General features: G+C 38.4%; 1 protein-coding gene across 3 annotated transcripts; it reads left to right on the forward strand.

Annotated features, from left to right (window-relative positions):
• The first annotated feature begins 25,073 nt into the window (after positions 1-25,073).
• CD200 (CD200 molecule) lies at positions 25,074-54,207 on the forward strand. 3 transcript variants are annotated; one of them, XM_005903367.3, is made up of 6 exons: positions 25,074-25,231; positions 29,168-29,249; positions 32,527-32,847; positions 35,245-35,517; positions 40,318-40,425; positions 46,438-54,207. In XM_005903367.3, the coding sequence occupies exons 1-6, from the start codon at positions 25,220-25,222 to the stop codon at positions 46,443-46,445; spliced, it is 804 nt and encodes a 267-aa protein (XP_005903429.2). In that variant the 5' UTR covers positions 25,074-25,219; the 3' UTR covers positions 46,446-54,207. The 3 variants fall into 3 exon arrangements, with proteins under 3 accessions (XP_005903429.2, XP_070225206.1, XP_070225216.1); XM_070369105.1 differs by lacking the exon at positions 40,318-40,425; XM_070369115.1 differs by lacking the exon at positions 29,168-29,249 and having other exon boundaries at positions 25,075-25,231.
• The last annotated feature ends 6,741 nt before the right edge of the window (positions 54,208-60,948 follow it).

Genomic DNA, 60,948 nt, shown 5'->3' on the forward strand with positions numbered 1-60,948 from the left:
TGGCTAAAAGACAAGGAAGGTCCGAGGACCAGAGTGAAGACTTCAGGCAGAACAAACAGCACTCCTGGCTAAGCCCAATTTGCATAGAGCAGGCCCAGGTGGAGGAAAAAAACATATAAAAGGAGGAGCCAAAGCGCTTTTTCACGGACTCTATCTCCCGTGTGCATGCGTGTACATGCTCTCTCTCTCTCTTTCTCTCTCCTGCTATCTTCTAAATAAAATAGAGCTGTAACACTGATTTGCCTAAGAGCTGTAGCACGGTTTGTCCAAGACCCAAGAGCTGTGACGTGCCAAGGGCTTTAATGTCCGTCTCTCCAAATCTTTGTTGTGACGAGACAAAGAACCAAGGAACATACACTCGCGTGACAGTTAATTTCAATTCTTTTTTTTAAAAAAATTTTATTTCTCACTGAGATACAAATGTCTTCAAAGATGTAACATCAGTTCAGAAGAGGATTTTTCCATGTTTATCTTTAAGGTGAGGCTAGTGGAAAAGAACCCACCTGCCGATGCTGGAGACGTAAGAGACTCAGATTTGATCCCTGGGTCAGGAAGATCCCCTGGAGGAGGGCATGACAACCCACTGTAGTATTTTTTCTTGGAGAATCCCATGGACAGAGGAGCCTGGTGAGCTACAGTCCATGGGGTCACAAAGAGTTGGACACTGAAGCGATGTAGCACTAGCTTTATAGAACGTATTTGGGATATAAATCCCTGATTTTGCTGAAATCTTAGAGTTTCCTCCCCCCGCCCCATTTTTGTTGCCATTGACTTCAGGTCTGTGTTCAAATTTTTGTGCCAGATTCTTTCCATTCAGCTTCCTCCACCCATTTGAATGAGCTATGCAGTATCTCACTGAAAAACAAAAAACAAAAAAAAAACAGAGTTAAAAATAGAAACTGAGGCAGAGTGATATTTGACCAGTCAAAAACAAATGGCACAAAGCTTTTCAACTAAAATCTATGATTTTCTAATAGTATCTCAGGGAAGAAGTAATTGCTAACAAGAATTTATCTTTTTTTTTCAATGATAATAAAAAACTAAAGCAGCAAATTAAAAAGGAATGAGAGGTCACAATAAGCAGACAAATGACATCAATCTGACAAACAGAAAGAGGACAAAAACAAAGATGCAAAATACACAGTAGTTCATGCCACTTAACATAAGTGAAAATTTCCTTAAGATCCATCCACCGTGAGGCACAGGTTCATTTTTACGCTACACCTAAGAACTATTATTGATAATCATAATGATGGTCTTTTGTTAAACTGAAGTTGTTATATAAAATATAAATTATATTCAGAAGGCTATATAGAAAGAAGGAAAGTTTATTAATACCACTTAAGTACATTGTAGTCAAAACAGCTATTGTAGAAAGCGTTGATACTCATTGTGTTTTTCTTAAGTATGCAGGCCCTGGAGTCAGATAGAGAACTGCACTTGCTTCTCAGTCTTGCCACCTAATCACTATGTAGTTTTGGGCAATTTTATTACATCTTAGGGCCCTCTGTTTTCCATTTTGTACCAAATAATTATGCTCATCTAGTTGACGTAAATAATTATAGGAATGAAAAAGTTTTCCCTTCTTCCCTTTTAGGTTCTTTGGCTAGTCTAATTAAAAAAAAATGATATTACAAATTAACAGGAGAAAAACAAACAAATTTCAGTGTATGTATACATGGGAGAGAACCAAGAAAACAGAGCCTTTGAAAGGACTGACACCATCATCTTAAGCACTATCTTCAGCTTTTTTAAGAAAAGAGATGTTAGGGGTGGGGAGTCAGTTACAGGAGGTTACCAGAAAAGGCACTGTAAACATGGGTAAGGTTGTTATGCAGATTTAAGCTGTTGTTTTCTCAATTGATAAGAATCTACACATTTAGCATCATTCTCTTCTTCCTGGTACAAATGAAGATTTCTCTTACAGATTGTCTTATAGATTTATTTTTCTTATGAACATCTTTCTTACCAAAGAGTAACTTCTACTTGGTTTTCAGTTGTATATCCTGTGTTTTCAGCTTCTTAAAAATCAGCCTGAAATAATCCTTATGTAAACGAGATGTATTTCAGGGTGGCAAATACTACTACCTTACATAATCCTTATAAAGTGTCTATTGCATCTCTAAGAACATTAATTTAAATACTAATTATCCTTGTAAATTTATTTTCTAAGGTTATTACAGAATCTTTGGAAATTCAATTTTAGTAACAGGATAATATTTCATTAAGTGACTATATTATATTTTGCTTAATAATTTTTAAAGTGGTTATATCTAAGTGGATATTTAGGTGGCTATATATTTTTTTAATTCTTGAGAGTGATAGAATGATAGTAAATATTGTCTGTCTTCAATTTGAATACTATTAGTATATTATTTTACAAAATGAAATGTGACAATCTTATAGTATCAATTTGAATGTCAACAAACCAATGGTAAACCAATAGAGCGTTACAGATTAAAGGTACCAAAATGTCAGTATAGTATATAAAAAGAAGTATAGTCCCAAAGAGCATGTTTTTGGTTTATGTTTTCTAGGTACTGCTGGTTTTCCTTATAATTGGCTACATACATTTGGTACATTCTTTGCTGTTTCATGTATTTTATTTTTCATCTTCTGTATTGTTTGGAGAAAGAAAAAGTAAGTTGTATTATTACTACCTGTTTTCATAGAAAAGGTGGATTAAATAGGGCTAGTTTTAAATAGGAAAAAAAATTCCAATGGCTCTGGGAAAATTAATCATGGAAAGAATCATCATGGAAAACTTTTGTATATTCTTGGTAATTTTTTGCAGTCAAAGGATTTATCCTTATTAAAATGACATACTACTTGGGATTGTTACAGAGGCAGGCTGTTAGTAATCTTTCATGCTTACAGTAACTAGAAGGTTTCCCAGGTGGCACTAGTGGTAAAGAACCCATCTGCCAATGCAGGAGACACAAGAGATGGGAGTTCAGTCCCTGGGTTGGGAAGATCCCCTGGAGGAAGGCATGGCAACCCACTCCAGTATTCTTGTCTGGAGCATCCCATGGACAGAGGAGCCTGGCGGGCTATAGTCCATGGAGTTGCAAAGAGTCAGACCCAACTGAAGTGACTTGGCACACACGGTAAATGGAGTTTAAGATTCTTGAGGACAGATTTTGATGGGAGAGAATCATATGGACTTCAGACATCTGGTGGAAGGATGACCGCTGGGTGGTAAAACGGTGAGGACGGGAAACTTGAGATAAGTCTACCTGACAAAGCCACAGGAAGGTGAGAGTGGTGTTACTTTACAAGATTAATATAATAAAATATTGATTCAGTTATTCAACAAATACTTCCTCAGTGCCTATATATTGCTATGCATTGTTCTCAGTGTGGGAGACAGCGTCACAGCTAAAACCTACAAGTTCTTTGTCTTTCAGAAGCTTGTGTCCCAGTGGGGAGAGGCAGTCAAGGAAAGATACAAGGAAAAAAGAAAATATTGGGTAGTGATAAGTACTATTTAGAAAATAAACAGGATGATAAAATTGAGAGAAATCATGGGGCCAGTTTATGTTGAGTGGTCTCTTTGAGGAGGTGACTTTTAACCTGAGAACTGGGTAAGAAAAAAGTTGAGTAAAGTTCTAGCAAAGAATATTCCAGACAAAAAAGGAAAAATTAGTATAGGTCCTCAGGTAGGAATGAGTTTGAAGTGTTCAAAGAATAATGAGAATCTCAGTGTGACTAGAACAATGACTTAGAAATAAGTGAGGGCCAGAAGAGATAAGACCCACGGCCCGGAAAGGCATTTGAGCTTTTAAGTGTCTGCAATAACAATCCATTGAAGCAGTTAAAAGAGTAGAAGGATCTAGATTTAAGAATCTGGAATTTACAGAGCATGTAAGACCAGAGGTATAAATTTGGTAGTATACAGGGCATGTTCTCCAAGGAGACAAATCATATCAATATATTATTAAAAATCAATGAATCAATCAAAAACATTATTGAAAAGATATTTTGATCTGTCAAGAGTTTGAATCTCCCTTTTCTATTCGTAGCATGCTTTACAATACACCGCCAGTAGGGGGAGGGTTTGGGTTGTATTCATCTTATGTATCATCACAGTCTGTATCTGTAGGTCTGAGAATGTCCTTGAAACCACACTCCAGCTGCTGCTGCTGCTGCTGCTAAGTCGCCTCAGTCGTGTCCGACTCTGTGCGACCTCATAGATGGCAGTCCACCAGGCTCCTCCATCCCTGGCATTCTCCAGGCACACTCCAGATGAGACACCCCTAATGAACCACACTCCTTAAGGAACACAGGTAATTGGCGAATGTGAGACTTTTGCTGTCATTGTGTATACTTCAAATTTAAGACTTAACCTTCCATATTAAATTATGCCTTTATTCGTCCCTTCGCTCAGGCGTGTCCGACTCTGTGACCGCATGGACAGTAGCCTACCAGGCTTCGCCGTCCATGGGATTTTCCAGGCAAGAATACTGGAGTGGGCTGCCATTTCCTTCTCCAGGGGATCTTCCCAACCCAGGGATTGAACCCGGGTCTCCTGCATTGCAGACAGACACTTTACCGTCTGAGCCACCAGGGAAGCCCAATCGTGCCTTTGGTTGCAGCAATTGTTATTTTAAAAATAAATGGAAAAATATTGTTTATATATAGTTTCATGAATTAGTCATTTCAAATGAGGTTATAGTAATAATCATGTCTTTGAATGTTTCAATTCATTCCCTGACTCACAGTCTGTTCCCACCTCCCACTGTCACCAATTGAATGGCTTATCTGATTTGGGGTTTTCTTTTTTCCTGAGTATTAATAAGTATGAACATGCTTTAAATAGGTTTCTCCTTCTGAGAAGTTATTGTCTACATCTTCATATGACATCGGGTTGGTTGTCTACATCTATAGATATTCCTTATATCCTAGATTCTGTACATACAAGATATTGATTACTTCTCCCTATTTGGCATCACTCAAATTAAAAGAAATCTTTAATGCTTTAATGCTGTTAAATTCATAACTTTTTTAACCTAATAGCTTGAGTTTGGAATCTTATTTAAGAAGTCCTCATCTACCTAAACTTACAAAAATATAATCGTATTTTCTAGCTTTCTATTGTTCTATTTTCTATTTAGGTCTTTAAACCTTTATACCTAATGTAGACTTGATAATACAGTATTAATTTTCATCATATAATGATCCATATTTCCTGACATCATCTACTACATGATCTATCCTTTCCTTACAGATAAGCTTTATTTTCAGCTCTCTCAGGTGGAAGTTTTGTTCCACTGTTTTTTTTCATGAATGCTTACTTTTTATTGCTATGGTCTTTTGTTATGTGTTAAATTGTGGTAGGTAGAGGTTTCTCTTTTTTCTTTTCAAACTTGATATTTCAATTGAAGGATACACAAACATATAAATGTATCATGAAATAAGTTTAAATTCTTTAAAAAATACAGCTTGAATTTTAGTCCTACATGGAATTTATAGACTAATTACTTTTGGAAGTATTGGTATCTTTATGGTGTAATTTGCTCAACCTACAAATATGTTATCCCTTTATTTAAGTCTTTCTGAATGTTATTTAAGAAAGTTTAAAAATTTTCCCTTAGTAGGTTTTGTGGATCTTTTCTAAGTTAATCCTTTGGTACTTTTCATTTGTTTGCTATAATAAATAGTAACATATTTTAAATGAAATTTTCTAGCTTGTTATTAGTGGCTTAGGAAGAGTTATTGATTTTGTGAGTTAACCTGTAGCTGGAAACCTTGCTAAACTGTTTATTTATTCAAAGTTTTCTGTTGATCTAATGATTTTTCACATAGATCATCATCTTGCTTGCCTGTAATGACATTTTTGCTTTAAAAGACTTCTGAATTTAAAAACATCTAAAATTTCTCTACACTATCTGATGCAGTGTTTGGCCTTTAAGCATATTATCAACTTAAGGAGAAGTTTCATTATTTCCATTTTCTGTGATTTTATCATATATAAGTTGTTGAACTTGCGTAATTCTTTTTGTACTTGCTGAGATAGTGACATGAACTTTCCAAAGTAGTTCATGAATACAATAAATTCTATTGACAGATTTTCAAATGCTAAACCATTTGGGGAATTTTGTCTGCTTTTTAGATGTAACGACTATACTTTTATTTTTCTGAATCATCTTTGGCAGGGGAATTATTTGATTTCAGTTGAGTTCCTTTCAAAGTTACTGGATTATTCAATTTTTAAATTTCTTATAATGTATATAAATTCATTTCTATTTTTAAAACATTTTAATTCATTGTGGTAAGAACATTTAACATGACATCTATCTACCCTTTTAACAAAAATTATAAGCATACAATATAATACTAGTGATTATTAGTACAATGTCATAGAGCACATCTCTAGAACTAATTCATGTTGCTTAACTTAGACCAATTAACTAGTGCTTCCCACTTCTCTCTCCCCAGCCCCTGGCAACAACCATTTCACTCTGATTCTATGAATTTGACTATTTTAGATCACTCACATAAGTGGATTTATCTTTTGTGACTGGCTTATGTCCCTTAGAATAATGCCCATGATGTTCATCCACATTGTCATATATTGCAGAATTTTTCTTTTTAAGGCTGAATAGTATTCCACTATATATAACACATTTTCATTATCTATTGATCTGAAGATGAATATCTAGGTTGTTTCTGCACCTTGGCTAATGTGCATCATGCTACAATTAATATCAGTTCAGTTCAGTTCAGTCGCTCAGTTGTGTCCAACTCTTTGCGACCCCATGAATTGCAGCACGCCAGGCCTCCCTATCCATCACCATCTCCCGGAGTTCACTCAAACTCATGTCCATCGAGTCGGTGATGCCATCCAGCCATCTCATCCTCTGTTGTCCCCTTCTCCTCCTGCCCCCAATTCCTCCCAGCATCAGAGTCTTTTCCAATGAGTCAACTCTGCACATGAGGTGGCCAAAGTACTAGAGTTTCAGCTTCAGTATCAGTCCCTCCAAAGAACACCCAGGACTGATCTCCTTTAGAATGGACTAGTTGAATCTCCTTGCAGTCCAAGGGACTCTCAAGAGTCTTCTCCAATTCCACAGTTCAAAAGCATCAATTCTTCGGCCCTCAGCTTTCTTCACAACTCTCTTTCTTCCAACTCTCACATCCATACATGACCACTGGAAAAATCATAGCCTTGACTAGACGGACCTTTGTTGGCAAAGTAATGTCTCTGCTTTTCAGTATGCTATCTAGGTTGGTCATAACTTTTCTTCCAAGGAGTAAGCGTCTTTTAATTTCATGGCTGTAATCACCATCTGCAGTGATTTTGGAGCCCTCAAAATAAAGTCTGACACTGTTTCCCCATCTATTTCCCATGAAGTGATGGGACTGGGTGCCATGCTCTTCGTTTTCTGAATGTTGAGCTTTAAGCCAACTTCTCACTCTCCTCTTTCACCTTCATCAAGAGGCTTTTGAGTTCCTCTTCACTTTCTGCCATAAGGGTGGTGTCATCTGCATATCTGAGGTTATTGATATTTCAGTGCTAATATCACTTTGAGATCCTGGTTTCCATTGTTTTAGATAAAAACCCAGAAGTGAGATTGGATCATATATGGTTCTATTTTACATTTTTGGAGAAACCTCTTTACTGATTTCCAGAACAGTTGCATCATTTTGCATTCCTATTAATAGCAAGTAAGGGCTGCAGCTTCATCATATTTTTTACCAACATGTGTTGTCTTTTGTTTTTTGAAAATAGCCATCCTGACAGATGTCAGGTGATATTTCATTGTGGCACTTATTTGCATTTCCCTGATAATTTGTGACACTATTTTTTCATATACCTGTTGGGCATTTGTATCTTCTTTGGAGAAATATCTATTCAAATTCTCAGCCTATTTGTCCATTGGGTTACTAGGGGTTTTTGTTACTGTTGTTGTGTGGGTGTTTGTGAGTTTCTATGTGTTGTAGGAGCTCTTTAAACACTTTGGAGATTAACTTTGTTGATATATTGTCTGCACAAAATTTTTTCCAGGGTTATCTTTTATTACTAGCACTGATTAATTTAAAAACACATTTGGAAACACATCCCAAATAAAGTGAAAACTAATTTTAGAAGCTCAATAGGTTAGATGATATGACAATAAATGGAAAAAATAAGGTGCAGAAGCTCAGGATAGTTTCCTATACAAGCACTTTGGCTCTGAGGCAAGAACTTTAAGATTGAGATGGATGACAAACCCTGACACTGACCAAATGTCAATGCTTATCCTGTTGATAAGCAATGCTTATTCCAGTTGAGCTATTTCAAATCCTGAAAGATGATGCTGTTAAAGTGCTGCACTCAATATGCCAGCAAATTTGGAAAACTCAGCAGTGGCCACAGGATTGGAAAAGGTCAGTTTTCATTCCAATCCCAAAGAAAGGCAATGCCAAAGGATGCTCAAACTACTGCACAGTTGCACTCATCTCACACACTAGTAAAGTAATGCTCAAAATTCTCCAAGCCAGGCTTCAGCAATATGTGAACCATGAACTTCTAGATGTTCAAGCTGATTTTAGAAAAGTCAGAGGAACCAGAGATCAAATTGCCAACATCTGCTGGATCATCAAAAAAGCAAGAGAGTTCCAGAAAAACATCTATTTCTGCTTTATTGACTATGCCAAAGTCTTTGACTGTGTGGATCACAATAAACTGTGGGAAATTCTGAAAGAGATGGGAATACCAGACCACTTGACCTTCCTCTTGAGAAACCTGTATGCAGGTCAGGAAGCAACAGTTAGAACTGGACATGGAACAACAGACTGGTTACAAATAGGAAAAGGAGTACATCAAGGCTGTATATTGTCACCCTGGTTATTTAACTTCTATGCAGAGTACATCATGAGAAATGCTGGGCTGGAAGAAGCAGAAGCTGGAATCAAGATTGCCGGGAGAAATATCAATAACCTCAGATATGCAGATGACACCACCCTTATGGCAGAAAGTGAAGAGGAACTCAAAAGCCTCTTGATGAAGGTGAAAGAGGAGAGTGAGAAGTTGGCTTAAAGCTCAACATTCAGAAAACGAAGAGCATGGCATCCAGTCCCATCACTTCGTGGGAAATAGATGGGGAAACAGTGGAAACAGTGTCAGTCTTTTTTGGGGGCTCCAAAATCACTGCAGATGGTGACTGCAGCCATGAAATTAAAAGACGCTTACTCCTTGGAAGAAAAGTTATGACCAACCTAGGTAGCATACTGAAAAGCAGAGACATTACTTTGCCAACAAAGGTCCGTCTAGTCAAGGCTATGGTTTTTCCAGTGGTCATGTATGGATGTGAGAGTTGGACTGTGAAGAAAGCTGAGTGCCAAAGAATTGATGCTTTTGAACTGTGGTATTGGAGAAGACTCTTGAGAGTCCCTTGGACTGCAAGGAGATTCAACTAGTCCATTCTAAAGGAGATCAGTGACTGATGCTGAAGCTGAAACTCCAGTACTTTGGCCACCTCATTCGAAGAGTTGACTCATTGGAAAAGACTCTGATGCTGGGAGGGATTCGGGGCAAGAGGAGAAGGGGACGACAGAGGATGAGATGTCTGGATGGCATCACTGACTCGATGGACGTGAGTTTGAGTGAACTCCGGGAGATGGTGATGGACAGGGAGGCCTGGCGTGCTGCGATTCATGGGGTCACAAAGAGTCGGACACGACTGAGCGACTGAACTGAACTGAACTGATCCTGGAGCTACTTGCTTGTGTATATGAGTAACTGTTTCCTCTTCCACACCTGGAACATACATGGTTTTGGTTTTAAATGTTATGGTTTTAAATGTCGTTAATGACATAGAAAACATTTGCATGCTTGTAACAGTTTTATGACTGTTAAAGACTACTGGAAGTATTTGTCACACTCTTTAGGTTGCACTTTCACACTGTCATTGTTTCCATTGTTTTGCAGAAGCGAAGGAAATGGCAACCCACTCTAGTGTTCTTGCCTGGAGAATCCCAGGGACGGGGGAGCCTGGTGGGCTGCCGTCTATGGGGTCGCACAGAGTTGGACACGACTGAAGCGACTTAGCAGCAGCAGTTTCATGTGTCTGCTGTTGCTTTGTGGCCTGTACATTTGGTGTACATCCTTGAAATCACTGCTAAGGCCAATGTCATGAAGCCTTTCACCTATATTTTTTCTGGGATTTTAACAGTTTCAAGTCTTACATTTAAGTCTTTTGTTGATTTTGAGTTGACTTTTCTATATGGTATAAAGTAAAGATTCAATTTCAGTCTTTTGCATGTGAAGATCCAGTTTTAACATTATCATTTGTTCAAGAGACAATTCTTTCCCTAGTGTGCATTCTTGGCACCCTTGTCAAAAATCAATCAACTGTGTATATATGGATTTATATCTGAGTTCTCTATTTTATTTATTCATATGTCTGTCATTACCACAGTCCCACAGTTTTAATTACTGTAACTTTGGTATTATACTCTAAAATCAGGAAATATTATACCTCCAGGTTCATTCTTCTTTCTCAAGATTGATTTGGCTATTATGGCTTTTTGTGTTCCATATGAACTATAGATTTGTTTTTTTCTGTTTATGTAAGAAATGCTATGGGAATTCTCATAGTCATTACATAAAAAACCTAGTTCTACTCCTTAAGGAGCTAGAAAAGAAGAAAAAACTGAGCCTAAAGTTAGCACAAGGAAGGAAGTTACAAAGACTGAAGAAATAGAAATGTTTTATTAAATAATGAAAAAAAAACAAAACTATATAAGTTGGTTTTTGAAGAGATAAAAATATTGACAAGCCATTAACTAGACTAAGAAAAACAGAAAGAAGACAAATAAATAAAATCAGAAATGAAGCAAGAAACATTATGATTGATGAACAGAAATAAAAAGGATCATAAGAGACTACTGTGAGATATTATATGCCACAAACTAGATAATCTAGACTAAATAAATTCCTAAAAACATACAACCTTATCAAAACTAAGAAGGAACAGAAAGTCTGAACAGATCTATAACTATTATGTAAATTGAATCAGTAACCAAAAACTTTCTAATAAAGAAAAGTTCAGGATAAGATGGCTTCACTACTTCCCTGGTGGCTCAGATGGTAAAGAATCTGTCTGCAATGCGAAAGACCCAGGTTTAGTCCCTGGGTCAGGAAGATCCCCTGGAGAAGGGACCAGCTACCCACCCGAGTACATTCCCTGGGGCTTCCCAGGTGCTAGTGGTAAAGAACTCACCTGCCAATGCAGGAGATGAAAGAGATGTCAGTTTGATCCCTGGGTTGGGAAGATTCCCAGGAGGAGGGCATAGCAACCCATTCCAGCATTCATGCCTGGAGAATCTCATGGACCTAGGAGCCTGGCGGGCCATGGTCTATAGGGTTGCAAAGAGTTGAACATGACTGAAATGACTTCAGTCTATCAAACATTTAAATTCTACCAAACAGGCACCAAGTTCTACCAGACATTTAAACAAGAATCAATGCCAATGTTTCTTATACTCTTTTAAGAAATTAAAAAGGAGGGAACAGTTCCAGTCTCATTTTATTAGACCAGATTTACCTGATACCAAAGGTAAAGACAACACAAGAACAGAAATGTATTATATAACAAATATATTAGGTTGGTGCAATCTAATTATGGTTTTGGACTGTGAATTTTAAATCATTATAACTAGGCTCAAACACATCTTTATTAATCAAAGTAGGAGCCATTGAAATCAACACATTTTAGCCAATATTCCCATAATGTAAAAATCCATGCTTCAGGATTCAATGAACTCTTGGAAACTATTTTCTGCCTCCTGCTGGTAGGTGGAAGTGTTTTCCCTGCAAAAAGTTGTCAAGATGCTTGAAGAAATGATAGTCAGTTGGCGAGAGATGAAGTGAACATGGCAGATAAGGCAAAACTTCATAGCCCAATCCGTTCAACTTTTGAAGCATTGGTTGTGAGACATGTGGTTGAGTGTTGTCATACAGAAGAATTGCACTCTTTCTGTTGACCAATGCCAGCTGCAGACATTGCAGTTTTGGTGCATCTCATTGATTTGCTGATCATACTTCTCAGATGTAAAGTTTCCACTGGAATTCAGAAAGCTGTAGTGGATCAGACGGACAGCAGACTGCCAGTGACCATAACCATTTTTTGGTGCAAGTTTGGTGTTGGAAAGTGCTCTGGAGCTTCTTCTCAGTCCAACCACCGAGCTGGCCATCACCAGTTGTCATATAAAATCCACTGTACATTGCACATCACAATCCAATTGAGAAATGTTTTGTTGTTGTTGCATATAATCACACTTCAAAAACGACAATTTTTTAAAAATTTTCAGTGGGTTCATGAGGCACCCACTTATTGAACTTTCCAATTTGCTTCAAATGCCAAATGACCATAGAATGGTTGATGTTGAATTGTGCAGCAACTTCTCATGTAGTTGTAAGAGGATCAGCTTCGATGACCACTCTCAATTTGTTGTTGTCAACTTCCAATGGCCAGCCACTGCATTCATCATCTTCGAGGTTCTTATCTCCAGCAGTTTCTGGAACAAATGCATTGTTGATGCTGTGAGTTGTCTCTGCTGCTTTACAACCCATTTTGAACTTGAGTATGAAAATCACTTAAATTTGCTGTTTTTCTAAAAAAACATCATTTCCCTAGTCTAAAATAAATATACAATACACAGCAAGTAATGTCATTAGCAAAAAAAAAAAAAAAGCATAAAGTGAGAAATGTGCATTAAAATGATATATAACATAACCACATTTATTTAAGAATGTATTCCAATATCAAACAGCAAAGTTCAATAATGCAAAACCACAATTACTTTTATACCAACATAAATATATGGAAGGACTTCCCTGGTGGCTCAGATGGTAAAGAATCTGCCTGCAATGTGGTAGACCAGGGTTCGATTCCTGGGTCGGGAAGATCCCCTGGAGAAGGGAATGGCAACTCAATCCAGTATTTTGCCTGGAGAATCGTATGGACATAGGAGCCTGGTGGGCTACAGTCCCTGAGGTCATAAAGAGTCAGACATGACTGAACAGCTGAGCAGTAACAGCAGAAATATATGGAAAAGGCCTTAACAAAATACCGGAAAATTGAATTCAATGGCACATTAAAAGGCTCACACAGGCTTGAACTTGGCCAAGATAGTAGAGGAGAAAGGCCCTGAGCTCACCTCCTCAGATAAGCACACCAAAATTATAATTTTCAGAGCAACTATCAATGACGAAAACCCAAAGACTAGCAGAGAAGATCTTCTACAGCTAAAGATATAAAAATGGAACCACATTCCATTGGATGGATGGGGAAGTGGAGACTCAGTATAGTCAAGAACCATACCCCAGGTAGATGACCCACAAACAGGAGGAGAGTCACAATTGCAGAGGTTCCCCCCAAGAGTGAGTGGTACAAGTTCCATATCGAACAGTCCACCCTGGGGGTCCTGCACCAGGAAGATGAGCCCTAGAAAATCTGTATTTGAAGGCCAGTGTGATGTGCTTTCAGGAGAGCCTAAAAGCTTTAGGAAGTAGAGATGTCATTGCTAAAGGTACACACAAAATTTCACTCAACAGAGAGCTGGGGAAGAAGCAGTAATTTAAAGGAGTGTGGAAATCACTCAAGCTAAACAGAAAAAAAGCATTTTAATAAATAAGGATAGATTAAGAGACTTCTGGGACAACATCAAGTACACTGATGTCAATATAAGGGTCTAGAAGGAGAAGACAGAAAAAGACAGAGAACAAATCTGAAGACATATTGGCTGAAAACTTCCCTAAGTTGAGAAAGAAAACAAACATCTAGGTCCAAGAGGAACAGAGTGCCAAATAAAAACACAAATATTGTAATTAAAATGACAAAAATAAAGAGAATATTAAAAGCATCAAGGAGAAAGTAACAAGTTATACACAAATGAACTCCCAAAAGACTGTCAGCTCACTATTCAGCAAAAACTCTTCAGGCCAGAGGGAGTGGTACTATATATTTAAAGTGATGAAAGGGAACTCCTACAAACAAGAATACTTTATCTGGCAAGGCTTTCATTCAGATTTGATGGAGAAAGCAAAAGTTTTATACATACGCAAAAGCTAAAAGAGTTCACCACCAAAGCAGCTTCACAAGAAATGTAAAAGGAATTTTTCTAAGCAGAAAAAAAAGGAACAAAAACTAGAGGCTCAAAAATTACAAAAGGAGAAATCTCATTCGTAAAGGCAAATATACAGTAAAGGTATTAGATCAACTACTTATAAACTTAGTAGAAAGGCTAAAAGGCAAAGGTACTAAAATCAACTATATTCACAACAAATTGTAAAGGGATACACAAAAGACAAAGATAAATGATATAATGTCAAAACAGTAAACTTGGAGGAGTAAAAATACAAGGCCATTAAAATGCATTTGAACTTAAGAGATCAGCAACCTAAAATAATCGTGTATATATAAATAATCTATATATAGATTCATATATATATATAAACTTCATGGTAACCAAAAACCAAAATTTATGCTAGATATACTCACAGAATGGAGAAAGGAATCCAAATTTAAAACTAAAGATAGTTAAAAAGAAAGGAATAAAAAAGGACCATGCTGCTGCTGCTGCTGCTAAGTCACTTCAGTCGTGTCCGACTCTGTGTGACCAAGAACCTGAAAACAACTAACAAAATGATAATAAATACATGTGCATGTGTGCATGCTCAGTAACTTCAGTCATGTCTAGCTCTTTGTGACCCTATGGGGTATAGCCTGCCAGGCTCCTCTGTCCATGGGAATTCTCCAGACAAACATACTGGAGTGGGTTGCCATGCCCTCCTCCAGGGGATCTTCCTGACCCATGGATCAAACCTGTGTCTCTCACATTTCCTGCATTAGCAGGTGGGTTCTTTATCACAAGTACAACCTGGGAATCCCAGTAAGCACATGTCTATGTCTGTGCTAAGTCACTTCAGTCATGTCCAACTCTTTGTGACCCTATGGACTGTAGCCTGCCAGGCTTCTCTGTCCATGAGGTTCTCCAGGCAAGAGTAGTGGAGTGGGTTTCCATGCCCTCCTATCAATAATTACTTTAAATGTAAATGGAGTAAATGCTCCAATCAAAAGGTGAAGAGTGACTGAATAAACAAGAAAACAAGACCCATATATATGCTCCCCATAAGAGACTCACTTCAAATCCAAATCTACACTAGCCTGAGAGTAAGGGGATAGAAATAGTATCCCATGCAAATGGTATTCAAAAGAAAAAAAGCTGGGGAAGCAATACTTATATCAGACAAAATGGATTTTAAAACCAAGATATAATAAGAGACAAAGAAGGACATTACAAAATAATAAAGAGATCAAACAGCAAGAACGTATAACAATTATAAACATACACATTCAACATAGGAATACCTAAATATATAAAACAAATATTAACAAACATAAAGGGAGGAATTGACAATTATACAATAATAATGACATAATAATAGTAAGGGACTTAAACACCTCATTTATATCAATGGACAGATTATCCAGACAAAAACATCAAGGAAACAATTGCCTTAAACAACACATTGGACTTAATAGATCTATATAGAATATTCCATTTAAAGCAGCAGAATACATAGTCTTTTCACATACACATAGAGCATTCTCCAGGATAGATCACATGCTAGGCTACGAAATAAATCTCAGGAAATTTTAGAAGATTGAAAGTTTATCAAGCAACTTTTCCATCCACAAGGCTATGAGACTAGAAATCAACTATAAGAAAAAGCTGCAAAAGCCACAAACATATGGAGGCTGAACAATATGCCACTAGACAACAAATGAATCACAGAAAAAAATTAAAGAAGAAATAAAAAATACCTGGAGACAAAAAACACAATCCAAAAATATATGTGACATAGCAAAATCTGTTCTAAAAGGGAAGTTTACATGATAAAAGTCTACCTCAGGAAGCAAAAAGATCTCAGGTAACAATCTAACTTTACACTTAATGGAACTAGAAAAAGAAGAACAAATAAATGCCAAAGTTAATAGGAGGAAAGAAATCATAAAGATTAGAGCAGAAATAAATGAAATAGAGATTTAAAAAATAACAGAAAAGACCAATGAAACTAAGAGCTGGTTCTTTGAAAAGATAAATCGCTAAACCATTAGACTGATCAAGAAAAACAGGATAGGTTCAAATGAATAAAATCAGAAATGAAAGAGAATTTACAACTGACACTGCATCAGTACAATCTCCTAAGACTGAAACAAGAAGAAATCGAAAATATAAGCAGACCATTTACCAGTCATGAAATTAAATCAGTAATTAAGGAAAATTCCAGCCAAAAAAAGACCAGAACTAGATAGCATCACAGGTGAATTCTAACATTCAGAGAACAGTTAACATATATCTTTTGCAAATTATTTCAAAAAAAATTCAGAGGAATAAATGCTTCTAAATTCACTTATGAAGCTATCATCATTTGGATATCTAAAGCATACAAAAGCATCATAAAAAGGAAATTATAGGTCAATATCACTGATGAACATAGATGCAAATTTCCCCAACAAAATATTAGCAAACTAATTCAACAATACATTAAAATGATCATATAACATGATCAAGTGGGTTTATCCCAGGGAGATAAGGATGGTACAATATCTGAAAATCAATCAAATGTGATACATCATATTAACAGATTGAAGAATAAAGATCAGGTGATCATTTCATAGATGCAGAAAAGCTTTTACAAAATTCAACATTCCTTTATGATAAAAACTCTCAACAAAGTGAGTAAAGAGAGAATATACCTCAAATAATAAAGGTCATATATGAAAAACCCACAGCTAACATCATACTTAATCATAAAAAGCTAAAAACATTTTCTATAAGATGAGGAACAAGACAAGAAAGACCACTCTTGCCACTGGTATTCGACACATTATTGGAAGTCCTAGGCACAGCAACCAAATAAGAAAAGACATAAAAAGAGTTCTGGATTGGAAAGGAAGTAGGAAACTTATCACTGTTTGCAGATGACATGGTACTACATAGAAAATGCTAAAGATGCCATCAACAAACTATTAGAACTCATTAATGAATTCAGTAAAGTTTCAGTATACAAATTTAATATATAGAAATTTGTTCCTTTTCTATACATTAAAATGAATTATTGAAGAGAAAATTAAGGACATAATCCTGTTTACAATTGCATCAGAAAGGATACAATACATAGAAATAAATCTAATTAAGGAGGCCAGATCTAGAGCTAGACATCCTGGAATGTGAAGTCAAGTGGACCTTAGGAAGCATCACTACAAACAAAGCTAGTGGAGGTGATAGAATTTCAGTTTGCTATTTCAAATCCTAAAAGATGATGCTATGAAAGTGCTGCACTCAATGTGCTAGCAAATTTGGAAAACTCAGCAGTGGCCACAGGACTGGAAAAGGTCAGTTTTCATTCCAATCCCAAAGAAAGACAATGCCAAAGAAAGCTCAAACTACCACACAATTGCAGTCATCTCACACGCTAGTAAAGTAATGCTCAAGATTCTCCAAGCCAGGCTTCAACAGTACATGAACTGTGAACTTCCGATGTTCAAGCTGGTTTTAGAAAAGGCAGAGGAACCAGAGCCCAAATTGCCAACATCCTCTGGATCATCGAAAAAGCAAGAGAGTTCCAGAAAAGCATCTATTTCTGCTTTATTGACTATGCCAAAGTCTTTGACTGTGTGGATCACAATAAACTGTGGGAAATTCTGAAAGAGCTGGGAATACCAGACCACCTGACCTGCTTCTTGAGAAATCTGTATGCAGGTCAGGAAGTAACAGAACTGGACATGGAACAACAGACTGGTTCCAAATAGGAAAAGGAGTACGTCAAGGCTATATACTGTCACCCTGTTTATTTAACTTCTATGCAGAGTACATTATAAGAAATGCTGGGCTGGAGGAAGCACAAGCTGGAATCAAGACTGCCGGGAGAAATATCAATCATCTCAGATATGCAGATGACATCACCCTTATGGCAGAAAGTGAAGAGGAACTGAAGAGTCTCTTGATGAAAGTGAAGAGGAGAGTGCAAAAGTTGGCTTAAAGCTCAACATTCAAAAAACTAAGATCATGGCATCTGGTCCCATCACTTCATGGCAAATAGGGAAACAGTGGAAACAGTGGCTGATTTTATATTTTTGAGCTCCAAAATCACTACAGATGGTGACTGTAGCCATGAAATTAAAAGACGCTTACTCCTTGGAAGGAAAATTATGACCAAACTAGACAGCATATTAAAAAGTAGAGGTATTACTTTGCTAACAAAGGTCTGTCTAGTCAAAGCTATGGTTTTTCCAATAATCCTATGTGGATGTGAGAGTTGGAGTATAAAGAATGCTGAGCGTCGACGAATTGATGCTTTTGAACTGTGGTGTTGGAGAAGACTCTTGAGAGTCCCTTGGACTGCAAGGAGATCCAACCAGTCCATCCTAAAGGAGATCAGTCCTGAGTGTTCATTGGAAGGACTGATGTTGAAGCTGAAACTCCAGTACTTTGGCCACCTGATTCGGAGAGTTGACTCATTTGAAAAGACCCTGAAGCTGGGAAAGATTGAGGGCAGGAGGAGAAGGGGACGGCAGAGGATGAGATGGCTGGATGGCATCACCAACTCAATGGACATGAGTTTGGGTGAACTCCAGGAGTTGGTGATGGACAGGGAGGCCTGGTGTGCTGCAGTCCATGGGGTCGCAAAGAGTTGGACACAACTGAGCCACTGAACTGAACTGAAGGAGGCAAAATACCTGTACTTGGAAAATGACAAGATAATGATAAAGAAATTGGTAACCACACAAACAAATGGAAAGATATACCATGTTCGTGGATTGGAAGAATTTAAATTGTTAAAATGATCACACTACCCAAGGTGTGCTATAGCTTCAGTACAATCCCTAACAAAATACCAATGGCATTTTCACAGAATTAGAACAAATGTTCCTAAAATTTGTATGAAAACACACAAAAAAACAAATAGCCACATATATCTTAAAAAAGTACAACTTTTTTTAAAGCTGGAAGTATCATACTCCCTTATTTCAAACAGTACTATGAAGCTACAGTCATGAATGCAATATGGTACTAGCACACAAACAGATACATAGATTAATGGAACAGAATCAGAACCCAGAAATGAGCTCACACTTATATGGTCAGTGAATCTACAACATAGGAGGCAAGAATATACAATAGCAAAAAGACAGCATCTTCAATAAATTATGTTGGTAAAAGCTGGACAGCTATATTCAAAAGAATCGTACTGGACTACTTTCTCACACCACGTACAAAAATAAGCTCAAAATGGATTAAAGATGTAAATGTACAACTGGAGAGCATAAAACTCCTAGAAGAAAATATAGGCAGTAAGCTCTATGACATCAGTCTTAGCAATATTTTTTTGACTCTGTCTCTTCAGGCAAGAGAAACAAAAACAAAAATGAACAAATGGAACTACATCAAACTAAACAGCTTTTGTACAGTGAAGGAAACTAACTAAATGAAAAGGCTATCTACTGTTTGGGAGAAGATTTTTCAAACAATATATCGGATAAGAGGTAAATATCCAAAATACACAAAGAACTCATGTAACTCACCATCAAAAACAACCCAATTAAAACTGAGAATAGGACCAGAATAGACATTTTTTTCCAAAGAAGACATAGAGATGGCCAGCAGGCACATGACATCAGGATCAGCATCGCTAATCATCAGGGAAATGCAACTCACGACCACAGTAAAATATCACCTCACACTTGAGAATGGCTCAATAGAATGGCTATTATGAAAAAAACAACAAAAAAATGTTGGTGAGGATGTAGACAATAGAGAACACTTTTGGAGATGTACAGCCACTATGGAAAATAGTATGTAGGCTCCTCTCAAAATATTAAAAATAGAACTACCATATGATCCATAAATTCTGCTCATGGGTATATATCAAAAAAAATGAAAACAGAAATTTGAAAAGATATGTGCCCCTATGTTCATTGCATCATTAATTGCGTCATATTTACAATAGCCAAGATATGAAAGCAACCTAAGGTCTCATTAATAGATGAATGGATAAAACAGATTTTGTACTATGTACAAATCTGTACTATTTGTACAGATGCACTCTTGTTAAGTCACTTCAGTCATGTCTGACTCTTTGCAACCCAATGGACCTAGCCTGCCAGGTTCCTCTGGAACCTGGATGAATTCTCCAGGCAAGAATACTGGAGTGGGTTGCCACTTATTACTCAACCATAAAAAGAATTAGATATTTCCATCTGTGACAACATGAGTGAACTTAGATGGTATTATGCTAAATGAAATGTCAGACAGAGAACTATTAATACCACGATTTCATTTATATGTGGAATCTGAAAAGCAAAACAAAAAAACAAACATAAAATAAAAATAGTCATAGATACAGAAGGTTGCCAGAGGGGATAGAGTAGGAGGATGAAAGAAATAGATTAGGGAGATAAGGATGTAGACACTTCCAGTTACACAATAAATGAATCAATCACAGGTATGAAAGGTATAGTGTAGAGAATATAGTCAATAATTATGTAAAATCTTTTTATGGTTTAGATGATAACTAAACTTATTGTGGTGAACATTTTGTAATGTATAGAAATATTGAATCAGTATGTTGCACACTAGGAACTAGCATAGTGTTGTAGTCTATTATACTTCAAAAACAAACAAGCTCATAGTGAAAGAGATCAGATTTGTGGTTGCCACCAGCAAGAAGGTGGGGGAAGAGGGAATTAGATGAAGCTGGTCAAAAGGTACAAATTTTCAGTTATAAGATAAATACTAGGGATGTAACACATACCATGATAAATATGACTCTTTGCAACCCCATGGAATGTAGTCCACCAGACTCCTCTGTCCATGGAATTTCCCAGGCAAGAATATTGGAGTGGGTTGCCATTTTCTTCCTGACCCAGGGATTGAACCTGAGTCTCCTGCATTGAGAAGCCCAATTAATGTGATATTTCACATTAACAGAATAAAGGATAAAAATCACATGATCATCTCAACACACTATAGAAAAAACATTTGACAAAATTCATCATCCTTTCATGATAAAAACTCTTAACTAGGAATAGAAGGAAAGTATCTCAACATAATTAAGGGCATATATGAAAAGCCCATAGCTAACATCACACTCGACAATGAAAAAATGAAATATTTACCTCCAAGATAAGGAACAAAGCAAGGATACCCATGCATGTCTCTTCTATAGTACTGGAAGTCCTAGCCAGAGCAGTTAGGCAAGAAATAAAAAGCATAACAATCAATAAGGAAGAAGTAAAACTGTTCCTTTTGCAGAAATGGCATGATCTTACATATAGAAACCACCACAAGTTATAGGATATGAAATTAATAGACAAAAATTTGGTGTTTCTACATATAAACAACAAATTATTTTATTTTCCAAAAAGAAAATTAGGAAAAACAATCTCATTTACAACGTGTCCGACTCTGTGCAACCCCATAGAGGGCAGCCCACCAGGCTCCCCCTTCCCCAGGATTCTCCAGGCAAGAACACTGGAGTGGGTTGCCATTTCCTTCTCCAAATAGCATCAAAAGGAATAAAATTCTTAGAAATATATCTAATTAAAGAGGTTAAAGAATTGTAGGTTATCATATTAAGTGAATTAAGTCAGAGAAAAACAGATATTATATAAGATCACTTATATGTGGAATCTAAAAAGTAATATAATACAATATTGTAAAGTTTAAAATAAAATTAAAAAAAAAAAAAAAAAAGAATCTGCCTGCCAATGCAGAGGACATTAAAAAAAAAAGTAATATAAGTTAATTTATTTACAAACAGAGTTAGACTCACAGACATGGAAAACAAACTTATGGCTACCAAAGGGGATGGCGGGGATAGAGGGAGAGAGATAAACTAGAAGTTTGGGACTAACATATATTCACTACTATATTTAAAATAGATCAACAATAAGGACCTACTGTGTAACTCAGGGAACTGTATTCAGCATCTTGTAATAAGCTATAATGGAGAAGAATCTGAAAAAGTATATATGTATATATATATATACACACACATATATGTATGAAAGTTGAAAATGTTACTCAGTTGTGTCCAATTTTTTGTGACCCCCATGGACTATAGCCCTCCAGGATTCTCTGTCCTTGTAATTCTCCAGGCAAGATACTGGAGTGGGTTGCCATTCCCTTCTCTAGGAGATCTTCCCAACCCAGGGATCCAACCCTGGTCTGCAATGCAGGCAGATTCTTTACCGTCTGAGCCACTATGAAAGCTCACACATATGTATGAATGTATGTATGTATGTATACTTTCATGCATTGGAGAAGGAAATGGCAATCCACTCCAGTGTTCTTGCCTGGAGAATCCCAGGGACGGGGGAGCCTGGTGGGCTGCCGTCTATGGGGTCGCACAGAGTCGGACACGACTGAAGTGACTTAGCATAGAATAGCGTAGCATAGCATATATAAATGAATCACTTTGCTGTACACCTGAACTAACACAACATTGTAAATTAACTACACTTCAATTTTTTTTTAAATGTATTGGAGTGTAGTTAATTTATACTGTTGTATTAGTTTCGGCTGTACAGCAAAGTGGATAAGTTATACATATACACATACCCACTCATTTTTAGATTCTCATATAGGTCAGTACTGGAGGAGGGCATGACAACCCACTCCAGTATTCTTGCCTGAAGAATCTTGTGGACAGACGAGCCTGGTGGGCTATAGTCTATGAGGTCACAGAGAGTCAGATACAACTGAAGTGACTTAGCACACACGCATAGTTCATTACAGAACATTGAGTGTAGCTCCGTGTGCTATATGGTAGGTCTTTATTAGTTGAAAGTTAAAGTGAAAACTATAAAACAATTTAATGAAAGAAATTAGAGAAAACACAACAAATGGAACAACATTCCATGTATATGAATTGAAAGGCTTTACATTGTTAAAATGCCAATTTTAAAATTCTTATGACCAATCTGTCATTTTTCAGAATTTTTTCCATCTTGTATTACATTTTTATGTCTATTTCCTAAACATATACATCTTGGCATAATTCTCACCTATCTCTCAAAATCTCATTATCTATCCTCTTAATCCCTTCCATAAAGATGTTAATTATTAAATTAATTATAAACATACAATTTTGAAGAATTTGCTTTTTTTAGGCAGTTATAAGTTTTGATGAGTTATCCTTTCTGTTTATCTTTCCATGTAGCATCTGCCTGGACTAATTTTTTCTTTTTTATAGAATACTTCTTTTGAAAATATTTTAAAGGAGAATCTCAATATAATTTCTGAAATTTCTGTGCTTAACAAAATGTTGTTTTCATCCTGTTATTTTATAATATTTTGCTAATTTAGGTCACAGTTCTTCAGTAGATTATAAGAATTGAGCTCCAGCAAAATATCACCCACAAAATATCATCTATGTATTTGGGAGGAAAAAAGAATAAAGAAAGTTTAAAAATAAAGTGATAGAAAAAGATAAAACTGGCAACGTCAAAGAATAATCTAATAAGGGTGTACGTATGTTTAGGAAAAGTCATGTATAAGAATGTTTATAGCACACTATTAAAAATAACCCTCCCTAAAATGGAAAACAAATGTCTAGTAACAATAGTATAGATAAATAAATGTGGCATTTAAAGAATGGGGTCATATACAGCAGTGAGAATGAGTGAGCCACAATTACATGCAATAACATGGATAAAATTTTCAAATCTACTGTTGAGTAAAAGAACGAAGATACAAATGAGGACATCATCTATGATGCTATTTATATGAAGTTCACAAACAGGTAAGTCTAGCCTGTGATGTTGAAAGTAAGAGAGTGGTGGAAAGGTGGCAGTGACAAAAAGGGTAGTCAAAGAGAGGACAGGCTCTGATGAACAGGGCACGGTAAGCTTTTATGTGCTTCTGGCTATGCACGTATATTCACTCTATGATGAATACTGGGTGCTTATGATGCATGCATTTCACCCTGTGAACAACACATTTGATAAAAATTTTAAAGTATTTTAAAAAATAATACCTTCGTAGTAGTTGTTATAAAAGACAAAGTAGAGTTCAGAGTTATTTTTTCTTCCATATTTTGAAAGTTAACTCATTGCCTTCTTGTATCCGGTGCTGCTTTATGACATTTAAAGTCACTTTGATTCTTTTTCTTGGTGTCTCTACTTGTCATGTTCGAAGCTTTAAGAGTTTGTTTTTTTTTTTTTTAGTTTCCTTAATTTGACCTTTAATTTTGCTATATAAATTACCTTTCTCTTATGTATCTTGTTTGCCACTCCATGAATATTTTAGTCCTTTCAGTGTTTGTTTTTTCTGGAAAAAATCGGTTATTATTTTATTTACTGCCCTGGAATTTGCAGCCTTAAGTATAATAGAAGCTCTGTCCCAATACCTTGTCGTAGGTGTGGTGGTCAGGGGTGGTGGTCGGGAAAACAGAAAAGGCTATAGGAATTGAACACTTCATTGATCTGTCTTTTGTTTGTTTTAATGGCCAATAACTCTGAAGCTTGTTAAAATAAGAAATATCCTCATCATCAATGCAAGTGGAAGAAAATTTCTCACAGCAGAGAAAAAAATAAACACAAACCCAGTCCCATCAATAAGGGAGAGATCATTAACAGCATTGATGGTTTAAATACATAATTTGATTCTGGATAAAAATAAATACACATTTGCTTTGCAAATTTTCTATTGCTTAAATTTAGCTTCAAAATATTTGGGTTTTCCGGGATGGTAACTGGGGAAACTGTAACATTTCTCAAAAATCATTTCATACTTGCGTGGACCACAATGCAGCCGGCCATTCCCCCAAGCACCACGCAGTGAGGCAATTCATGTCTTCCCACCCCCTCCTTTCCCTTTCTTTGTCTGTATAATGAAAATGAAAACAATGTATCTTTTTTTCAAACACTTGCTCAGTCTTCCCAGTTGAAACCTCTGAAAACGGCGAAACGCGTTGAAGACGGGAAAAGATGAGCACTATTTAATCTCCCTTATACCTCTGCGTTGGTGGGTAGGGGTAGGCTGGTAGAGGAGTAGGGGGGCGGGGCCGGAGCCGGGGCGGAGCCCGAGGAATTACGCTATGAATCTGTGGGGAAGAAGTCGTCTTTGGTCCGCGGAACTGGAGGGGCTCTGCCTGGTCGGGTGTGAGATCCCTCCAGGCTTCTCAGCAGCAACCAAATAACCTGCGCGGCCAGGAGCGAGGATGCAGTGTCTGGTGAGCTGGGCCAGGCGTGGAAAACAGGGCGCAGGGTGGGCGACTCCTCTCCGGTGGCCTTGGGGCGATATCAGGCTGCGAATGCTAGGTGCGGCTTTCCCCTCTCTGATTCAGAGCTGGGATTCCCGCTTGCGCTTTCCTCTCAGTTCTAAACCTTGCAGAGAAGCGGATCTTGCCTTCCAAAGCGGGGTTTATAGGCCATACCTCCATTCCTAGGGTTGCGATTATCTGTCGAGGTAAACTGGAAACAGGAGGCTGCCAGGTGCAGGCTCCGGAGACGCTTTCTCCGATCGATCACTGACATCCTTGTAGAGGAAATGAGCCTGGAGGCAGACGCTGGCTGCGTGGATAGAGGGTGCTGTATTGGCTCCATTTTTGGTCCTGAAATCTGGGGTGGGGTTGCAGAATTTCAGGATCAGGCTGGCTCCTCTGTGATGCTCCAGCCTCTTTCTGTATCCTCTGGGCCTTTGCCGTGGGAAGCCAAAAGGATCGGATAAATCAGAGTTAAAACCCAGGGTATCCGTGAGAAACAGGCATTTTGTTATCCAGGATCTAGGTATATGACAAAATGAAGGAAGGAGAGGATTTTCATTTACATTGGTAACTGATATAAAATAATTTAAAAATCCAAATACAAGTAATGCCTCAAGGTAATTTTTTTGCATATGGTTTGTTGGCTAGACTACACAGACAGTTATTGCCTTCCTTAACAAAGAATGGTGGCCTCCCAGCTAGCGCTTACTGAATGCCAGGTGCTCTTAATCTTCACCACTGTCCTTCAAAGAAGGAGTTATTACCCAGTTTTACAAATAAAGAAACAGGCAGACAGGTGAATTTTTCCAAGTACATATGACTGTGGCAGCTTCAGGATTTGAACTTACAAATTTTCAGGGGAGGGGCAGTGTAGCTGCCAGATGGACAGTTGTCTCTGGACTCTGGCCCTCTTGGCAAGGGTTATAAGTGGACTTCTCCACTTCCATTATTGTGTGATCTGATTAATGAATTTTTTAAGTTATGTAACACATACTGGCATTTACCATGTCTTGGCACCTCACTCCAGTACTCTTGCTTGGAAAATCCCATGGACAGAGGAGCCTGGTAGGCTGCAGTCCATGGGGTGGCTAAGAGTTGGACACAACTGAGCAACTTCACTTTCACTTTTTACTTTCATGCATTGGAGAAGGAAATGGCAACCCACTCCAGTGTTCTTGCCTGGAGAATCCCAGGGACAGGGGAGCCTGGTGGGCTGCCGTCTCTGGGGTCGCACAGAGTCGGACACGACTGAAGCGACTTAGCAGCAGCAGCAGCAGCAAGAGATATGGGTGGTTACATGAGATGATGATATGGCTTATGACCCTGAGATACAGAGAACAGTGTACTGTAAAAGCTGTGTCCTATGATAATGCTAACAGTGTACTGTAAAGGCTATGTCCTCAGATTTAGAAAAGTGCAATCATGTTGGTGGGCTGTGAACACCCCAAAGATCCCCTCTTTGAAGGGGTGGGCCCGGCACCTGTGGGGGGTTCTGTGGGTCCTAAATGAGAGAATCCTCAGGGGTACAGTTGCCCCTGTGGAGGTTACTTGCCAAGGGAATATCGTGGAAGATGGGCACGTAGATTGTGTGGCGAGAGACCCTGAAGGGGTGGAATGTAGGGAGTAAACAATTGGCCAGGTGGCAGTGATCAGGCTCTCGCCTCACTCCACTCAAATCCTACAGCTGGGATTATTTGTGGCACTGCGCTCAGACATCATGGTGTGGCCCTATATAGGTACCACCTAAAAAGCTCGAGGAGAATCAAGTTGAAGCGAGTTGCATGGTCACTGTTGCTGCTGTTTCAGCCATTAGAGAGTAAAGCCTGTCTGCCTTGCCACGCTGAATAAAGAATGTCTGCAGTTCCTATGGTCTTTGTATCTTCTTCTAGCTTCCCCACTCATGTCTTGCCTACCCTGGGTTTAGCAAATAGTGAGATACAGACAGTAACCTAATGAGATAACAGCTACATTGATTTAGTGTTTATTTGTATCAATCACTTTATAGGAGCTTTACATATACCATCTCATTTAACCTAACAGAGAAGATTGGTACTATTTTTTTTTTCTGTATCTCCAAGAGGTAAAATGATCTGTCTAAGCTTACACACCTAGCATTTGTGCTAGCCTGAATTCAAATTAGCCAGAAGAAATGTGTGCCTAATTAATAGCAAGGCTTTCTTTCTAATTCTTTTCACCTCAATCACTGTGCTTCTGTTTCTTAAATGTTACTGTCTCCCAGTCCCCACATCTTGTGTTTTGGTGTGTGTCTGCTTTTTCTCTTATCCTAAAATACAGATTTTTACTCTGAGCACTAGACTATTTGCATTCCTCATCACAGCCTTTACTAGAACCTGGATTTCCATATGGCGTGATGGTGTGTAATCAGAATGCCAAAGAAAACTTCTGGTTTCAGAAGCCTAAGTTTTGAAATAACAAAAGCCTAAGCATTTGAGTTTTAAAAGCCTAAATGATGAAAGACCAAGGACAGGCATTCATCCCAGAAAAAGCTGATGGGAAGAATACAAGGTGATAGAGGAAGCAGCTTTTCTGACCCTAGGCTGGGAGAGCAAAGAGAGACTGATTAGCATTGGTTTGTGTCCTGAGAAGGATGCTCTGTTCCTGGCCCCAGGAGTCGGGAGTTTAGGAGGACGGTGAATAGAACTTACAGGGAGGTGTTGAAATCAAAGAACAGAAAACAGCTGTGCCTTGCTTTCCTAGGGGCAACTGTGGGAAGAGGCAAGCCTACCCACCATGGCAAGGGAACAGTAAAACAGAGATTGATAGATACATGGAAGTCTAGGCAGAGACCCTTGTATAATTCTGCTTTGTTCAGCATAGGAAGGATCCAGGAGCACAGAATCCAGAGAATTGGGAAGCATGAGAGAACACCCTGTAAGCACAGGATTTAATTACACAAACTGATGATCAGGAGGATGACTTGAGGGGAGCACAATGCCAAGATGGATGGATGGTTGTAACCAAGGGTTAATAGTCCTGTCCAATGGCTTGGCATTCCCACGACTGGATGCAGTGCCAGAGACTGGGACAATTGTGAAGTGACAGTCAATTGAACTCTCAGACAGAGATTATGTAACATTGACTGAAATTTAGTCTCTACCTCTAGTAGAATAGCAACATGAAATAAAATTGAAGTTCATTTAAAGAAAGATACGAGAAATCTACATTTCTTAAACACCTCAATTATAGAAAAATATAGAAATATAGGCAAAATTTACCTTACAATGAACATACTAATGTAGATCAAGACTATGGGACTGATGCAGAGTAATCTGTCTCCATTCCACTCTTCATTTTATAGCAAAATGATTCCCAGAGTAATACTCTCTTAAATACTACAATGATTTGTTAAAAAAAAAAATGCCAAGGATTTGTGCCCAGACACATGAAAATAAAGCAAGGGGGAAGAAAAAAAGCCAAATACTGGTTTTAAAAGGTACAATTTACATGAATTGTGCAGAATTTGCAGGAAAATATCAAAACATGTTCTGCAAAGTGGTTACACCTGAGTTTCATTTTTAATATTAACAGATCTGGATCATTTGGGGAGTAAATGTTCTGCCACATTTGCAGTCTGTGTTTTCTGGGTATATTTTTGGCAGTTTGTTTTCTCAGCAGTCTTGACAGTGGTGGCTTTGGGAGCACAGCCTCAAATTGCTAGGAATGGCATAACGAAAGAACCACATGGCTGCTTTTCCCGTCCAAACCTAAGCACCCTCTGTTATTTCTTCCATTTATAGTCCCTGGTGCTGCTTCCACAAAACCAAAGGCTTCCAGTGGTTAAAACTTTAGCTGCTATTTTTCCTGATACAGCAATTAGATTGAAGCTCCCTTAGCTTTGTCCACATTCAAATGCCCATTTCTGTACTTGCTCTCTGTCTTCAGGTGTTCAGAAGGCTCGTCTGTCATCTATCTACCTTCCAACTGATTTGGTTCTTGGCACCACTGATCTTATGCAGGGCACAAGGTAAAGATACTCAATTCCCTGCGTGGAATCCAGGAAACACAGTTTCTGGAGTGGACATCTGACCACTCTTGTCTGTGCTGTGTTCATTTGTCTGCATGAATTATTTAACCGTGTAATTTGTTTGGAAGACTGGGAGTGGTTCTTTCTGCTTTCCACAGATATTTGGCAAAACTAATACAATTATGTAAAGTTTAAAAATAAAATAAAATTAAAAAAGAAAAAAAAACTTTAATATTAAGAAACTTTTCATAGATAAAACTAGACATGAAGAAAAAATTGTTTCTGAATTAAGACATCATTTTTTCACCTATCAAAGTGCATAATGTTTAAAATAATAATTCCATATGTGTGTGAAGACATGGGAATGCGTGTTGGAGCAAGGATGAATTTGACCTCTAGAGCAAGTAATCTGGCAATAAGCCTTAAAACTGGTTGTATCCCTCTTACAGAAAAATAGTGAAATATGAAAGCTATATATAGTTCACATATGTTCACATAGTCTATTATATAAAACACATCTGAGCTGTCCACTTGTCTGCTGAATTGCCTACTTCTGCCAGACCTTTCTCTTTGATTCCATGGGAGACCACACCTCACTTACTGCTGGCCTTTTATTACCTTTTGTGTGGTATGTACTATGGGCTTCTGTGATAGCTCAGTTGGTAAAGAATCTGCTTGCAACGCAGGAGACCCCAGTTCAACTCCTGGGTTGGGAAGATCTGCTGCAGAAGGGATAGGCTACCCACTCCAGTATTCTTGGACTTCCCTCATGACTCAGCTGGTAAAGAATCCGCCCACAATGCGGGAGACCTGGGTTCAATCCCTGGGTTGGGAAGATCCTCTGGAGAAGGGAAAGGCTACCCACTCCAGTATTCAGGCCTGGAGAATTCCATGAACTGTATAGTCCGTGGGGTTGCAAAGAGTTGGATACGACTGAGCGACTTTCACAACAATGTGGTGTGTACTATAGTCAGCAGCCTTCACAGGGGTACAAAAGGGATGCTTCACACCATGTATAGCTCAGGATTTACCAACTGGGGGACCTTAAATGGAATTTCATATAAAAGCAGCAAATAATTGTAAACTTTCCATTAAATTATTTCTCGCATAGTCAAAGAGAAATAATCTCGCATAGTCATAGATTTTTTCACCCTAGAAGTTGAAACTCTAGTTTTGATCCCTTTTTTACTCTCTATTCTAAAAGCAGCAATTTATTCAAATCTATGCTCTGTACTCAGCAAACCTTTAAGAAACCCCATCCTAATAACAGCTATTCCCCTAGAATTTTTTGCAACTATCAAGAGTGTACCTCACTAAAATTGAAATTTTGCAGCACTTGGCGGTTCCAGTTTGTATTTGTTGCTATGCCCGCCTTTTCATTCTTGATGTTGTAGAGCATATATTCTTTTTTTCTAATTACTCTAGTCATTTTATCTGTTATTAGTCTTAAAAAAAACCAGATTTTGGTGTTTTGATTAAGCCAGTATTTTGTGTACTATTTTATTAATTTGTGCTTTTAACTTTATTAATTCACTTCTTTTATCAACTTTTGGTGTGTGGGAAGTTTGAATGCATGTAGGTATTCATTTTTCAATCTTTCCTGTTTCCCAATAAATTAAGTTAGGATTAAATATTCCCACCTGAGAACTGCTTTATAAGCCTCTACAGATTTTAATATATGATATTCTTATTGTCATTCATAGTGATTTATAATTTTTGTTATGATTTCTGGTGTAATTAAGGAGACAAAAGTATGTAAATTTCTAATTTTATTGCATTATGGATTGAGTTCAAAGTCATTTTTTTTGTATACTACTTCAAATTTAATTTGGGGTTATGTTTCACATGTGGTTTGAAAAGCATGTATGTTTTCTTTTGGGTAAAGGTTTATAAATACATGCTCATATGCACATATTACTTGTACACGTATGAATATTTGTTTTTAAAGTCTTCTATGTCCTTGTATTTGATTTTCTTATTTTTTAATAGATGGAAATGAAAATTCTGAGAGAACAATGAAAAATTCTCCCATTATGATTATGGATTTATGCATTTTCCTTTGTAGTTCTATTAGCTTTGTATATATTTCAGAGTTATGTTGTTAGGCACATCAAGGTTCATGAGGGATATACCTTATTTCAGATTTCTCCTTTTATCATTTTGAAAAATACATTTTTGTTTCTTAGTGTTTTTGTCTTCCATTTCCCCTTCTCTTTCCTTTTAAAAATCTTACTTGGACTAATACTGAAATATCAGTCTTTCAATATTTAATCTTTTCTGTATTTTTAACCCTTCCAATTCTGGAAGAATTTTATGATCTGGTCTTCCCACTTACTCATTTAGTCTTCAGTGATACTCATTCTGCTAAGGCAGCCAGATTGTGAAAAGAGTTTATATTTCTCATTTTGTACATCTCTAGTTTCTACTATTTACAGTGCTGGTTCCTTTTCACACTTAAGATATCACATTTGTTCATGTAAAAATGTTTATTTATTCATTTGTAGAGTTTATTATTCCTCTATCATTGTGTTAGTTGACTCAAGTGTTTGTCTATTTGTTACTGTATTGACATTTCCCATTGAGCCATCTATCATATCAATATGAGTAGCCAGCATTGGAGGGGGAAGAAATTATTGGCATACCTTATATTCATGCCATATTCAGTAAAAATGGGGGACTGTGTAGATTGTAATTTGGTTGTCAAAGCTCTCTGGTACTATCAGCCTCCTGGAGCATTGTCCTGTACATCTCTCTGTCTATGTTCCTATATTTACCACTGCTTCCTGATGGCAGACGTCACTACTGCTGCCCCTTCCTTTTCAGATGTGTGTGTGGAATGTATAGGGCTGCTGTAACTTCTTCACTTAAACTAATCACTGCATATTGTCCATTGGCCCTTTCTTATTCCTAGCTATTACTGTTCCAGACATAAACCCACTTGGTGATACTTCTATCCTATCTATCCTATCTGGCAGTTTCCATCTTCAACCTCATTTCACCTAATTTCCAGCCTACAGGGATTCTTCATGTAAGTTCTGGTCACTGGGAGTTTGCTTTCTTATTTTTCTACTCTGCTACTCTTAAAGACTGAACAAACATATTTGAACTTATAGTTCTCTGGCAACATCAGGAAGGTAGGTAAATGTTGTTTTCTTTTTTGTATTTTTCTTTCTTTATAAATTTGACTTTGAACATGCATTTTTTAATCAAAAATGTATATTTGTGTATGTACTAAAATATAAAATATAAATGTTCTTTTATGATTCCATGATGAAAGTGGTGACCCAGGATGTAAGAGGGCTGCTGAACACACCTGCTTCTTTAAGATGCTCTCTGAAAAATCCCCAGGAAGTTTTGATTGTGACATGGCAAAAAATCAAGGCTGTAAGCCCAGAAAACATGATCACCTACAGCGAGAACCACGGGGTTGTAGTCCAGCCTGCCTACAAGGACAAGATAAACATCACCCAGCTGGGACTCATGAACTCAACCATTACCTTCTGGAATACCACCTTGGAAGATGAGGCGTGTTACAAGTGCCTCTTTAATACCTTTGGTTCTGGAAAGATCTCAGGAATAGCCTGCCTCACTCTCTTTGGTGAGAGTCTCTGAGAATACATTGTCTCTAGCTTGAAATGTTATCTTGAAGAATGTTTGAAATGTAGTGGTAGTAGTAATTAGTCTTTCAGGATCCTAGCCCCAGAAAGGTTCATTGGAGGACACTTGGCCTTTCATGTCTACTGTGTAACTGTGCTAATGATTATTTGGAGAGTTCATAGAACTATGTTGAATCTTTGCCTGAAGTTATCTTTGCCTTGAAGAATACTGTTGTCAACAAGAGTAAACTAAGGACCATAGTGAGGATAAATTCTCCATAAGCAGTGCTATGGTTCAGACCTGGCATTGCCATTAGGAGTCATGTGACCCTAGAAGAGTCCTGTCCATGGTGTACCAGAGTTTATTTATCTGCACCAAAAGTGTGAAATAGATCATCTCTGGTTCCTAAGAGCTTTCGTATTTTTTAACCTAAGAACAAAGCCAGATTGGGCTAAGCTGGAGCCAGTTATGGGGAGTCCCTCTCATTTTGCTTCAGCGGAGCTTTTGCAAAATTGATAAACAGCCATGCAGCAGAGGTTCTTCATACCCAGTGCCTGGTAGCGATTTAACTGGTAAATAAGCATTCTTCTAAAATCTAAGAGGCTTAGTTTGACAAGATTCCTTTCCTGTTAACTGATGCTTAGCCGGGATCAAGAACTGAGAATTACGAATAAGGGGTAGCTTTGGAGGATGCACACTTGGTGGTGGTTTTAGAAGGGAAAGCCAAACTTAGGGTTATTGGGAATGTTAAAATGAGAGTTTGAACACACCAAGAATATTGGACAAGGGATAAGGAGAGGCTCAGTAAATAAGAATGCAAGGGAGGTAGGATGACGCCAGATAACATGTTTCTTTCACTTATTTTGTCCATGAATCATCTCTGCAGAATCTGGCATCAGGCTTTTCTTCTTGATTTCTATTTCTTTCATTCCTTTGTCTCCTTCTGTCTCCCTGGTTTTTTTTTTTTTTGGGGGGGGGTCTCTTCCCTCCTCCAATCCTTCCTCCCTCTTCTTTTTTATTCCTCCTTTGCTCTTTTTCCTTCCCTCCCTCCCTGCCTCATTTCCTTTCAGTTCAGCTCAGTCGCTCAGTCATGTCCGACTCCTTGCGACCGCATGAATCACCGCACGCCAGACCTCCCTCCCTCATTTCCTTTCACCCTCCCTTATTTCCTTCTTTCCACCATTTTCTTCCTTTTCCTTCTTGTGTCATATTTTTCTCATTTCTGTTGTTTCCTTTCTCTTTTTTGTTCATCTTTCTCTCTTGCTCCCTTTCTTTACTCATTAATCTTTGAATAATTTGTATGCCTGAAACACAGACTCCTCTGTGTCTTCTAGCTGGTAATTCTGTAGTTCTTTTCCACAATGACACTTTCCTGCCATAAGGTATAGCTTTCATCCAAGTAATTCTTTGATACACCAGAGAACCCTGCTAGCCAGGCTGGCCATTTCAGCCATACTGGCCCTCTTTTACTTTTATAACATCAGGGCTCACTGATGTTAGCAATCTGGGCACTCTGGTCAGAGCCACAGTCCTCCTATAGGCTCATTTCCTCCAGCCTACTCCCATCCACCCACCTCTTGAACTTCTAAACACAGACAAGCTTTTATTTACCACTGCCCTTTAATTATCTTGTGGGCTCCAAAGCCAACCATAGAAAGACGTTTGCGTTTGCTCAGCAGAGATAAACTGTATATTCCAAGGAAAATGAACTAATTAGTCAAGGGACTTTTGAAAGGGAACAGGGTACAGCTGACCTAAAAATGTCCTTTTTTCATAAGCTCTTTATTTTCTGTTAACTCCATAAGGTGATCTCCAAGGTCCTTACAACTGTCATTCTGTGATTTTTCTGACTACTGACTGTGAATACATAATTTGCATTTTGTATACAGGGACTTTCTAAGTCTGCTCCATGCCTCTTATTCACTGGCCCAGTTCTAAACAGAAAAAGGCTTTTTCTAAGTGGCAGCCCTTCTACAGGCTCTCTGTTCTGAAACTGCTCTGCTTTTCTGAGGAGTGCAGACCACCTGTGTGGAGGTGCTGATTGATAGAGTTGTTGTTCAACTACTTGAGAGGGATACGCAGAAGAAGGCAGAGGTGCTGCATTGTCCACGAAAGAGAAAAGCATAATTATTCTCTGCACTGTTTGGGAGGAAAGGTACCCTCTGTCCATCTAGCTAATTCTCTTAGAGACAAACTCCATAGAGGATCATTCTTGTCACAGGGTTGTATAGGCCAGTCTCCACCCTGCTGTTCAGAGAATTAGACAGGAAGAGAAGGCCCCAGTTTGGATTGGATGTGCCACATTAGCTCTCTAGCTCCCACTGTCTTTCTGTAAAGATCTTTCTCTCATCTCTCTGAGGAGAGTGTGGGACTCACACTGGATTTTTTTTTGTCCCAGTACAGCCCACAGTATTCCTTCACTATAAACTATCTGAAGATCACCTAAATATCACTTGCTCTGCCAATGCTCGCCCAGCCCCTATGATCTCCTGGAAGGTCTTTGGGTCAGGGATTGAGAACAGTACCGAGATCGTGTCACACCCCAATGGAACAACATCTGTCACCAGCATCCTCCAGATCAAAGACCCCAAGACACAGGTGGGGAAGGATGTGATCTGCCAGGTGCTACACCTGGGGACTGTGACCGACTACAGGGAAACTGTGAACAAAGGTAAGAGAGGTTTTCTGTGGTCACATTTGTGGACACACACCTGCAAGGTGGTGAATGCTCTGCAGAGCCTCTTGGCCTCTTAGCAAAGAAGCTGATAAGGCAGAGAATGGGATAAGTAGGGAAAGAAAAACAGTTGAGGAAGCCAGTATAGCCTATTTTATTGCTTTGGCGATTGTGGTATGTTGCTCACACACTGAATGCTTTTACTGAGAACCATTCTATTGATTTATTCTTCTGTGCTCCTGAGTATTTGTTATGCCAGAAATGTGACAGCAAGGACTCAGTCCCCAAACACAGGGAGCTTCTAGTCCAGGAAGGAATGCAGAAAGAGCTGGGCAGTTGTAAAAATGCAGGTTAAATGCTTCAATAAGAAAGCTATGGTAGGAGTTTGAACCCGTTCTCCTTGCTTGACCCTGCAACAAACCATTCTCTGATAAAAGGAAAAAAAAAAAAAAAAAGAACGCTGTGGTATAACACGGGAAGATTGAGAATGCAGAGAAGGAGCATCAGCTCAGTCTGGAGGGATTACAATGTTTTCTTGGAAGCAGTCACATCTGGGATGAAACCTTTGCGTAATCTACACTATGGGAAAAGGGCAATAGATCTTTCAGGAAAGAGGCCAATCTGAGTTTTCCCAACCTCATTTTAAAATAAATTGCCTCCTGCTCAGGACCTCTTTTGCTGTCTTGTATTTCCATCTAAACTGCTATCTCTGAGTCTCATTGATACAAGAGGTAAAGATGATGGGAGAGAGAATAAGAAAAGCAGTGGTCTTAGGGACAAGATGCTTCAGTGACAACAGCCATAGTTGCCTTTCTCTGCATAGTTTTGAAGCACTGACTCTGGATGAGGCACTCAGTTAACAAGCCTCCTATAAAAAGATATTGCTGCTTTTTTCAGGGTACATTGTGAACCCCAAAAGTTCATGCCTCATTGTCATGTGCTCAGTTACTCAGTCATGTCCAACTCTCTGTGACCCTATGGACTGTAGCCCACCAGGGTTCTCTGTCCATGGAATTTTCCAGGCAAGAATATTGTCATATACTTGTCATTTCCTACTACAGGGGATCTTTCCAACTCAGGGATCAAACCCATGTCTCTTGCATTGGCAGGAGGATTCTTTACCACTGCTCCACCTGGGAAGCCCAGATAGTCTCTAATGAACATGTCCTGTAGTCATTTCTGGGGTCCTTGAAAAACCAAAGTAATCAAAAAGTAAACTTTAGAATGGACTGGTTGGATCTCCTTGCAGTCCAAGGGACTCTCAAGAGTCTTCTCCAGCACCACAGTTCAAAAGAATCAATTCTTCAGCGCTCAGCTTTCTTCACAGTCCAACTTTCATATCCATACATGACCACAGGAAAAACCACAGCCTTGACTAGAAGCACCTTTGTTGGCAAAGTATGTCTCTGCTTTTGAATATGCTATCCAGGTTGGTCATAACTTTCCTTCAAAGGAGTAAACATCTTTTAATTTCATGGCTGCATCACCATCTGCAGTGATTTTGGAGCCCAGAAAAATAAAGTCTGATACTGTTTCCACTGTTTTCCCATCTATTTGCCATGAAGTGATGGGACTAGATGCCATGATCTTCGTTTTCTGAATGTTGAGCTTTAAGCCAACTTTTTCACTCTCCTCTTTCACCTTCATCAAGAGGCTTTTGAGTTCCTCTTCACTTTCTGCCATGAGGGTGGTGTCATCTGCATATCTGAGGTTATTGATATTTCTCCCAGCAATCTTGATTCCAGCTTGTGCTTCTTCCAGCCCAGCATTTCTCATGATGTACTCTGCATAGAAGTTAAATAAGCAGGGTGACAATATACAGCTTTGATGTATTCCTTTTCTTACTTGTAACCAGTCTGTTGTTCCATGTCCAGTTCTAACTGTTGCTTCCTGACCTGTATATAGGTTTCTCAAGAGGCTGGTCAGGTGGTCTGGTATTCCCATCTTTTTCAGAATTTTCCACAGTTTATTGTGATCCACACAGTCAAAGGCTTTGACATAGTCAATAAAGCAGAAATAGATATTTTTCTGGGACTCTCTTGCTTTTTTGATGATCCAGCAGATGTTGGCAATTTGATCTCTGGTTCCTCTGACTTTTCTAAAACCAGCTTGAACATCTGGAATTTCATGGTTCACATATTGCTGAAGCCTGGCTTGGAGAATTTTGAGCATTACTTTACTAGCGTGTGAGATGAGTGCAATTGTGCAATAGTTTGATCATCCTTTGGCATTGCCTTTCTTTGGGATTGGAATGAAAACTGACCTTTTCCAGTCCTGTGGCCACTGCTGAGTTTTCCAAATTTGCTGGCATATTGAGTGCAGCACTTTTACATCATCTTTCAGGATTTAGAATAGCTCAACTGGAATTCCATCACCTCCACTAGCTTTGTTCGTAGTGATGCTTTCTAAGGCTCACTTGACTTCCCATTCCAGGATATCTGGCTCTAGGTGAGTGATCACACCATCGTGATTATCTTGGTCATGAAGATCTTTTTTGTACAGTTCTGTGTATTATCTTGCCACCTCTTCCTAATATCTTCTGATTCTGACAGAATGTGGTCCACTGGAGAAGGGAATGGCAAACCACTTCAGTATTCTTGCCTTGAGAACCCCATGAACAGTATGAAAAGGCAAAATGATAGGATACTGAAAGAGGAACTCCACAGGTAGGTAGGTGCCCAATATGCTGCTGGAGATCAGTGGAGAAATAACTCCAAAAAGAATGAAGGGATGGAGCCAAAGCAAAAACAATACCCAGTTGTGGATGTGACTGGTGATAGAAGCAAGGTCCAATGCTATAAAGAGCAATATTGCATAGGAACCTGGAATGTCAGGTCCATGAATCAAGGCAAATTGGAAATGGTCAAACAGGAGATGGCAAGAGTGAACGTTGACATTCTAGGAATCAGTGAACTAAAATGGACTAGGACGGGTGAATTTAACTCAGATGGCCATTATATCTACTACTGTGGGCAGGAATCCTTTAGAAGAAATGGAGTAGCCATCATGGTCAACAAAAGAGTCCGAAATGCAGTACTTGGATGCAATCTCAAAAACAACAGAATGATCTCTGTTCATTTCCAAGGCAAACCATTCAATATCACAGTAATCCAAGTCTATGCCCCAACCAGTAATGCTGAAGAAGCTGAAGTTGAATGGTTCTATGAAGACTTACATGACCTTTTAGAACTAACACCCAAAAAAGATGTCCTTTTCATTATAGGGGACTGGAATGCAAAAGTAGGAAGTCAAGAAATACCTGGAGTAACAGGCAGATTTGGCCTTGGAATACAGAATGAAGCAGGACAAGGCTAATAGAGTTTTGCCAAGAGAACGCACTGGTCATAGCAAACACCCTCTTCTAACAACACAAGAGAAGACTCTACACATGGACATCACCAGATGGTCAACATCAAAATCAGATTGATTATATTCTAAGCCAAAGATGGAGAAGCTCTATACAGTCAGCAAAAACAAGACCAGGAGCTGACTGTGGCTCAGATCATGAGCTCCTTATTACCAAATTCAGACTTAAATTGAAGAAAGTGGGGAAAACCACTAGACCATTCAGGTATGACCTAAATCAAATCCCTTATGATTATACAGTGGAAGTGAGAAATAGATTTAAGGGACTAGATCTGATGAACTATGGACAGAAGCTCATGACATTATAGAGGAGACAGGAATCAAGACCATCCTCATGGAAAAGAAATGCAAAAAAGTAAAATGGCTGTCTGGGGAGGCCTTACAAATAGCTGTGAAAAGAGAAGCGAAAAGCAAAGGAGAAAAGGAAAGATATAAGCATCTGAATGCAGAGTTCCAAAGAATAGCAAGAAGAGATAAGAAAGCCTTTCTCAGCGATCAATGCAAAGAAATAGAGGAAAACAACAGAATGGGAAAGACTAGAGATCACTTCAAGAAAATTAGAGATACCAAGGGAACATTTCATGCAAAGATGGGCTTGATAAAGGACAGAAATGGTATGGACCTAACAGAAGCAGAAGATATTAAGAAGAGGTGACAAGAATACACAGAAGAACTGTACAAAAAAGATCTTCACAACCAAGACAATCAGTTAAATTATGACGTGAAAAATCCCATTATAAAGGTCTGGAGAAAATGCCAGAGACTCCCAAATCAGACAGTGCTTTTTCTGACTTTGTATTACACAGTGACACTGAGGAACTGATATTTAGGCTAAGTTGCATTTACTGACTACTAGATAGAAGTTTAATAACAAAGACATTGATTAGAATGAACACAAAACATGGAATTGAGTTATTCCTGGAGGTTGGAATCATGAGATTTATTATTTTTCCTTTATATTTTTCTATATTTTCCAAAAATTCCTCTATAAACATATTACTTTAATGGACAGTATGGCAAAGATTATGTGCTTTGAAGGCAAACAGATCTCTGACCAAGCCTTGTTCTACCAATTACTGCACTGATTTGGGGCTTACCCAACTTCTCTGAGCCTCAATTGTTTGTTTTATTAATCTGTTAGATGGTAGTAATAATAATACCTAACTCGAGCTATTTTGAAGATTAAAGGAGGCAACACATTCAAAGCTCTTACTACATAGTAACCACATAAAACATGTTAATTATTATTATTATTTAAATGCTATTAAAATAATATGAGGTCATGAATGTGGACCTTTATATATGTAAGAATAATTTTCATCAAAAGCACAACTCTAGTAGAATCTCATTACAACTATCTCTTTATTACTTTTTGCCTCTACAGCTTCCACTTATCACTAGTTTTTCCTTTTCTCCTATCAATATCCACAGGCTTTTGGTTTTCAGTTCCACTGTTGTTAAGCATCGTCTCCTTGGTAATTCTTCTGGTCTTAATCTCAATTCTACTCTACTGGAAACGTCATCGGAACCAAGATCGAGGTGAGTCCCATGGGAAGTAAAAAGAAGGAAAAATTATTGTTTAATGACAATATGGGGTTCAAATGAAAATATAAATAAGGGATGAGTGCTTAGTCATGTCTGACTTTTTGTGACCCCGTGAATTGTAGCCTGCCAGTACTCTTGCCTGGAGAATCCCATGGATGGAGGAGCCTGGTGGGCTGCAGTCCCTGGGGTCGCAAAGAGTCAGATATGACTGAGCGACTTCTTTCACTTTTCACTTTCATGCATTGGAGAAGGAAATGGCAACCCACTCCAGTGTTCTTGCCTGGAGAATCCCAAGGATGGTGGAGCCTGGTGGGCTGCCATCTATGGGAGTTGCACAGAGTCAGACACGACTGAAGCGACTTAGCAGCAGCAGCAGCAGGCTCCTTTGTCCGTGGGATTCTCCAGGCAAGAATGCTAGAGTGGGTTGCCATTTCCTTCTCCAGGGCATCTTCCCAACCCAGGGATTGAACCTGGGTCTCCTGCATTGCAAGCAGATTCTTAACCATCTGAGCCACCAGGGAAGTCCTAAATAAGGCATGATAACCATGAAATTAAAAGACACTTGTTCCTTGGAAGAAAAAATATGATGAACCTTGACATCATATTAAAAAGCAGAGACATCACTTTGCTGACAAAGGTCTGTGTAGTCAAAGTTATGGTTTTTCTAGCAGTCATGTATGGATGTGAGATTTGGACCATAAAAAAGGCTGAGCACCAAAGAATTGATGCTTTCAAACTGTGGTGCTGGAGAAAACACTTGAGAGTCCCTTGAATTGCAAGGAGATCAATCCAGGCAATCCTAAAGGAAATCAACCCTGAATATTCATTGGAAGGACTGATGCTGAAGCTGAAGACCCAATATTTTGGCCATCTGATGTGAAGAGTCAGCTCATTGGAAAAGAACCTGATGCTGGGAAAGATCGAGGGCAAGGGACGGGGACAACAGAGAATGAGATGGTTGGTTGGCATCACTGACTTAATGGATATGAGTTTGGGCAAACTCCAGGAGACAATGAAGGATAGGGAATCCTGGTGTGCTGCAGTCCAAGGGGTCACAAAGAGTCAGACATGACTGAGCAACTGAACAACAGGTCAGCTATCCCACTGAAGGGACTGTGAACTTGTCCAATGTGATCACCAACTGAGTAGTGCTTTCTATGTTATATACTCACTATGGCTCAGACACTCTAGGACTTACACAGGGGATAATAACTTTATCATCTCATCCTGCCCTTATACATTGTTAATTTCTTTCCATCTGCTATAACATCTATCACAGTGTCTTATGTATACTCACTAAATGTTTACTAAAAGAATGAATGACTGAATGGAAGGGTAGATTTTCAAAGGGATTTTTTCTATTCCACTTTTTAAACTGCAAATTCAGTACCTCATAGATGCTGAATCTAAACATTATGGAAGAATAGAAAACAAGAGACACTGTCAAACAAGAGGAGTCAGCCATAGGGGAAGAATTAAATTTCTTTGGTTTCTGAAGACACTGCATAATTTATTAAAGCTAATGAAAAGGTGCAGTTTATGTTGTATGTACTGGGAATTTTCTAGGATGAAGTGGTGCTGTGGGAGTTTTCTCCTGCTCACATGACTGACAGAAAGGGGAGGAAAAATGTTCACTTTGAGTGTTATTTATATTTCTATTAAAAATATCACTTATGTGCTACCTTTTTTCCTCTCTTTCTGTCTCATAGAGTAATATCTTTCATGTTCTAAGCTTTTTGAACATTTAATTTTGCATAAGCCTTATATAAACACTAGATGAATTCATGTGATTTTGTAAGAAAAACAACAAATCACCAGCATCAATGACCTTTTGCAGGTGTAGATAAAAGAATTTGTTCTGTAGGGGACAGGAGATTGCAAATCAGATAATCTTGCACATAAATTTAAGCCCTTAGACCTCCTTGTGCTCAGTCACTCAGCTCTGTCCGACTCTTTGTGACCCCATGGACTGTAGCCTGCCAGGCTCCTCTGTCCAGGGGATTATCCTGGCAAGAATAGTGGAGTAGATTACCATTTCTTTCCCCTGGGGATCTTCCCAACCCAGAAATCAGGAATCGAATCCAGTCTCCTGAGGCTTCTGCATTGGCAGATGAATTCTTTAGCACTGAGCCACCTGGGAAGCCCTTAGCTCTGTGCAAAATGTCAAAGGTGAAAAGCCAGTTGACTCTACTTTTTCCAAACATTTTGCTTTTCTGGTTAAAAACAGAAGTTGACTTCCTTCCCCTAATACAGTTAACAGCAGGCCTAAAATTAGAATCCTGGTCTTCTGACCTCTGCTGGAATATTCTTCCAGTTATAGTTTCCTGACTTGAAAGGCACAGTTGTTAATTGTGTTTATTTCAACCTGTGTTTGCTGATATTGCTCTATACTTCTGTAAATATATAAGCAGAAAAGTATGACATGTTCAAATTCACTTTAAAATGTCCCCTTGAAGAAGAATCTCATAATATAGTCCATTCAAGCCCAAGGTAAATTTCACTAGAAAGGGACATTTGCAAAATAATTGTCCTTAGTGTATTAGGTCTCTTATTTTCTAGGAAATATAATTGTTCAATGCCTTATTCAGTTGCTGAAGTGAAGAGAGCTAGCTTAAGGTTATTTGGTCCCATATACTTAAATAGCTAGTAAAATCAAGTGTCAGCTATGCTAGAGACAAACTCTCAAGGCTGAGAAAATACTGGTTTGCAGATGATGACTGCAGCCATGAAATTAAAAGATGCTTACTCCTTGGAAGGAAAGTTATGACCAACCTAGATAGCATATTGAAAAGCAGACACATTACTTTGCCAACAAAAGTCCATCTAGTCAAGGCTATGGTTTTTCCTGTGGTCATGTATGGATGAGAGTTGGACTGTGAAGAAGGCTGAGCGCCAAAGAATTGATGCTTTTGAACTGTGGTGTTGGAAAAGATTCTTGAGAGTCCCTTGGACTACAAGGAGATCCAACCAGTCCGTTCTGAAGGAGATCAGCCCTGGGATTTCTTTGGAGGGACTGATGCTGAAGCTGAAACTCCAGTACTTTGGCCACCTCATGCGAAGAGTTGACTCATTGGAAAAGAATCTGATGCTGGGAGGGATTGGGGGCAGGAGGAGAAGGGGACAACAGAGGATGAGATGGCTGGATGGCATCACCGACTCAATGGACGTGAGTCTGAGTGAACTCCGGGAGTTGGTGATGGACAGGGAAGCCTGGAGTGCTGTGATTCATGGGGTCGCAAATAGTCGGACACAACTGAGCGACTGAACTGAAGACCAAAACTTAAGTAATCCAAAAATTTGGAAGAAAAGGAAGAAAATCATCAAATATAGTGACTTTTTAAAATTTCTTTAAGTAAAAAATTTTGATTGTCAAATTGTGATGAAAGTGAATAGTCCTACTATATTTGCTTGTCATCTTTAATTTTTATTTTATATTGGATTATAGTTGATTTACAATGTGTTAGTTTCAGGTGTACATATAAAGTGATTCAGTTATACATATATCTATTCTTTTTCAAATTATTTTCCCATTTAGATTATTATAAAATATCTTTCTTTACCCTTACTTTGTGTTTTTTTCTCCTCTCTTTTTCTTTCTGTTATCTTCTGAAACATAAAACTTTTGGATGGACAGGGAAACATGATCAGTCACAATGACCCCAAGATTCTGGGCCTCAGTGACCTGAAAAAATGATCATGTGAATAGAAATGGAAGTGGAGAGGGGGAACTGAGAGTGAGTGAGTGAGTGAGTGAGTGAGTGTGTGTGTGTGTGTGTGTGTGTGATCAGTTTGTGGGGAAAGAAAAAGAGGTGAATTAGTTTTTGAGCTTATTAAATATGAGCAGACAAAGAATCATCTGCATGGAGCTGCTAGTAGTAATACAAATCTGGTAAGAAAAGTCTATTAAGTTCAAATCTTTGTTAGATAAATGACCAAAAGTATTTATTGTAGATTAAAATCCCTGATTTATTGCTCACAAAAACATAAGCAAATTTACAGGTTGTAGACAGAGGGGTAATCTCTAATGACAGATGTTATTTTCATAGTCAGGCCCCTTTTCCTGTGATTTGGTGTAATGCCAGAGAGTGTTACGTTAGGTTTTTTCCAACAGTAAAACTGTTCTCTGAGGAAGGTTTGATGAGTTAGAGGCAGTTTCTGTTTGTACCATTCCTAGTGAGATCATCACAGTTATTTCTCATGAGACTACAACAATATGATAATAGATTAATAGGTTTTCAAAGAATGTTTTTTTTTTCTTTTATGAATCAGTACTGTATTACTAAATAGAAAGTGAAAAGAAATTAAAATTTCCTAGGGAAATTTCTTGATAATTTTTTTCTATTAAAACCCAGTTGATGTCATAAATTTGCCCCTTACATATACTACAAAAACATTAAGTTTGAGGTTAAGAATAATCTTTTATTTCTCATTAGCCAAACCACCAATGATTACAAGCTTCTCAGAAACAACTTCACTTTGGGGCATATTATCATGGATAATCACCTAATTTTTAGAAATTTTTATTGTCAGTAGCAGTCTTCTATTATTTGGGTCATGGTTGAATTGGAAACCAATAGAAGACTTAGACAATCATGTGAAATGCATATTCCAAACTTCATTTTTCTTCAAAATATCTAACTATGTCAGGTAAAAGTGATTTATTTAAACTCATATCTATATACTTACTTTGATTTTTCCCACTTTGCTTCACAATAACCTAATCTTATAAATGGGTTCTCTGCAATGATGATAATGGCAATGTTAGCGAAACATTATATCCTGGGTAAAATCAAGTCATTTTCTCATGTTTTAAGCTTAGAACTCTATCAAATAACAGCAGTACTCAGTAAATAATTGGTGATGCTGAAATTGGAGATTAATTGGAAGAATAATATAAAAGATACATGTTTCCAAAAAAAATAAAAATCTTTGCTTTACTAATAATTGTACTTAAGCTTCCCAGATGAAGGCTGGCTGAGTGGTAACTCTCAGCCCATCCCAGTGTAATTATAGTTTCAAGCAGAAGAAGGGATGCTTTAAATGAGAAAAGTGTGAAGCAGTTATTATTGAACAATCTAGGTTAGAACTGCTGGGAGAAATCTTGCATCACAAGGCTATCTGTCTATAAAATTTTACGCGTGAATATACCAATGCCACCCATCATATCAAAATGTCATAACAAAATCCAGTCATAAAGTAGGTGGTTAACAGACCTGAAAGTCTGGGCATTCTTGCCTGAGCTGCTCTGTGTCTTTCACCATGGAACAGATCACTGGTATTAGAAATGATGACAGAATTAAAACATGCAAAACTTCGGGTTCTGGTAAAGAATTACTTAAGATTACAGAGAAAGTAAGATTAAAGGAGCCAAGATAAAATCCCAGACCTTTCACTTCACTGTTTGCCTGCCTTGTAGGGAGGCCCACATTCTCCCAGTTTAAGGGCTAGAAAGCTAAAAGTCTTGTAAGGGCCTCCATCTGTCTAGTTTGTGACCATTCCCACCTTGATGTCCAATAAGTGAGTATCCACAGGAAACAAAGCTCAAGGTCTTATAAATAAAATACATGTGGATCATTTGGAATTCTTGAGCCTGCTCTTTTACTTGTAGTCTTACATGTATTATTAAGCAAGTACAATCTTGCTTAAGAATGCATGCTAAGTCGCTTCAGTTGTGTCCGACTCTGTGCGACCCCATAGATGGCAGGCCACCAGGGTCCTCTGTCCAAGCATTCTCCAGGCAAGAATACTGGGTGGGTTGCCATTTCCTTCTCCATTGCTTAAGAATGGTAAGCTATTATTTCCTAGAACTACTCATATCCTTTTAAAGAGAGTCACAGTGCCTCATAGCACACTGAATCAGCGGTATCTACTTCCTCCTCTTTGCTGATGAAATATTCACTGGAGAATTCTGTGTTTATTGATCCTTCTATTATCTACTTCTGAAAATCTATTAGAATAGAAATTATAGATTTTCAAAGTTCATATCTTGATCTTTCTTTTACCCAGAGCCCTAGAGGAGTCACACAGAACCCTGACAGTTATTTCCTGGTCTACTTGAATCTGACTCAGGAGGCAAGCAGAAGAAAGAGGATCATTCTCCAAGGAACCTAAAAGAGCAAAAAAAAAAATGGGAGTCAAAGGCCTAAGAATTTCAAGACTTTCCACTGCCATGTAGGCCACCCAGTGCTTCTGTGAGTTCCCAGAGGAAGTCATTTTACCTCTCAGGTCTGTTGTAGGACTTGGTTTTGTAAAACGATGCAGTGTTGTGCTGTTGAAAGGATACTGGACTTGGAGCCAGGAGCCACCGCTCGGAGGTTGACTTTGACTCCAACTGGTGGTAACTCTGTGTTAATCATATCTCAATGAACTTTCACATTCGCATCCAGAAAGTTAAGAAGTTGGACCAAATAATTTTCCATTCTGCTCTAAAAACAGATGCAATTCCAGGGGAAAAAAAAAAAAAGGATAAAGAGAAAAGAAATGAAAGAAGAATACAGGAAGGTAGGGACCAAAGAACTTTTCTGAGACTGCCTTTTGCCTTTCTGTGGACATGCCATCTCTTCTTCCCTTCTTTGGTCCATAAGTCTATTTCCTCATCACTGGGTATCTTGTCTACTGCCTGCTTATTGTTTTTGCTATTAACTGGTCTTTCTAGAAGTCTCAGTTTCACTGCTCTTCTTCACGTACTTCTGTGATATTTACCACAATGGAAGTGGAACTCAATTTATTGTGAAGTAACATTGGCAACCTTAACTTGGCTTATCTGTTTTTATAGCAGACTAAAATATTGTTAGTCTTAGACAGCAGCTTGCATTTTTTAAAAAGCATGCATTTCTCATCCATTTGTCTCATAATATGACCCAGCCCTATTTTAATCATTCTAAATTCAACCTAGTGTAATGAAATATATTATGAAAAGAGGTGTTTAGAAAGTTTTATGAATAGCAGTCAGTTAATTCAAATGCTTTGCCTCCCCCAACTTTTTTTCTTATAAAGTAACTTATCACAATAGCAGAGGAAGCATGTATGGCTGTACAAATTCCTTTGTCATAAACATATTGTTCTAACTAGTGGAACAGTTTTGAACTCTAAATCATCATTGGACCAAGCTGGTGACTTTTTCAGTATCTTTTGCTTTCTTGTCTGTATCCAGTGACTTAGGAACTAAAACTTAAGTTGTCTTTATTGTTGTATTGAATATTTATATATTTAGTAAACTTTTAGATATGTTATTTAATTATGTATTATTTCATATATTTGTATTAATATACTAAATAATTAAAAGTGTCTAACTATTTGGTTCATGATATTCTCTTGGGGAATGTGGAAAATGTGGACATTAATGATAATACTTATATTTTCCCTCTGTGTGTGAAGCCCTCCCCCCTCTCTCTTAGTCTTCTAAAAGATGCTGTTGACATTTCTGATTTCTCACAACATCACAAGTCAGATGTCCTTTTCTGACCAGTGAGAGCTCCTTCATGTTGGTGATATGACCCGGTCAGTTTTGGAGCACTTCCTTATATATGCTGTTTTGATTTTACTTTTAGATACTAACCTTTTCAAATGAATTAGCTCACACAGCTTTGAATTTGGTAGGACTTAATATCCTGCTTCTGATTTTGCTATATTCTGGCATCTCAGTTGCCAGATCAGATCTTGTAACTTAAAGCAGTAGCTCCAAACATTTAAAGGTCTCAGGGCCCCTTTACACATGTAAAAACATCATTGAGGACCCCAAAGAGCTTTCTTATATAGCAAATTATGTCTGTTGATATTTACCATATTTGATATTAAAACCAATACATTTTAAAAACAAAAACCTACAAGCATACATTTCATTGGGTCATCAGACTGATAGTAACATTATACATCAGGTAATTTCTGGAAGGCTCTACAACACATTTGTAAGAGAATTGAAAATAAGGAATTGGTGTGATTATGACCGTAGTTTTGACTTTGTGGAGCCCCTGAAATGGTCTCAAGGGCAATTTTAAGGACTAGTCACTTAAAGGATAGGCAAAGAAGGAGACCATCTTATGAGATTTCATGAGTGCCCAAAGGCACTCCTTTATGAAATAGCTATCTTCACAGTGCCTAAGCATTCCACCAAAATTTTATTTAGGCCACTACCTTTCTGGGAATTCCCCTGCAAAGAAGCCTTGGCCTAACCCTTCTTCCTAATAATTAAATTGATGTATTAAATGGCTAATCAGTTACTTTGGAGGATATTGAGAGACTTGGACTTAGAATTGATAGACTTTGATGGTAAAGACTTGGGAGGGTCATAGAGAGTGAAGAGAGGTGGTGGAAGGCATAGCTCAGAGTGCCTGATTCCGAGAAGGCAGATTGAGTGGAGAACCTGTGAATGCTGTCCTCTTGCTCTTGGGAGGGGCTCATCAGGTCCCCCTTAACTCATCCTGACCCTTTCAATTAGGAGAGCTTTTTCTGAATTTGTGAATTAGAAAAAGACAGTTTGGGCTTTGTATATTTAATCAAGGTTGGGAAAGTTGTAAACATTTGAGTCACTTAGAATAACTCAATCAAAAATTTTTCTTGGCAGTAAAAATTTATGAACTTTCCAGGGTGATGGTAAATAAGCTCAGAGATAAGGGAAAGTAAAAGAAGTTTTCTGTGCTTAAATAGAACTAAACTTCAAGATGAGAATGTGGGGGGAGGGGTTGGAACTTTTTAACTACCAACTAGGTAACATTTCACACATACATGTTCAAAGAATACAAAAAAATACAAAAACCACATGATGGCCAGGGACTATGAGGCTTTGGTTAAAAGAGTTTTCTTGGACCAACTTTCTTCTATGGTTATTTAGCTCATCGAGAAAGAGATTTAACTTTCTAAAAATAAAGCTTCCTAAAGTAATTCCTGACACCTGTAATTTTTTTTTTTTTTTTCATTTGCTCTCAAAATGCTCCAGATTTGACTTCAGTCTCCTCACCACAGTCACTTAGGCTAATGAATTTGGATAAGGTCACACAGCACTGTGATTCAGTTGTAAGCAAGCCAGCTCTTGCATAGACATCATATACATTTGAACCTTGTGAGGTGGAGAAGGTTTTCAAGCCCATTTTTATAAGTGTGAAAAATGAGGCCCTAAGTTTTTCAGTGACTTTCTTTGGGTAACACTGAAGACATGTTATTGCTGTCCAGTCACTAAATCATGTCCAATTCTTTGTGACCGTATGGACATAAGATGGGACTAAAGCTCCAACTCAGAATCCCAGACTTCCTGCCCAGTGCCCTCTCTCTTCCCTCCACTTATACTTTCGTTCATCCGATATCCTATTTGTCAGTATATTCCTATTTGCTCTTTCAGTATACTTAGAATCTAACGCTTGCATCTAATCTTACCACCTGGCCCAAAGTGTCATTCTCGTTTTCATAGACTGTTGACATATTAATAGCTTTTTTTTTCCTTTTTTTAAAATTTATTTTTTTAATTAAAATTTTATTTTAATTGGAGGATAACTGCTTTGTTGTATTGGTTTCTGTTGTACCACAATGTGACTCAGCCATAAGTATACATATATCCCCTCTCTCTCAAGCCTCCTTCCCAACCCCTCTCAGTCATCCTAGAGCACTGAGCTGGTTCCCTGTGCTATACAACAGCTTCCCACTAGCTAGCTATTTTACACATGGTAGTATATATATTGACATAGCTTTACTAATCTCCCTGCTTCTGCTTTCTTCCCCTTTCAGACTATTCTCATATCTGTCTTAAAATATAGGTCAAGACAGATCTTGTCATTCTTCTGCACAAAATCTCCAAGTGCTTCCCATCTTATTTAGAGAAGAAGCCGAAGTCTTTACATGGGCTTTATGGTCCTTCATGACTGGGCTCCCTGATACTCTAAAATCACCTTCTACAGCTCTTTCTCCTGTTTATCCTCTGCCAGCCACACTACCCTTTTCTTGCTATTTCACCAATATTTAGACAGATTTCCACTAGAAAACCTTGGCACTTAACTCTTCTCTCTGCCTAGAATGTTCTTCCTGAAGGTGACCACATAAGCCTCTTCCCCAACAAACCCTTTCTCTCTCCCTCTTCTGCTTCATTTTTCTCCCTTGCATCCATCACTATCTAGCATGCTATCTGCTTTACTCATTTATTTTGTTTATTATCTGTCACCTTCCAATAGATCATAAGCTTAATGAGGGCAGAGGTTTTAATCTGTTGGCTTGCTTTTCCCTAGCACTTAGTATAAGCAGCCAAGGAATATTTCTTGAGCAAATCAATTTTGTGACAATACATTAGGGGAGGGAGGGAGGAGTAGTTTAAACAACTTTGCACTGGAGCATCCCTCCTGCCCTATGAGAGAATATGATTGAACTAGAGAATAGAAGAGGACTTTTAGAAATTGATGGTCATGAAGCATAGAGACAAGTATAATGGATTTAGAACCAAAAGAATGGTGTTTAGATTTCATCCCTGATATTCAGCAATGTGTGATCTTTGACCAGTCACTTAATATCTCCGAATTTACATGTCCTCAACTATAAATTGGGAGTGCACCAAGCTTGTCTTACTGAGTATCTGTAAAGGCTCAAGTGAGAAGGAGTATAGCTCTCAACATGTGCAAGCTTACTGCTGAAGCATGTCTGCTCTGTGACCTCAAAATCCACACTGAAACACCACAGGTCTCATATCTTCAGTTGCTCCTAGTTCTTTCTCACAGTCGGCTCCACCCTTCTCTGGAAGTGGATGCGGAGGTGAGGTGGAAATAGGAGTGCTGGCAGTAGAAGCAGGCTGAACAGAGAGAAAACCTATTGGGCTTTGTTTCAAAATAAGCAGGGATCCTAATCCAGGATGACATGGCCTTTCTTTGTGCTGAGGATATGACCAAAAGAACAGAACACACAAAAGTCAGTGTCTTAGCATTTTGACTTGTTGCGGTTCAGGCAAAGTGAATCTGGTCAGTAAGAAGGTGGTTTTCTGTAAGCCAGGGAGAAAGCCCTCCCAGCCCTTGATCATGTTGGCACTCTATTAAAACAAAACAAAACCCAAAAGAATAAAACCCCACAAAAGTTAAAATCTTTTCTACTGGGCATCAGCTTTCTGAATACAGTTTTGCCACTTTGTTCCAGAGTATTAACAGCCACCATCTGCCATCAGAGATGGCAGAGAGCCCTCCGACACTTAAAAAGGATGCAAAAATTGATACGCCTGAAAGCTCTCCATAGAATTATGCTGCTTTACCAGATTTGATATTATGCCATAATGGAAAGACCTTTCTAGGATTTGAAAGGTTCCAGAGAATTCAACAGATATTTAGATGCTTTTCACCTAAATCATGTGAGCCTAGAGAGGGGAGTGCTCAAATCAAAGACCTGGAACTCAAAGAGCGAGTTGTGTTTTCCTGAAAGTAGCTTTCACTTTGTAATTCAAGGGCAAAAGTCAGTGAAGCCTAGCTGCCCTGATGATGCACTTCAGATACCATGTGATTCTGGATCTGCTGTTGCTATTTAGCTTTGTATGTAATAATCCCCTAAACTTGTATTCACCTTGGTTTCCCTTCTTATTGTAATATTGTAAATATCAATGGCTTTAATTAAGTGCTTTTAAGTAGTATATTGATTAATAAACCATGTGGTTTCTAGTTAAGAAACGTCAGGAAGCACTAAAATTTCAGAAACAGTGACCAGTTGGGTGGAAACCCATTGATATCATTAGGGGTGGGTAGCATTGGCCCAGGCCAGTGTTCATGAAATACAGCATACAGCTCAAAGATGGCTTAGAATTTTATCTCCCTTTTCCCTTGTCCCAGTGAGTTGCCAAGAGACACAGCTAGTTTTGCAGCTGCCCAAGCTTGGCTGGAACCACTTGGGAGAAGGAGGTGCTTTTCTCTACTTTGTCTTAGAGCTAACTTTAATCTACAAATCCCTTGGAAAGAGAGAATGTATTCCTCAAGGGAACTCCAGGCCTACCAAGTTGTATTTGATTGGACAGGCTCCTATCCCCAGAGCGTCATGAGTAGCCACCATCTTGCTGACAAAGGTCAGCAACCATTCCTGAGACCTCAAGAACTGACTGACATGCCCTGGGTAAGCTGACATTTCCTGATGCATGCCAAAAGGCATTGAAAGAAACTGTGTGACAATCATGGAAAGTCAGAATTAAAAGAGCTTTTAGAGATAAGGAAACAGGCCTCAGAATTCCACCTGATTCACTAAAATCATTAAGTTTCACTCCTTTACTGGGACACCTGAAAGAACCCGGAGCTGGAACTCCTTCTGTAATTACAGACAAAAGGTTCTTACACAGCCTGAGGCGATCTGCTTAGCCAAGAACAACCATTTCCTAAGTTTAAAGATATTTGCTGGCTCACAGAGCTTACTGGAAACCCAAACTTTCCTGCATCGCCTCCCTCTGCATGAGATTCAAAGCTATTCCCATTACTGGTGTTTGATGTTCCTCCAGCTTCTTTGGCGGTGAATAGGTAAACATCTGGTTTGATAGATAATATGTAGTTTTGACCTGATGCTTAAATTCTGGAAAAATTTTTCCCCTGACTAGAGGAATTTTGATTATTTTCAGCTAAGGTAATTTTGGAGGTGAATGTTGATAAGAGAGAGAGACAGACAAAGAGGGAGGGCAAGCAAGCAAATTCTTGGTTAAGGAGGGGCAATTTTTGAGATATATCAGGTTTAAAATAAAAATTAAAAAGGCCCCAAGAATCACATGTAAAACTAACACTCATAAAGTCAGACTTGAATGAATTTCCAGGCATCAATTTTCAAAAGCAAAACATATTGAGAGAGAACATTACAAAAATGGTAAAAAGATGAAGAGAAAGAAAACAAGTGATTTCACAAGTTTGGGATTTGTGTTTGACTTGGTTTCTTGAACAAAGAGATGGAATAAAGGGGATGATGTCATTAGATGCAGTTGTGATAATTGGGTTTTGTACCCACAAACTATGTATAGTTTTCTAACCATAGAGCTATTAGAAATGCTGCGTTTATCTTTGCTATTTGATCCATATTGTGCTAGTTATATTTATGGTGATCAGAACAGCACCATGTATCTTTCAGTGGGTAGCATTTACTAAGAGCTGTTTCAACCATCCAGCTGTCCTGGGTCCTGAGAAATAGTTGCCAAGGAAAGCATGGGAATAATTCTTTTCCTGGAGAAATTTAAAACTGGAAACCAGAAGGGAAAGAGACACGTGTACCCCAGTGTTCATCGCAGCACTGTTTATAATAGCCAGGACATGGAAGCAACCTAGATGCCCATCAGCAGATGAATGGATAAGAAAGCTGTGGTACATATACACAATGGAGTATTACTCAGCCATTAAAAAGAATACATTTGAATCAGTTCTAATGAGGTGGATGAAACTGGAACCTATTATACAGAGTGAAGTAAGCCAGAAAGAAAAACACCAATACAGTATACTAACGCATATATATGGAATTTAGAAAGATGGTAACAATAACCCTGTGTACGAGACAGCAAAAGAGACACTGATGTATAGATCAGTCTTGTGGACTCTGTCGGAGAGGGAGAGGGTGGGGAGATTTGGGAGAATGGCATTGAAACATGTATACTATCATGTATGAAACGAGTCACCAGTCCGGGTTCGATGCACAATACTGGATGCTTGGGGCTGGTGCACTGGGACGACCCAGAGGGATGGTATGTGGAGGGAGGAGGGAGGAGGGTTCAGGATGGGGAACACATGTATACCTGTGGCGGATTCATTTCGATATTTGGCAAAACTAATACAATATTGTAAAGTTTAAAAATAAAATTAAAAAGATAGACAAAATAAACCTTCCTGCATGTATTTAAAATAACTTATGAAAATTCATGATGTCATGAATTGGAAATAAAATTTATAAATGTACTTATTATAATTCAATTTTATATTTTGATTCCACATCATTACATATGTAATCATATCTTGGATATGGATGATAGGGAATAAGATTGGCCATATGTAGATAAACTGTTGAAATTGAGATTATTCATACTCTTCTCTCTACTTTTGTATATGTTTGCAAAACTCATAAATCAAATTTTAAAAAGAATTGGATTCCAACTTTGCTAGTAATGGGCTACTTAAGGGAAGACTTTCCTCTGAACAAGAATAATATCATCACCTGTATTTTCACAGTTTATTCATCTCTGCTGAATTCTCATCTATTTTCCAAATAAAATCTTCCTCAATCAACAACACTGAATTACTCTAGATCTTTATCAATGGAAATATAATCTCAAGTGGTATGCTTTTAATCTTCCAATGACTAGAGCTTCCCTCAATGACTATAATGTTCCAGCTTTTAAAGTGGCTACAGGCTAAAGGCCATCCATCTAGACCAGGTACTTCATCATCTCTGGAATTATACTACACACAATATTATTGCAAAATTTTAAACACATACTTATCATCCCCAGATACTCCAAACTGTTATAGCCACCCCTGGGCACATTTTCAGACTCAGTACCAATGAACCAGACCCACTTTTCTCACTTACTCTTGGGCTCTCTTCACAGTAATCTTTAGGAGTGATTGTCTAGGGACTGCATAATCTTAGTCCATTACAGAATCATGTACGCCTTCTGTTTTTTTTGATCAATGCGGCAAGAAGCATCTGTGGGCATTGTCAATGTATTTGCTGAGAAATGATGCTGAGTTAAAAGTACAATACTAGAAAAACTGATTTTCCCAAAGGAAATTACACACTCCCTCCCTTCTGATTTTACTATATATGTGCCCTCTTTCCTTGACTATCAAGAAGTTCAATTAAGAACTTCTTTCTGTTTATAAAAATAATAAAGACATATTAATTATAGAAAATTATAAAGTACAGAAGAGTAAAAACAGGGGAAGGAGAGACATAAAAAATAATTAACCCATTATTTTGCCATCCATCAGAGCCAGAGCCACTGCTAATATTCCTGTAAGAGCCAACTATGACACTCAAATGATGGAATTTGAATTTATCATCATGGTTGATATGAATACTTACCTTTCAGTTGGTTGATTTTCCCAATTTACTTTTTAAGTATATATATTTTGAAACTTCTTCAAGTCACTTTGGGAAAGAGAAGGGACAAGTAAAAATCAATATTTAAACTAATGTGGTAGTATCTTGCTAAGACTAGGTCTCCTGACATAATACTTACCCAACTGTGGGATTATAGTATTAAATCAGAGAATCACTGGTTGCACATTAAAAACTTCAAAGTACTATAAAAGAATAATAATAATACTTAACATTGAGTTGTGTGATATTTTGCCAGGCATAGTGCTGATTAATGTTCATATATTATGTCATTTAATACTCACAATGACCTTATGAAAGGGTATCACTATTCTATTTGACAACAACCACCACAAAAACAACAATAACAACTACAACAAAAATCCTGGAGGTTTGGGAAGACTAAGTAATTTTTCCAATTAGAAACTGGCAAAACTAGACATAACTACATGGAAAAAAAAGCATGATGTGATATAAATTTTTGATGTAATGGAGAAGGCAATGGCACCCCACTCCAGTACTCTTGCCTGGAAAATCCCATGGATGGAGAAGCCTGATAGGCTACAGTCCATGGGGTCACAAAGAGTTGGACATGACTGAGCGACTTCACTTCACTTCACTTTGATCAAAACTCGGAGAAATTCTCCAGGAATTACTACATAAATCCAGCCTTTGGTGTTCTGAAAGAGTCCACTTCACTCTTCTGTAAGATAATGAGGTTCACATCATGTCCCTAGAACCTAAGAATGTGATATTATTTGGAAAATAAGTCTGTGCCAGTGTTATTTCAGATAAGGACCTTGAGATGAGATCATCCTGGATTATCTCAGCATGCCCTAAATCTAATGAAAAGTACCTTCATAAGACATATGTATAGAAGGGAAGAGAAGGCCATGTGACCATGGAAGCAGAGACCAGAGTAATGTGATGATAAGCCCAGGAATGCCTGGGACCACCAAAAGCTAGAAGAGATAAATAACATATAGCCCACAAATGCTTTGGAGGGAGTGTAGCCCTGTGGGCAAACTTGCTTTTGGACTTTTAGCATCCAGAACTGCAAGAGAATCAATTTATGTTGTTTTAAGCTACAGAATTTATGGTAATTTGTGATAGCAGCTCCAGGAAAAGCATATAAAAATCCCAAGAAGAGAGGTAGAACCAACTTGGAGAAAGTAAAAGAATGAACTTCATAAGTGTTGGAATTGCTCAAAAGTATCAAGGCCAGGGTTATAAAATTCTTAGCCTCTGGCAATTCGACTAATGGTTCAGCAAGTGAAGGGTCGGGAGGAAGAGAGTCCACTGAATGGAAGTGGGAGTCAGATTTACATGTTTCTCACTACAGTTTTCTGGAATCACTTCTCAGGAATATCCAGCTTTTATTCAGATCATTGTCCTTTATCTCTGTTTCCAAACAGGAAGATTCGTTTCTATGGCCAGAGGAAGTCAATGTTGCTCATGCTTGGAAAATAGATTGGGAATATCTGGCAGACGTCGTAACTGCAATCATCTCCCTAAAGCTGATTCATCTGATGCTTTCTACACTTGTAGAGGAACAGACTTTCTTACAAGCTTTCTTCTTTATTTTCTGATGACCTCTTATTTTGGGCCATGAGCCTACCTGAGGACACAAAACTCATATAATTGCAATTAGCCTTGTTGTTTAGCCACTAAGTCAGGTCCAACCCTTTTGCAACCTCATGGATGGTATAGCCCTGCCAGTCTCCTCTGTCCATGGAATTCTCTGGGCAAGAATACTAGAGTGGGTTGCCATTTCCTTCTCCAGGGGAACTTCCTGACCCAGGGATCAAACCCATACCTCTTGCAAGTGGTTTCTTTACCACTGAGCCCCCTGGGAAGCCCCGCAGTTAGCCTTAAAGTCACTAAAAATTTTTCCTTATTTTTGAGATAGTAAAGAATTAACATTAATAATTTGAGCTCACGTAGATTACTGATTAGATGACTTTTTGGAAGCCACATAGTGAAGAGGAAAAGTTAAAATTTTACATAACCTCCTGCTCTTTCTGCCTCTGTAACTCAGCTTGCTCCTTGCAAAGTCTGGATCACATAAGTCTCGGAAAGTGGGGACTCACAATGCTGGGAACTGGAGCTTATCTCACTCACCCTTGTCCTGCCTCTTTGCAATCGCCCAGCCCCTGCAAACCTGCAAACCCACTTAATCATGCCTGTCTGTGTATAAAAATTCTGTAACTCCTTTGTTCGGGGCTCAGAGTTTAGACTGTTAACTCCTCTGGGCCCGCTGGTGTAATAATCCTGAGTTCTCCAACACTCTGAGCTCAATTACTGGTTTCTGCAACACTAGAAGTTTTAACCTGGGCTTCATGGGTAGATGGTGAGATAACTCCACCATCCTCTAAAATTGTCAGCAAATTTTTCCTTTCTGGAAGGACTCTGGTGACCCTCATACATCAAGTTCAATGAATATCTTTCACCTCTTCTTACAGGATCTCACATTAGATTCTCTTTTCTTTAAAATTTCTCTTCTATTATCATCTATAATGCTATGTGCTCTTGATATTTTCTTTTAACTTTCCAGCACATTCTCCTGTACCTAACCTTTAAATTCTGGTTCTGTGAATTCCCATTCCTGGCCATGCCTCCTACCAATCACCAACTCCTGAAAGCCTTCAACTCTGTTCCCTGGAACATATGGCTAATAACCAGCAAACTCCCCTATATCCTCAACCTTTTTTTCTAAAAGTTTCTTTTTATCTTCTGCACTTATTGAACCTGGTGCCCTTTTGAGAACAGCATTTCCTTGAAGCCCTGTGCCTTGGTTTTGCTTTCCTTATATCCCTGGACTGTGCTGTGATGAGGGGAGGTATCGTTTTTGCTCCTTGTTGCCACTTCCAAGTCGCTTTCCTTTTTGGCTCCATTAAAAACCCCTTCATTAAGTCTCAAATCATCAGATAATTTACGAACCTCTCCTCTTTTGTATATAATCATTACCTTTATCAAGTAACTAGCCTTCATTCCTTAAAGATTTTAGTTTCAGTCATTGGTCTCCAAAACTACTTCTGTCATAATGATTGATGACATCAATATGTATATAGATGACTCTTTCATTCCCTGGCCTCTTCCCCTCTACTAACCTAGTTCTCATTCCTACTTAGGGCACACACTCCTATGATCACATCCTAATCTCTGTTATCACAAAACTGCTACCCTTCATGACTTCCTTTTCCCATTTCACACTTCCCACTGCCATAAGACAGCCTCCTATTGTTCCTGTTTTTTCTTTTTCCTCTCAAGTAGTCCAACATTAATTAACCTTTATCTGTGGTTTTCAATGGAGGCAACTTGACCTCTACCCTCCAACCCCCAGGAGACATTGGAAATGTCTGGAAACTTTTATGGTTCTCACAGCTAGGAGAGTGTTACCAGCATCTAGCAGGTAGAGGTTTTCTGCTAAACCTCATATAAGGCACAAGACAGTCCTCCACAGCAAAGGATTATCCAGTTCAACTGTCAACAGTGCCAGGATTGAGAGACTCTGCTTCACATGACCAGTATCTACAAGCCACTGGTTCTACCATGGTGTTATATAAAGAACTGTGTCCTCCAAAGAAAAATTGTATGTTAAAGTCCTAACCCCTGGTCCTTCAGAAAGTGAATTTCTTTGGACATAGGGTCATTGAAGATACAACTAGTTAATACAGGGTCATGCTGAAGTAGGGTGTGCTGGTGCTGCTGCTGCTGCTGCTAAGTCGCTTCAGTCGTGTCTGACTCTGTCCGACCCCATAGACAGCAGCCCACCAGGCTCTGCCATCCCTGGGGTTCTCCAGGCAAGAACACTGGAGTGGGTTGCCATTGCCTTCTCCATTGTGTGAAAGTGAAAGGGAAGTCGCTCAGTCGTGTTCGACTCTTAGAGACCCCATGGACTGCAGCTACCAGGCTCCTCCATCCATGAGATTTTCTAGGCAAGAGTACTGGAGTAGCTTGCCATTGCCTTCTCCGTACCTCTAATTTAATATGACTAGTGTCCTTATAAAAAGAACACCAAGAAGAGACAGAGACACAGGGAGAACCTCATGTGAAGACAAAGGATTAGAGTGATCCATCTGCAAGTCATGGAATGCCAAAGATTGCTAGCAAACCACCAGAAGCTAGAGGAGAAGAGGCATCAAAGATTATTCCTTACAGATGTCAGAGAAAGTATGGCCTTGCTGACTGAAATTTAGATTGCTAACCTCCAGAATTTGAGAGAATAAGCAATTCACTCTGTGGCACTTTGCTACAGTAGTTATAGGGAGCCGATGTGCATAGTTTCATTGACCTTTACTCCATTTATGTCCTCATTTCTTGCCTTGCCCAACTTAAATAATAGTGGTTGGAAAAGCAATAAAATATACAATATTGCACAACTGTATTTATTCCCATGAGGAAGCAGATTGAAATTTGGATATGTGTTACAGTATTCATTTATTTAAATCATGTGATAAAATGTTGTAAGTAAACATGATAAAATCTGGGTAAGGGTGATACTGAAAAGAGGACCAGGACTTACAAAATACATGAAATTGATGCAGTGGATTCTCCACTGACATAGCAGAAGCCATGAGAAGAGTCTTACCCGGTATACCTGAATTGAATCTTTTTTGGTATGACTGAGTGACTGAACTGAACTGAACTTGTATTGGTTTATACCTTCCAGGTTTTGATTCCTTGACCAATGACCAATAACCCCAAACCTATAGTGGTGGTGGTTTAGTTGCTAAGTCATGTCTGATTCTTGCAACCCCATGGACTGTAGCCTGCCAGGCTCCTCAGTCCATGGGGATTTTTTAGGTAAGAATACTGGAGTGGGCTGCCATTTCCTTCTCCAGGGAATCTTTCCAACCCAGGAATCAAACCTGTGTCTCCAGTGTTGCAGGCAGATTCTTTATCAATTGAGCCATGGTATAAAATGTCTGATCAAGGACTCTGAGTAAATAATTTCAGCTACTATGATGGGCCTCGAATCATGATTCTGTTCTACTTAAATAAATGATTTGCAAACCTAGGACTGTACCAAGAAATAAACACATGGATGCTGAAAAACTAAATATGACATTGTTTCTGCAAATTTTTACTTTAATGCAAATATATCAAGTTTAAAAAATCATTTTACTGTTTTGCATGTACTTATATTAAAGATGTATATAGGAAACTAACATAGTAGACTATGTGTTTGAACTGTGGTGTTGAAGAAGAGAGAAGGGACTCTCTACTCTTGAGAGTCCCTTGGACTTCAAGGAGATCCAACCAGTCAATCGTAAAGGAAATCAGTCCTGAACATTCATTGGAAGGACTGATGCTGAAGCTGAAGCTCCAATACTTTGGCCACCTGGTGCAAAGAACTGACTCATCAGAAAAGACCCTGATGCTGGGAAAGATTGAAGGCGGGAGGAGAAGGAGATGACAGAGGATGAGATGTTTGGATGGCATCACCAACTTAATGGACATGAGTTTGAACAAGCTCTGGGAGTTGGTGATGGACAGGGAAGCCTAGCG

The sequence above is a fragment of the Bos mutus genome, chromosome 1, assembly GCF_027580195.1.
Source record: "Bos mutus isolate GX-2022 chromosome 1, NWIPB_WYAK_1.1, whole genome shotgun sequence".
Lineage (NCBI taxonomy): Eukaryota > Metazoa > Chordata > Mammalia > Artiodactyla > Bovidae > Bos > Bos mutus.

Excerpts from the sequence above, each read along its gene's own strand:
- CD200 (XM_005903367.3), top strand. Across the intron at positions 32,848-35,244 it reads AGCCTGCCTCACTCTCTTTG|TACAGCCCACAGTATTCCTT; the intron begins GTGAGAGTCTCT and ends TTTTTGTCCCAG. Across the intron at positions 35,518-40,317 it reads CAGGGAAACTGTGAACAAAG|GCTTTTGGTTTTCAGTTCCA; the intron begins GTAAGAGAGGTT and ends CAATATCCACAG.